This window comes from Dendrobates tinctorius, unplaced genomic scaffold (genome assembly GCF_039654945.1).
Source record: "Dendrobates tinctorius isolate UK_male_01 unplaced genomic scaffold, ASM3965494v1 ptg000456l, whole genome shotgun sequence".
NCBI classification, from domain to species: Eukaryota; Metazoa; Chordata; class Amphibia; order Anura; family Dendrobatidae; genus Dendrobates; species Dendrobates tinctorius.
The window spans coordinates 1,456,214-1,528,302 of record NW_027362118.1 but is presented as its reverse complement, the minus strand read 5'-3'; the positions used below and the strand labels follow the sequence as shown (position 1 = coordinate 1,528,302).

Genomic DNA, 72,089 nt, shown 5'->3' with positions numbered 1-72,089 from the left:
AGTGCTATACATGACATCGGGGTGGGCTGAGGTCTGACCCTTAGGGTCTTTTATAGTGGAGATTATATGCAGTGACTCTCTCATTCTGAGCTTACGAGCGGCATCTTATTAGGCTTATTGGCATGGTGATAAAACCAGGGCTGTGGAGTCGGAGTCGGAGTCGTGGAGTCGGAGTCGGTGCTCATTTTCGTGGAGTCGGAGTTGGAGTCGGTATAAAATGGACCGACTCCGACTCCTAAAATATATAATAAATTGGGTACAGTAATTCAATGCAGGATGTGCTGAATATTTTTTAATAGGAGTTTGGGAAAGTTATGAAATGTCCTATAAATGGCTGTTCTATTACTGACCTAAGGCTACATTCACACACAGCGTTTTTCCTGTGTTTTTTGAGGATACGTTTTTCCGCTGCAAAAGCTGATCATCTTTTTAAAAAACCGCATCACCTGAAAGGTTTTTGAGCTCATAGATAATGTTTTCAATAGCAAAAGCAGATTAGAAATCTGCTCTATCTATCCATTTATCCATATCTGTCTATCCATATCGTATCTGTACCAAAAAGAATGAAAACCGGGTAGTACACCAATATATATTCTGGTCTATCTAAATATCTTGATTATTGGATCATAAAAATGATTAAATGTCTGAGGTTCACATTGTACTACAATAAATTTTTCACTTAAATATAAGCAATATGTGTGGGAGTCGGAGTCGTGGAGTCGGAGTTGGAGTCGGAGTAAGGGAAATTGAGGAGTCGGAGTCGCAGGTTTGGCTTACCGACTCCACAGCCCTGGATAAAACGCGGCTTTACTCCAAGTTAGCGCCTCTCCGTTCTGGTGGTGAGAATGGCGTCTAATTGTCATTTCATATCTTGTATTTGTGTAGATAAGTATAGGGGTGAAGAGCGCTGATTGGCCAATTCTGACTTCTGCAGTTTCTCCTCCAGTCTGGGCTGTAATTCAGACCTTTCTTCTTCCTGTCGGCCGCTAACTTAATCACAGAACCGGGAATAGATTTTCTGTGCGCGAGTCACATTGCTCCAAGTGAGGCCTCCTCCGCTGTGTGAGTTTAGGGGAAATTTGTTATATCTTCTCTTATAGCGGTTACATTAGAGATTTGGGCATTTTAGCTCCTGGTGTGGAGTCGATAGCACAATTATATGCCGCCATATAGTAGACGGCCGGTAACTGGTGAGAATTCCCTCCTGTGTGGGGTCTATTTCCCTCAAGAGAAATCACACGTTACATTCCACACATAACACTGTGTAGAGAAGGCGGCGCGGGGTCAGTGGCATATCAACTGTTTGTGGCGCCCGGGTCGGTCGAAAAATTTGCCGCCCCTTTGGTCGCTGATAATCCGGAAGAATCCGAAGAGCCCACACTACACTCAAAGATCTAATTTTTAGTCTACTACTAACTCTGCTGTTATTATTTCTAAATTTCTAGACTTTCATCTTCTTGCAGTTCTCTCTCTCTCTATATATATATATGTGTATGTATTAGCGTGATGACCCTACTGAACCTCCACCACTGCCCTGCCGAGAGCTGCACCATAAAACAGTGTAAGGAGACCCACGTGTCTTCCCCCTGCACAGACCCACAGTACACCCCCTACAGAGCCCTCATGTTCTCCCCTTGCACAGCCCCCCTCCCCTGTGTACCCCCCTGCACAGCCCCTCCATGTCCTCCCCTACACAGCCTCCCCATGTCCTCCCCTGCACAGCCCCCCATGTCCTCCCCTGCACAGCCCCCCATGTCCTCCCCTACACAGCTTCCCCATGTACCCCCCTGCACAGTCCCCCATGTCCCTCCTACAGAGCCCCCCCATGCCCTCTCCCTACAGAGCCCCCCCATGTCCTCTCCCTGCACAGCCCCCCCATGTCCTCTCCCTGCACAGCCCCCCCATGTCCTCTCCCTGCACAGCCCCCCCATGTCCTCTCCCTGCACAGCCCCCCCATGTCCTCTCCCTGCACAGCCCCCCCATGTCCTCTCCCTGCACAGCCCCCCCATGTCCTCTCCCTGCACAGCCCCCCCATGTCCTCCCCTGCACAGCCCCCCATGTCCTCCCCTGCACAGCCCCCCCATGTCCTCCCCTGCACAGCCCCCCCATGTCCTCTCCCTACAGAGCCCCCCATGTCCTCCTCTGCACAGCCCCCCCATGTCCTCCTCTGTACAGCCCCCCCATGTCCTCTCCCTGCACAGCCCCCCCATGTCCTCTCCCTGCACAGCCCCCCCATGTCCTCTCCCTGCACAGCCCCCCCATGTCCTCTCCCTACAGAGCCCCCCCATGTCCTCCTCTGCACAGCCCCCATGTCCTCTCCCTACAGAGCACCCCCATGTCCTCCTCTGCACAGCCCCCCATGTCCTCTCCCTACAGAGCCCCCCCATGTCCTCCTCTGCACAGCCCCCATGTCCTCTCCCTGCACAGCCCCCCCATGTCCTCTCCCTGCACAGCCCCCCCATGTCCTCTCCCTGCACAGCCCCCATGTCCTCTCCCTACAGAGCCCCCCATGTCCTCTCCCTACAGAGCCCCCCCCATGTCCTCCTCTGCACAGCCCCCCATGTCCTCTCCCTACAGAGCCCCCCCATGTCCTCCTCTGCACAGCCCCCATGTCCTCTCCCTGCACAGCCCCCCCATGTCCTCTCCCTACAGAGCCCCCCATGTCCTCCTCTGCACAGCCCCCCATGTCCTCTCCCTACAGAGCCCCCCCATGTCCTCCTCTGCACAGCCCTCATGTCCTCTCCCTACAGAGCCCCCCCATGTCCTCCTCTGCACAGCCCCCCATGTCCTCTCCCTACAGAGCCCCCCCATGTCCTCCTCTGCACAGCCCTCATGTCCTCTCCCTACAGAGCCCCCCCATGTCCTCCTCTGCACAGCCCCCCATGTCCTCTCCCTACAGAGCCCAACTCTTTTGCATAATATCAGCTATATGAAGATGTAGGCAATCCAACTCCAAGGATTAGGGAGCCTCAACTTTAGAATTAGTAAATGGGGGAGAGGGAGTAATTACCTAGATGCCGCCCCCTGTAGCATAACATTACATGATGCAATGAAATTCAAGGGGCAATCACATACCGCGGTGTCTCCCTCCCCTCACAGACATCATGGGCAGGCTGGGCAGCGCTCCCCGCCGTCCCCCTCACTCACCGGCTCCTGTGTCCCGGGATCCGCTCCTCCTGCGTCACCTCAGCCACACGCCACGTGTTCTTCTGGCAGCTCCGAGCGGCCAACACCTCCGCCCAGCACCGGCTCAGGAGCGGAAAGCAGCCGGGGCTCCGAGTCCAGCAAGGCAGTGGCGTAGAAGGTAGAAAGCGCCTGCACTGGGCCTCCGCGGAGTCCGCGCTGTTCTCCCAGTCAGAGGAGAGGAATTGAATTGCTGCTGCCGCGCCGCCCCCACACACGTGCCGCCTGGGGCGGACCGCCCCCCGCTACACCACTGCGCGGGGTAATTGTGCCAGTAGTGAGGGGCGAATAATGGCGGGAATGTCACTGACTGAGGAGAAGGCTCCATGGAGGTCTGCACTCCGGAGATCATGTGACCCCTGACTCCTCCCCTCCTGTGACCTCATCACAGGTCCTGTGCACAGAGCAGCCATATATGTGGAGTGCGGCTCTGCAGGTGGAGGTATGTGGAGATCCCCCATTACTGAGCGCGGGGGACATTAACCCCTTCTGCACTGAGACTCTATAAGAATCCTCACGTTTCTGTTTCCTGTAATAGATACATACGACCCCACTATGGAGGACAGGCAGTGAGGAGACGGAGTGTTCCCATAGTACAGGGCCCCTTTCTTGGCCCCACACAGTGTAATGCCCCCATTATGCCCCTGTAAGCAGGGCTCTGCCCCACACCCAGCTGCCTCGGGCACTTTACCATGGCCGGTACCTCAGATTCCTCCTCGCACCCCTTTCCTTTGAGGCAATGGCCTTTATAATAACAGGAAACTGGGTCAACAAGGTCACCAGACATGGTGCACCATCTAGACTCTTCCTTCCTGAAACTCTCCCTCTTCCCAGTGATTCCGTAGAGTCACTTCGCCTCATTCTTGGTGCAGATACTAATGAACCCCGGATCTATGAGATATTTACCATACAATAGTTGGATAGGCAGGAGTGTATCATCCATAAAGGTAGCCCACTCGGTTGCTATGATGCCCAAACATTGACAGGGCTCGTGGGGTTTGGTATTGGTCGCCCTCTCCTTCCCATCATCACAATTTCAGCGATATCCACACTCCCATGACGGTGATACCATTGAATAGAATAGTGAGTCAGGAGTCAAAAGCTCCTGATCCCCCATTCAGCCTTCACCTGTGAGTCTGAGACTCCGTGCACTGCAGGCACAATGACGTCACTACATCACACCTGTAGTATGGAGCCTCAGTACTCACACCGCACAGACCGGAGCAGTTCACCTCGGGAACGGGGTTGGGGGAATAGTGTGTGTGCTTTTAAATCAGGAATTGTGGAGGCTTAATATTAAGGGAAGAGCTGTTGGGACTCTCATACTGAATGTGTGGCTGGCAACAAAAATCCCTTGGACATAATGTGGCGTAATGGAGATGGGAAAGAGCAACCCAAACACCAGCGCCAATTGCACAAGCTCAAAATACACTGTGAAAACCAGGAGACAGAATAAGAGCATGCGATAAATAGCATATAAAATAGTCAAATTTTCTTAGAAAAAAGTACTACAGATAATACATATGTAACAATGTGCTAGTCAGACAAAATAGACGGTATCAACCCAAAATACCCTACTCCTCCACCAAGGTGGAAAGGTAGCCCCAGTGTGCATCCCCATATGGGCCCATGTCCTGCAAGTAATAGTATGATAGAAGCGCCCAAACAGTAAATCCAGAATTAAACATCAAAAGATGAAGTGAGAGAGGAAGCTAGTGTAGTATAGTGACCCGCTGCAAGATGCAACCAAATAATATCAAAGACAGACCACAGGGGAGCTTACCGAGACAGGGAGGAAGGGAGAACCAGGCTGTGCCACCCCCGACGCGTGTTTCGCGGCGCCTCAGGCCGCTTTATCAAGAGGAATCTGAATGTGTGGCTGGTACGGGCCATTATGCTGAGTAAGGGGTTGTGGTGGACTGTAAATGCCTCCATAGTGACTGGGGATCCTTATTTTCTGTAGCAGGGTGTGGTGGCCATAATACTGTGTGAGGTGCTGTGGGGGCCGTGATTCTGTGTGGTGTTTGTTGTTGGTGGCACCGGCATTCCAGGAGGGCGATAAGGTACGGTTAAGGACCAAGAATATAAGTTTGAAGGTTCCTTCTGCTAAGTTGAGTCCCAAGTTTATTGGTCCTTACGAAACCTTAGAGGTGGTTAATCCTGTTGCCTTTTGCTTGCGCTTGCCTCCGTCGTGCGGATCTCCAATGTGTTTCCTAAAAAGTAAATTATATTACAGTAGTAATAATGTCCCTAATTGGACCGTAAAGAAATTATGTTTCCCACTTGTCACCATAAATTAATATAGCGTGTTCCTCATTCTGGCCCTAAACAGTAATTTAGTCCCTCATCCTGGCCCCCTTTATTTAATAATCTTGCCCAGCCTGGCCCCCTTTATTTTATGATGTGCCCCAGTCTGGCCTCCTATGTCCCTTGTCCAGCCTGGCCCCCAGATATCCATCCTGCACCCCCAGCTATACATACTGGCCCTCATATGTGTCTTATCCTGCCCCCTTATATCCTTCCTGGTCCCTTTTCCTGGCTCCCCCAAATATCCATCCTGGTTCGCCGCCTAAAACCTTCATTGCGCATGTCCAAAAACCTGCCATCTCCTAGTATACAGAAAGTGGCTGGCGTTCCACACCGGAGCGCACGCCTGCAATCGTCAAGTATGAGACGCCTGTCTGCGCCTGCCCAGAGGAGCACCACAGGACATTGGGGGCGACCATGTTCGTACGCTCAGCTTGTATTGTAATCATCGGGAGCGCACATCTATAACTGTCGAGACATGTTATATTTTATGACCGTTTATGGAAACATCACAGTGACTTGATTGTGAAACCCTCAGCGTAGATTTCAGGTATTTCATTCATTCTATGTCTCCTGCTTTGTACATAATATCATTCTATCCCCTTTTTGATTTATACCGCTGGAAATAGGGTTTGATGTGTGGGTTTTTTTTCATTTTTTTCTTTGTTCAAATTCATTAAGGAGACTATCTATGACCTGGTGCGATCTGGGAAATGTGGGTGTGTTTGTCTTGGCTGGACATGATTGGTCCTTGGACTCCATGTTAGGATATATAAACTAGTCCTTTATGGCATTTGGACAGGTTTGCCTTTCTATCTGGACACCTCATATCCATGAATTGGCTGGTTCCTGTCAGGAACACCGCACTGAACTTGCTCACTGAGCCAGTGCGCGTGTCCTGAGTAAAGCAAACTGTGCTCAGAGATACCTGTGGAGCCGGCAGCAGCAGAGAAGGTGCGTACTTCAGAACAGCAGGACCTGAAGCACGTGACTGCTGGGGGCATGGCCTAAACCTCAGAGAGCTAGGAGCTGCAGGAAAACTCATAGCAGGGTAACTACGGGACAAAGTTACCAAGGGGCATAGACAGGGGCGATAACAGATCAAGCCGGGGTCAAAGCACGAGATAGCACGACAATACCAGAGGATTAGACAGAACGGAAAGTCAAGACGTAGCCAATAAGTCATACACGGAGATAGCTGCAAAGTACAAGAGGGGCGAGCAGAGAATAGTCAGGTCACAGGCAATGAGTCATACACAGAGAGGATAGCGCAGTACAGAATCAACAGGCAAACTCACAACGGGGACAGAACCGGGTCAGAACCATATAAGCAAGCTATAAGACAACGAACAGGCACACAGGGGTCAACACACTCGGCCAAAGGCAAAAGTATAACTGACGGGGATTGGAGTTTCTCAGGGGTAGAAGAAACTCTCCCTGAACCAAACAGAGGCCACAATAATTAACCCCAGGCATGCAGGTCAAAGCCTGCACTGGGCTCCAGACATTAACCCCTGACGTGCAGGTCAAAACCTGCACTGGGATCATTACAGTTCCTTATAGTGCCTCCTGATGAACCGTGAACGGGGAAACGCATCGAGGCTGGAAGCTAAGTTTGGGTTAACCCCCAGCTGTTTCTTTGATTTTTTTTCTGGCAATTGATATCATCCATTGCCTTCTATCGGAACCAATATGGATATAATTCTGGTGTTCCTTTATTGAACCACGCTATTTTTTACCTCTTGTCTGTGCTTGTCTGATTTTACTGCAGAGAGATTTTTTCTTTTTTTGGCTTTATCTGATAATGCATATGGAATCTATGTTTTCTGTAGTCTATTAATACCCAAAAAGACAAGGTTGCCACTATCTACTGGTAGCTTATGGAATCTATATTTTCTGGGGTCTATTAATACCCAAAAAGACAAGATGTGCTACTATCTACTGGTTATACAAGACGTTACTCTATGTTTACTTTACATGTACCGTATTTTCCGCTTTGTAAGTGCATCTCTCTGAAATCTCATCTCTTGAGATCTCAGTCCCGAGATCACCATCAGCGCATGCGCCGTCCCCGGCGGCGGCCGCCATATTGCCGGAGCCCAAAACAGAGGGAACCGAGAGGGAGCCCCGGGGCTCTGGCCTGTCGCAAAATGTCGCCAGAGCCCCGGGATTGGAACCGGAGACACCGCTGGGCACGTGAAGACACGGCTGGGCACCCGGAGACACCCACAGCGCCGACGGACACCCGGTAAATGTGGGCATAGCCCCGGGCTGCTGAACAGACCCCCCTGGCAGCAGCGCAAGCCCCCCTTGGTAGCAGCATGAGCCCCCCTGGTAGCAGCATGAGCCCCCCTGGCAGCAGTACAGCCCCCCTGGCATCAGCGCAAGCCCACCCTGGTAGCAGCACAGCCCCCCTGGCAGCAGTACAGCCCCCCTGGCAGCAGCATGAGCCCCCTGGTAGCAGCATGAGCCCCCCTGGCAGCAGCGCAAGCCCCCCTGGCAGCAGCGCAAGCCCCCCTGGCAGCAGCGTGAGCCCCCCTGGTAGCAGCACGAGCCCCCCTGGTAGCAGCACGAGCCCCCCTGGCAGCGCACTGCACATCGGAGCACCCTCTCATCCCTTCCTGTGGTCTGCAGTATCACCCCACTCCTGCCTCCTCCAGCAGCGACCCTGGGACCCCACTTCACCGCAGCCACCACCCACGATAAGCAATAAGACACCTGGAGGCACCACCATTTTATTAAAAAAACATTTTTTCCTATTTTTCTCCTCAAAATTTGTGGTGCGTCCTATAATCCGGAGCGTCTTATAAAACGAAAAATACGGTAACAGCCTGTCTTTTATATATTGTACATTAACAGCCTGTGTATTTTATTAAGCACTATCTTTTTCATCTCTTTTATTTGCTTTTTGTTTTCCCACCTGTAGTTTATAAGGGTCATTTAGGGCAAGTCTGGGAGAGCCGCCGCGGAGTGGGGGTGCCAAATCGTATCTTTTAGGGTGCCAACCTCCACTGTCAGGAAGGGATAGCAGGCTAGCGTAGGGCTATCGTAGGTTATTATTGTATAGTTTGTTAATTGTGTTATTGCACTAGGGGGGTGTTTTTTACCTCAATTTATTAAAGTTTCATGTTTTTAAAGGGATTATATGATTGCACTAATATAGCGTGTTCCTCATTCTGCCCCTCAAACAGTAATTTAGTCCCTCATCCTGGCCCCCTTTATTTAATAATCTCACCCAGCCTGGCCCTCTTTATTTTATGATATGCCCCAGCCTGGTCCCCTATGTCCCTTGTCCAGCCTGGCCCCCAGATATCCATCCTGCTCCACCAGCTATACATACTGGCCCTCATATGTGTCTTATCCTGCCCCTATATATCTTTCCTGGGCCACCATATATCCTTCCTGGTCCCTTTTCCTGGCTCCCCCATATATCCATCCTTATCCACCATATATGTCCAACCTGGACCCCATATATATATGCTTCCTGGTCTTTTGTTCTTCCCCCATATCCCCATATATGCAATCTGCCCCCATATATGTCCATCCTTGCCCTTCCCCATATATCCATCCTGGACCCCAATGTGTATCCTTCCTGTCCCCATATGTCTCCATCCTGGTCCCCCATGTGCCTCTATCCTGGCCCCCATATGCATCCAGCCTAACCCCTATGTGTCTCCATCCTGGCCCCCCATGTGTATCCATCCTGGCCCCCATGTGTATCCATCCTGGCCCCCATGTTTATCCATCCTGGCACCCCCATGTGTATCCATCCTGGCCCCCCATGTGTATCCATCCTGGCCCCCCCATGTGTATCCATCCTGGCCCCCCCATGTGTATCCATCCTGGCCCCCCCATGTGTATCCATCCTGGCCCCCCATGTGTATCCATCCTGGCCCCCCATGTGTACCCATCCTGGTCCCCCCATTTGTATCCATCCTGGCCCCCCATGTGTATCCATCCTGGCCCCTCATGTGTATCCATCCTGGCCGCTCATGTGTATCCATCCTGGCCGCTCATGTGTATCCATCCTGGCCCCCCATGTGTATCCATCCTGGCCCCTCATGTGTATCCATCCTGGCCCCCCATGTGTACCCATCCTGGCCCCTCATGTGTATCCATCCTGGCCCCTCATGTGTATCCATCCTGGCCCCTCATGTGTATCCATCCTGGCCCCTCATGTGTATCCATCCTGGCCCCTCATGTGTATCCATCCTGGCCCCCCCATGTGTATCCATCCTGGTCCCCCATGTGTACCCATCCTGGACCCCCATGTGTATCCATCCTGGCCCCCCATGTGTATCCATCCTGGCCCCCCATGTGTACCCATCCTGGCCCCTCATGTGTATCCATCCTGGCCCCACATGTGTATCCATCTGGCCCCTCATGTGTATCCATCCTGTCCCCCCATGTGTATCCATCCTGGCCCCTCATGTGTATCCATCCTGGCCCCCCATGTGTACCCATCCTGGCCCCTCATGTGTATCCATCCTGGCCCCTCATGTGTATCCATCCTGGCCCCCCATGTGTATCCATCTGGCCCCTCATGTGTATCCATCCTGTCCCCCCATGTGTATCCATCCTGGCCCCTCATGTGTATCCATCCTGGCCCCCATGTGTATCCATCCTGGCCCCCCATGTGTATCCATCCTGGCCCCCCATGTGTACCCATCCTGGCCCCCCCATGTGTATCCATCCTGGCCCCCCATGTATACCCATCCTGGCCCCCATGTGTATCCATCCTGGCCCCCCATGTGTATCCATCCTGGCCCCTCATGTGTATCCATCCTGGCCCCCCATGTGTATCCATCTGGCCCCTCATGTGTATCCATCCTGTCCCCCCATGTGTATCCATCCTGGCCCCTCATGTGTATCCATCCTGGCCCCCATGTGTATCCATCCTGGCCCCCCATGTGTATCCATCCTGGCCCCCCATGTGTACCCATCCTGGCCCCCCCATGTGTATCCATCCTGGCCCCCCATGTATACCCATCCTGGCCCCCATGTGTATCCATCCTGGCTCCCCATGTATACCCATCCTGGCCCCCATGTGTATCCATCCTGGCCCCCCATGTGTATCCATCCTGGCCCCTCATGTGTATCCATCCTGGCCCCCCATGTGTATCCATCTGGCCCCTCATGTGTATCCATCCTGTCCCCCCATGTGTATCCATCCTGGCCCCTCATGTGTATCCATCCTGGCCCCCATGTGTATCCATCCTGGCCCCCCATGTGTATCCATCCTGGCCCCCCATGTGTACCCATCCTGGCCCCCCCATGTGTATCCATCCTGGCCCCCCATGTATACCCATCCTGGCCCCCATGTGTATCCATCCTGGCCCCCCATGTATACCCATCCTGGCCCCCATGTGTATCCATCCTGGCTCCTTGTCCTGGCTTCATGTACAGAGAGAGAGGACAAAAAAAAGATTCCTCTTACCTTCCTGCGCTTCCAGCGCCGTGTTGCGTCCTCCTCCTCTGCAGGTCCGCAGTGCACTTAGTAAAATGGCCTCCGACATAGCAGAGGCCGGCAGTGAATGTGTGCGCACATCGCTTGTGGCGTGTAACGGTGATGTCATATGCCAGTGACGGCAAGCGCACACTCTTCAGTATTGATTGGGACATGCGCCGCAGCGGTTCAGGTAATGACCCCTGCATGCGCGCACCCCTGCACGTACTCTGCCTGCGCTTTTAAAAGGCCCACGCCCCTAAAAACCGCAGACTTTTTTTTCTTTCTCTCTTCTTCTCTTCTTCTTCTCCTCCTTTTCTTCCCACAGCCAAGGGTCCACCGGGGATTTCCCCGATACCCCGCCAGGCCAGTCCGACCCTGTGAGTGTGTGTGTATATATATTATATATATTATATATATTTTTTCATTTTAAGTTGAGGGCTCCAATTCCAGCTATTGCTGTCAGACCTATGATTTCTATCTACTCCACAGTGTATAGGATAATGGGGTACAATAAAATCGTTAAGGACGAGACATAACTAACATTGTGCAGTGACTCTGTTTTCCATATAGTGACGGATTATTTATTTTTTTAAACTCTTTTTATTGAAAGATTCCACAAAATAAGATGACAAACATATGACAATGCAGTGTAAGATCAGAATAATCCGTATAATCACCGTCCACAGGGACAGAGATATAATATCACACTTTCAGAAATAAACAAAACGAATGAGACACAGCATTCACCATAATGTGCTCTATAAAGCATTGCTCCTCCTCACCAACAGGTCCGTTATCAGAGTTATGAGCTCGTACCAGGTCAGGTTATAATAGACACATATTCTCAAGTCCACACATATCACCACTTTCATACTCTGGAAGGGATATACATCAGGGATTGTATCCGAGATGGAGGAGACCATGGCATTAGGAGCCAAGTGTGACATGGGTGAGGTACACCACCTTTCCCGAATCCTATGGAACTTCTGGGGACATCCTCTTTGTCTATATAATATGTTTTCATAAGGAATTATGTCGTTTGCTAATTAGGAAAGCCTAAGGCCAGAAATAATCCCCATAAATCACTGTACATGGAGACTTTGGGATCAGATCATTTCTGTCCGTTGTGATTGTGGAAACAAAAAATCTTTTCTAAAAGCCTCAAACTTCTGTGTGTGACTCAGAGCCGAGATCTAACGTGATAGAAGATTCCAGTGCGGGGAAGACGGGAAACCTTCATATAGACGGCCGGTGGGGATGGAGGCAGTGACCGACTCTGGCCAAATCTGTCTCTAGAGCCGCAGTAGAAGATGAAGATGTCGTCCTCATCATGAAGGAGTTATTTCTCATGTCGCGTGTAATGAATATCTCCTGCAGTATTACTAATGCCGATTCCAGTGTCGGTAATGAGACGAGAATTAGTGTTATGGAAGATGAGTCTATGAGGAACGTGTTCAGCTGCCGACTCCGAGGAGGAAACTGCTTGTTGTCTGTGGCCTAAATATATAGGTTTTATTAGTAGATGTCAGGGAAGAAAACTAAACCCTGTAAGATAATAAATCTCCTCATATGTTTCCCTTATTATCTCCAGTAATTGTATTATTACACAGGATTCTTATGATGTTACATCGGATCATCTTCTTCTCATTCAGGTCTCTACAATATCGGATCCTCTCAGTGAAGATCTTCTACAAAAGAGAATTTTCCTGATTTACCCATCAAGGATGGATATGGACAGAGACAAGATGGCGGAGAGGATGTTACACCTCACCCTAGAGATCCTCTTCCGTCTCACTGGAGAGGTGAGAGATTCTGATGACGTCACATTACATCATTCTTATCTATGGGAATAACAGATGGACAGAACTGGAGAGGTGAGGACTCTGGAAATGTCTGTAGTGAGATTTATTGATGTGTCTCTCCATAACCAGGATTACACAATGGTGAAGAAGACCTCTAGTGATCGCTGTCAGGACCCTGTGTCTGAGGGATGGGGAAGACCCCTGAGCCCAATCACGGGGCCTCCACCTCACCCCCTGATCCATGAGGACATCAATGACCAGAAGATCCTAGAACTCATCTACAAGATGATTGAGCTGCTGACTGGAAAGGTGACACTGCTGGGAATGCTGGGACATTATACAGTAACACTATGATGGGATCGGGGGGATGACGGTATCATTGTATGTGTCAGGTTCCTATAAGGTGTCAGGATGTCGCTGTCTATTTCTCCATGGAGGAGTGGGAGTATTTAGAAGGACACAGAGATCTGTACAAGGACGTCATAATGGAGGTTCCCCAGCCCCTCACATCACCAGGTAATAGACAGGACTAAATACACACGGCCTATAATTATCTGTATGTAGAGAATGAATTCAGTCCCTGTATGTGTTACCTCCAGATCTATCCAGTAAGAGGACAACACCAGAGAGATGTCCCCATCCTCTTCTTCCACAGGACTGTAACCAAGAAGATCCCAGTGCTCCTCAGGATCATCAGGTAGATGGAGAGAAGGTGTCAGGAGATCTCCCCTATGATGTGTAGATGGCTGTGAAGGTCTTGTGCTCAGTCTTGTTTTATCCACCAGTATTATATGTTTTATACTTGTGTAATGAGAGCGGTGGAGATGGCAGGATTAGAGCTGATCATAGATGGGACTTCTCCATCTGTCTGTGACTTTTACAGTATTTGTTTCAGGGTGAAGATCTGACCCATATTAATCCTACAGAGACATATGTGAGAGATGATGAGTGGTGTAAAGAGGAGATTCCCACATATGACTACCCAGGTGAGTAGTAACCACTGAATGCAGAGAAGTCACAGATTCCTCTCAGTCACCGGCTGTGGCTGCTTTATCGGTGGTGTAGTCCGGCCGTATTACCATGATCACCATTTTCCCTCTAGACCACAATATTCTCCTCCACCCAAAACTGTTCTAATGATTTTGGGCATTGAAAGCCCTTTTCTATAGAACTTACAACCTGGAGGATCCACCTACCCCCTGGGATTAGGAGACGCTGACCGTTACCTGCCCAGATCTGTAACTATAAAGCCAAATGACAGCGTACGTAGAATGTGCTGACAAGATAGAAAATCACTTGAAGAAAAATCTTATGCTGGGCCTGTAAGAGAAAGCGGAGGGTAATGATGCTGTTGGCTTCCTAGATCCCTGAAATCTTGTCGGGTCAATCTTCTCTCCCTTCTGTGCTGCTGAATGTCTCATGGTCCCTACAAGACCAGGTCCAGTCTTTCTGGCCAAACTTCCCTTTTATAAGCGACAACAGTAAATGTGCAGTGAGGCCAAGTGTGAATTTCTGTATAATAACAGCAGAGTTTCCCTTTATCCTGACTTTTCAATTTGTATTAACACTACTGTATTTTTCAAACTATAAGACGCACTTTTTTCTTTCAAAAATGTGGAGGAAAATGGGGGGTGCGTCTTATAGTCCGGATGTACCGGCTCTGGCTGTTGTGGGGAGGTGGGGGAACAGCATCGGCGGAGCAGCGGGTTACACGAGGCTGGAGCCGGTGACTGCGGCTAACTCCTGTTCCCGCTGCTAAAGCGAAATGAATAGAGTTGAGCGATACCAGCCGATACTTGAAAATATCGGATCGGAATGGATCGGCCGATCTTAAAAAAAAAAGTATCGGTATCGCCGATTCCGATACCGGGAACCAATGCAAGTCAATGGGGCCAAAATATCGGAATTAAAAAAACCCCTTTTTTTCCTTGTAGGTTAATTCTACATGAAGAAAAACAACTAAGAATAATGTAGAATGTATTGTGGGAGGTGGAGGAGACATTAAAGCCCAATCAAATGGAATAGCAGGAATTAAACTTTTTTTTTAAAGATGTTAGGAGTTACAAAGATATTGACTATGTTAGCCTCATTTATATTTTGCCAGACATGTATGTCTTCTTCTTTCTTCTTTCTTCTTCTTCCTTTTTTTACCTTCTTCTTCTTCTTCTTCTTATTCCTTTTTTTACATTCTTCTTCTTCTTCTTCCTTTTTTTACATTCTTCTACTTCCTTTTTTTACATTCTTCTTCTTATTCCTTTTTTTACATTCTTCTTCTTCTTCCTTTTTTTAAATTCTTCTACTTCCTTTTTTTACATTCTTCTTCTTCTTCCTTTTCTTACATTCTTCATATTCTTCTTATTCAGCAATTATTATTCTACATATTCAACTTCTTCATCTTCTTCCTATTCTTCTTCATCATATTCTTGTTTGTGTCAGGCATTCCTGTAGTTGTTATCTAGAAAAGTTAGAAGTTTACACCTTCCGTTCTGCCTGTCACAAAAGATTTACAACAGGATTTGTCCGCGTTCAGTTTGGCCTGCAGCAGCAGGCCTTTTCCAGGGGCACCACGAGGAGGAACGGACTCACTCCCATACACTGCTTAGTCTTCTTCTGCTTATAAATAAGATAATATCATTTGCTCAGAGTATTAGTCTTATGCTTAATGTTCTTCTGCTTTGTTTTTTTATGCTTCTTTGTCTTCTCTCTCTTGTTGTTCTGCATCTTGGTGGTTGTCTTCCTGTTCTATGTCCTCTTGAACCAGCTGACGGTACTGGCACCCATAGGGGCAGCAGAAGGAACAAGAGCCAATGGCACTACCGAGGACCAGCTGACGGTGCTGGAACCCGGTTACTAAGCAGGAGGTACCTGTGCTACAAAGCACTACCAAGGTCCAGCAGACGTTGCCGGAACTCGGATACCGAGATGGAGGCACCTAGGCCAAAGGCTCTGACGAGAACCAGCTGACGGTGCTGGAACCCGGAGGGGTAGCATAAGCTGCAAGAGCAAATGGAAATAGCGAGGACCAGCTGACAGTGCTGGCACCCGGAGGGGCAGCAGAAGGAATAAGAGCCAATGGCACAACCGAGGACCAGCTGACGGTGCTGGAACCCGGTTACTAAGCAGGAGGTACCTGTGCTACAAAGCACTACCAAGGACCAGCAGACGTTGCCGGAACTCGGATACCGAGATGGAGGCACCTAGGCCAAAGGCTCTGACGAGAACCAGCTGACGGTGCTGGAACCCGGAGGGGTAGCATAAGCTGCAAGAGCAAATGGAAATAGCGAGGACCAGCTGACAGTGCTGGCACTCGGAGGGGCAGCAGAAGGAATAAGAGCCAATGGCACAACCGAGGACCAGCTGACGGTGCTGGAACCCGGTTACTAAGCAGGAGGTACCTGTGCTACAAAGCACTACCAAGGACCAGCAGACGTTGCCGGAACTCGGATACCGAGATGGAGGCACCTAGGCCAAAGGATCTGACGAGAACCAGCTGACGGTGCTGGAACCCGGAGGGGCAGCTGAAGTTACCCCTGAAAAGCAAAGTTGGCATGCCGCAAGCTGGCCGCAGTTACCGAATCACACAGTCCTACAGGGGGTGCTTGTCCTACTGGCACTACGGAAAAAGCCTTTCTTACCAGAACCCGCAGTCCACATAGGAAGCACCTAAACTGCTGGCACCCTAGCCTCGGCTAACCCAACCGCAACACGACATGGCAACTTGGGGTGGCAAACTGACATTGACACTTCCCGGAAACAGCAGGCAGGGCTCGAACCAAGCTGGGCAGGAGGGAGTACCCGTGCCAAAGTCAGTTATGAGCAGCAACTGGCGATGTTGGAGCCCAGGGACAAGCACTTAGCAGGCTGAGGCCTGATGTGCTGTCAATTGGGAGGCAGCAGGACAGATTGCCATCAAAACAGCAGGGGAACAGCTGACGTTACTGAACCCCACAAACACAGGAGCTAGTGTTTTACTCTGTGAAGACGGCACTTCCGAGCAACAACTGGCTGTGTTGAAGCCCAGGGACAAGCACGGAGCAGGCTGAGGCTGCATTGAAGAAATTTTAAGATCGGTTGTAGACTTCTACTAATTTTAACCAAGCTCCACTTAGGCCTGTGGCTTCACTGATATTCGTATTTCCCCTGTCCTCCAACCCCGCTAGTTACAGCTCCGAAGTGGCATCTGCACAATCCACACTTGTTCCTGTGTTACAGGTGTTCAGTCCGGTCAGTTAATCCCCTGATGTGTGTCCGGCAATGTCGCCTGCTCTGTCCACATTCCCATAGCTAGTTATGGGAATGTGGACAGAGCAGGCGACATTGCCGGACACACATCAGGGGATTAACTGACCGGACTGAACACCTGTAACACAGGAACAAGTGTGGATTGTGCAGACGCCACTTCGGAGCTGTAACTGGCAGGGTTGGAGGACAGGGGAAATACGAGAGACAGTGGAGCCACAGGCCTAATTGGAGCACGGTTAAAAATCAGTAGTAGTACGACTGTGTAGGCAGCAGGAGACTTTGCCATCCACACAGCAGGGGATCAGCTGACGTTACTGAACCCCACTGAGACACGGGAGCAAGTGTCTCTTTCCGTGTGGACGGCACTTCCGAGCTACAACTGGCTGTGTTGAAGCCCAGGAAATAGGAGGGTGTAGGCAGAGGCCTACTGTCCTTGGAATGTGGTGACAGCAGGAGAGACTGCCATCCACACAGCAGGGGATCAGCTGACGTTACTGAACCCCACTGAGACACGGGAGCAAGTGTCTCTTTCTGTGTGGACGGCACTTCTGAGCTACAACTGGCTGTGTTGAAGCCCAGGAAATAGGAGGGTGTAGGCAGAGGCCTACTGTCTTTGGAATGTGGTGACAGCAGGAGAGACTGCCATCCACACAGCAGGGGATCAGCTGACGTTACTGAACCCCACTGAGACACGGGAGCAAGTGTCTCTTTCTGTGTGGACGGCACTTCTGAGCTACAACTGGCTGTGTTGAAGCCCAGGAAATAGGAGGGTGTAGGCAGAGGCCTACTGTCTTTGGAATGCGGAGACAGCAGGAGAGACTGCCATCCACACAGCAGGGGAACAGCTGGCGTTACTGAACCCCACTGAGACACGGCAGCAAGTGTCTCTTTCCGTGTGGACGGCACTTCTGAGCTACAACTGGCTGTGTTGAAGCCCAGGAAATAGGAGGGTGTAGGCAGAGGCCTACTGTCTTTGGAATGTGGTGACAGCAGGAGAGACTGCCATCCACACAGCAGGGGATCAGCTGACGTTACTGAACCCCACTGAGACACGGGAGCAAGTGTCTCTTTCCGTGTGGACGGCACTTCTGAGCTACAACTGGCTGTGTTGAAGCCCAGGAAATAGGAGGGTGTAGGCAGAGGCCTACTGTCTTTGGAATGTGGTGACAGCAGGAGAGACTGCCATCCACACAGCAGGGGATCAGCTGACGTTACTGAACCCCACTGAGACACGGGAGCAAGTGTCTCTTTCCGTGTGGACGGCACTTCTGAGCTACAACTGGCTGTGTTGAAGCCCAGGAAATAGGAGGGTGTAGGCAGAGGCCTACTGTCTTTGGAATGCGGAGACAGCAGGAGAGACTGCCATCCACACAGCAGGGGAACAGCTGGCGTTACTGAACCCCACTGAAACACGGCAGCAAGTGTCTCTTTCCGTGTGGACGGCACTTCTGAGCTACAACTGGCTGTGTTGAAGCCCAGGAAATAGGAGGGTGTAGGCAGAGGCCTACTGTCTTTGGAATGTGGTGACAGCAGGAGAGACTGCTATCCACACAGCAGGGGATCAGCTGACGTTACTGAACCCCACTGAGACACGGGAGCAAGTGTCTCTTTCCGTGTGGATGGCACTTCTGAGCTACAACTGGCTGTGTTGAAGCCCAGGAAATAGGAGGGTGTAGGCAGAGGCCTACTGTCTTTGGAATGTGGTGACAGCAGGAGAGACTGCCATCCACACAGCAGGGGATCAGCTGACGTTACTGAACCCCACTGAGACACGGGAGCAAGTGTCTCTTTCCGTGTGGACGGCACTTCTGAGCTACAACTGGCTGTGTTGAAGCCCAGGAAATAGGAGGGTGTAGGCCGAGGCCTACTGTCTTTGGAATGTGGTGACAGCAGGAGAGACTGCCATCCACACAGCAGGGGATCAGCTGACGTTACTGAACCCCACTGAGACACGGGAGCAAGTGTCTCTTTCCGTGTGGACGGCACTTCTGAGCTACAACTGGCTATGTTGAAGCCCAGGAAATAGGAGGGTGTAGGCAGAGGCCTACTCTCTTTGGAATGTGGTGACAGCAGGAGAGACTGCCATCCACACAGCAGGGGATCAGCTGACGTTACTGAACCCCACTGAGACACGGGAGCAAGTGTCTCTTTCCGTGTGGACGGCACTTCTGAGCTACAACTGGCTGTGTTGAAGCCCAGGAAATAGGAGGGTGTAGGCAGAGGCCTACTGTCTTTGGAATGTGGTGACAGCAGGAGAGACTGCCATCCACCCAGCAGGGGGTCAGCTGACGTTACTGAACCCCACTGAGACACGGGAGCAAGTGTCTCTTTCCGTGTGGACGGCACTTCCGAGCTACAACTGGCTGTGTTGAAGCCCAGGAAATAGGAGGGTGTAGGCAGAGGCCTACTGTCCTTGGAATGTGGTGACAGCAGGAGAGACTGCCATCCACACAGCAGGGGATCAGCTGACGTTACTGAACCTCACTGAGACACGGGAGCAAGTGTCTCTTTCCGTGTGGACGGCACTTCCGAGCTACAACTGGCTGTGTTGAAGCCCAGGAAATAGGAGGGTGTAGGCAGAGGCCTACTGTCCTTGGAATGTGGTGACAGCAGGAGAGACTGCCATCCACACAGCAGGGGATCAGCTGACGTTACTGAACCCCACTGAGACACGGGAGCAAGTGTCTCTTTCCGTGTGGACGGCACTTCCGAGCTACAACTGGCTGTGTTGAAGCCCAGGAAATAGGAGGGTGTAGGCAGAGGTCTACTGTCTTTGGAATGCGGAGACAGCAGGAGAGACTGCCATCCACACAGCAGGGGAACAGCTGACGTTACTGAACCCCACTGAGACACGGCAGCAAGTGTCTCTTTCCGTGTCGACGGCACTTCCGAGCTACAACTGGCTGTGTTGAAGCCCAGGGACAAGCACGGAGCAGGCTGAGGCTGCATTGAAGAAATTTTAAGATCGGTTGTAGACTTCTACTAATTTTAACCAAGCTCCACTTAGGCCTGTGGCTTCACTGATTTTCGTATTTCCCCTGTCCTCCAACCCCGCCAGTTACAGCTCCGAAGTGGCGTCTGCACAATCCACACTTGTTCCTGTGTTACAGGTGTTCAGTCCGGTCAGTTAATCCCCTGATGTGTGTCCGGCAATGTCGCCTGCTCTGTCCACATTCCCAGAGCAGGCGACATTGCCGGACACACATCAGGGGATTAACTGACCAGACTGAACACCTGTAACACAGGAACAAGTGTGGATTGTGCAGACGCCACTTCGGAGCTGTAACTGGCGGGGTTGGAGGACAGGGGAAATACGAAAATCAGTGAAGCCACAGGCCTAAGTGGAGCACGGCTAAAAATCAGTAGTAGTAGGACTGTGTAGGCAGCAGGAGACTTTGCCATCCACACAGCAGGGGATCAGCTAGCGTTACTGAACCCCACTGAGACACGGCAGCAAGTGTCTCTTTCCGTGTGGACGGCACTTCCGAGCTACAACTGGCTGTGTTGAAGCCCAGGAAATAGGAGGGTGTAGGCAGAGGCCTACTGTCTTTGGAATGCGGAGACAGCAGGAGAGACTGCCATCTCCACAGCAGGGGAACAGCTGGCAGTGCTGAACCCCACTAACACTTGAACGAATGTGTTTGGCTCTGTGGAGACGACACTTCTGAACACCAACTGACGCTGTTGGAGCCCAGGATTAGGCGAGGAGCAGGCTGGGGCCTGTTGCTTTTGGCAGGTGAAGGCAGCAGGAGACTTGCCATCTCCACAGCAGGGGAACAGCTGGCAGTGCTGAACCCCACTAACACTTGAACGAATGTGTTTGGCTCTGTGGAGACGACACTTCTGAACACCAACTGACGCTGTTGGAGCCCAGGATTAGGCGAGGAGCAGGCTGGGGCCTGTTGCTTTTGGCAGGTGAAGGCAGCAGGAGACTTGCCATCTCCACAGCAGGGGAACAGCTGGCAGTGCTGAACCCCACTAACACTTGAACGAATGTGTTTGGCTCTGTGGAGACGACACTTCTGAACACCAACTGACGCTGTTGGAGCCCAGTATTAGGCGAGGAGCAGGCTGGGGCCTGTTGCTTTTGGCAGGTGAAGGCAGCAGGAGACTTGCCATCTCCACAGCAGGGGAACAGCTGGCAGTGCTGAACCCCACTAACACTTGAACGAATGTGTTTGGCTCTGTGGAGACGACACTTCTGAACACCAACTGACGCTGTTGGAGCCCAGGATCAGGCGTGGAGCAGGCTGGGGCCTACTGGATTTTGGCTGGTGTAGGCAGCAGGAGACTTGCCATCTCCACAGCAGGGGAACAGCTGGCAGTGCTGAACCCCACTAACACTTGAACGAATGTGTTTGGCTCTGTGGAGACGACACTTCTGAACACCAACTGACACTGTTGGAGCCCAGGATTACGCATGCCGCATGCAGAGGCCAATGGGCAGTGGTTTTTATGGAGGTTGTTGACTACTACTGATTCTAACCATGCTCCACTTAGGCCTCTGGCTCCACTGTCTCTACTATTTACCCTGGCCTCCAACCCCACCAGCTACATCTCTGAAGTGGCGTCAGCACAATCTACACTTGTTCCTGTGTTACTGGTGCTCAGTCCCGTCAGTTGATCCCCTGATGTTTGTCCGGCAAGTTCGCCAGCTCTGTTCTCATTCCCACTACTGGTTATGGGAATGTGGACAGAGCAGGAGACCTTGCCGGACACACATCAGGGGATAAACTGATGGGACTGAGCCACAGGAACAAGTGTAGATTGTGCTGACGCCACTTCAGAGATGTAGATGGCGGGGTTGGAGGCCAGGGGAAATAGTAGAGACAGTGGAGCCAGAGACCTAAGTTGGGCACGGTTAAAAATCAGTAGTGGTTTGAATGTTGATGGAGCTGGTGACTTTGCCGTCCACACAGCAGGGGATCAGCTGGCGTTACTGAACCCCACTAACACAGGAGCTAGTGTGTTTCTCTGTGCAGACGACACATCTGAGTGACAACTGGCTGTGTTGAAGCACAGGGATTGTAGTTCAGGTGGTAGAAAAATGAACACACCAGCAGACCTGGATACAGTTGACAACCACTAATTTAGTCTGTAAGAGGAATGGCAAAGTCTTTGGAGATCCAGGCCTTGTTCATTTTCAGAAAAGTCAGCCGGTCAACATTATCGGAAGATAGTCGCGTGCGACGGTCTGTTAGTACACCACCTGCGGCACTAAAGACACGTTCCGATAATACACTGGCAGCAGGGCAAGCCAGCACCTCCAATGCATACTGGCTAAGCTCTGGCCATGTATCCAGCTTAGAGACCCAAAACTTGAAGGGGGAAGAGCCATCTGGGAGTACAGTGACAGGGCAAGACATGTAGTCTGACACCATCTGACGGAAGCGTTGCCTCCTGCTGACTCGAGGCGTCGCTGATGGTGTAGACAATTGTGGTGGACACACAAAACTTTGCCACATTTGGGCCATAGTGGTCTTGCCTTGTGCTGCGGCGCTGCCTCTGCTCCCTCTTTGTGCAGAGTTTCCTCCACTGCCTCGACGCACAGAGCTGCTTTGTAAAGCAGTAGCAACAATGCTGTCGGGTGGAATGGAAAACATTATGGACTGCACCAGTGACTCTTCGTACTCCCGCAGTTTACGCTCCCGGTTCAACGTTGGTATGAGCCTTTGTACGCTGTCCCGGTAGCGAGGATCTAGGAGGGTGTACACCCAATAATCAGCCGAGACGAGAATGTGGGCGATGCGGCGGTCGTTTCTCAGGCACTGCAGCATGAAATCAACCATGTGCTGCAGACTCCCAACTGCCAAAGAACCGCTGTCCCCTGTTTGAGGCGTGACCTCGGCCTGCTCTGCATCACCCCACCCTCGCTGTACATACTGAGTAGAGGTTTGTGTACCTCCCTCCTCTGGAGAGATGTCTTCCTCCTCCATCGACTCCTCCTCATCCTCCTCACAAAGTGTCCCCTGCCTAGGCCTTTGTGAGGAAACACGTAGCGCAGACTGTCCAGAAGCAGATGGCATTTGGGACTCCTCATCCTCCACCTCTTCCGAAACCTCATCCCTTAGTGCTTGCAGTGTTTGTTGAAGCAGGCAGATAAGGGGGACAGTCATGCTGACTAGTGCATCATCTGCACTCGCCATCCGCGTGGATTCATCGAAGGCACGCAAAACGAGGCAGATGTCCTTCATAGAGGCCCACTCAATGGTGCTGAAGTGTGAACGGCGCACAGTGCGACTTGTTTGCGCCTGATGCAGCTGGTACTCCATGACTGCTGCTCACACAACCGCTCCAACATATGTAACGTTGAATTCCACCGGGTGGGTAGGTCACATATGATGCGATGTTTCTGAAGGCCAAATCGTCGCTGCAGAGCAGCGAGACGCGATCTTGCCGTGCTGGAACGCCGCAAGTGAGCGCACTCTATGCGGACCTTGTGCAACAGTGCATCAAGATCCGGATAGTCCCTCAGAAAGCTCTGCACGACCAAGTTAAGCACACGTGCCAGACATGGGATGTGTGTGAGGTTGCCTAGGCCAAGAGCTGCCACCAGATTTTGGCCATTGTCACACACTACCAAGCCCGGCTGGAGATTCGCTGGCCCAAACCACACATCGCTCTCCAGCTTGATAGCATTCCAGAGCTCCTGCGCTGTGTGGCTTCGATTCCCCAAAGAAATTAATTTGAGTACAGCCTGTTGACGTTTGGCCACGGCTGTGCTCATATCGGTCGTAACAGGCTCCTGCTCTGCTGTTTCTGAGGAACTTGAGTAGGAGGAGGAGTCTATGTGTACAGACTGGAGTCCTGCAATCCGTGGCGTTGGAAGAACACGTACAGCGCCACTCTCCAGATCTGTACTCGGCTCCACAACATTGACCCAGTGGGAAGTGAGGGAAAGGTATCGTCCCTGTCCATGGTTACTGGTCCACGCATTGGTGGTCAGGTGGACCTTGCTACTAACGGCGTTTAGTAGCGCATGTTTTATTTTGCCCTCAACATGTTTCTGCAGGGCAGGGACGGCTCGCCTGCTGAAAAAAAAGCGGCTGGGCACGTTGTATTGGGGGACTGCCAATGCCATTAAGTCCCGGAAGGTGTCAGTGTCCTCCAGCCTGAATGACAGCATTTCAACTGCCAGAAGTTTGGCAATGCCAGCATTCAGAGACTGTGCTCGGGGATGGTTTGCCGAGTAAGGGCGCCTTTTATCCCATGCCTGTGCTACCGATGGCTGTGATGGATGGGAACGTGCTGCTATGGGTGGAATCTGACAGGGTCTCCGGACAACAGTGGCACAGGTTCTTCCTTGGCGATCCTGTGAGGAAGCCGAACCAGCAGTGTGTGAGCTGGAGGAAGAGGCCCCAACACGAACTGAAGAGGTGGTAGGTGATGCTGTACGTTGGCCTACGTCTTCAGGGTGTCTCTGCAACTCCAACTCGTGCTTGGTGCGCACATGTTTCCACATATTTGTGGTATTGAGGTTGCTGACATTTCTCCCTCTTTTGACTATGTGATGACACAGCTTGCATTTGACAAAGCAAATGTCATCTGCAACTGTGTCAAAAAAGGACCACACACTGCAAGTCTTGGGAGCGCCCGTTTTGCCTTTGGAATGAGGAATGCTCCTAACGGGTGCCGAAGTGGAGGGTACAGGCAACCAAGTCTTCCCCCTCCCTCTGCCTCCTGTTTTGGCCGGTAGGGGAATCTCTTCCTCCGAGCTGCTCCCACCACCTTCCTGTTCCTCACGCCATGATGGGTCAAGGACCTCATCATCTTCCCTCCCCTCTTCAAACAGCTGCTTCTCCGGGGTTGTCTCGCCAGCACCGTACGCACCAGAAAGTGGCAACTGAGTCTCGTCATCATCTGATGCGTACTGAGGTGTGCTGATCATAGGCACTGGCCCACACGCCTCTTCAGATTCAGAGGGACAAAGAAGTTGCGCATCACTGCATACTCCCTCTTCTTCACATTCAGGAATGCTGCTTGGCTGGCCCCCTCTTTCCAAGCTAACAGATTCCGAGAACAGAAGTAGAGACTGTGATGGCTCCTGTCCATGTCTCTCTGACTGCCTGGGCACTTTGGCAGGTGGTGAAGAGACAGATGGTCGCTCTTCGGTGCTCTGGTCCTGAGAGGCTGTGGAAATAATTGAAGTCGATGCGTTAGCTGCCATCCATCCGACAACGGCTTCAATTTGTTCCTCCCGCAGCAGTGGGGTACGTTGAGGTCCTACAAAGCTGCGCATAAAGGACTGTTGCCTGCTAAAACTGGGGGATGCTGATCCACTGGTGCACGCAGCAGGCCCAGAATCCCCACGTCCTCTACCTGCAGAATCCCCACGTCCTCTCCCTGCAGAATCCCCACGTCCTCTCCCTGCTGAAACTCCACGCCCACGCGCCTTACTCCCTGCCTTCTTCATCTTGCCAGACTGCTTAAGATAGGCAGAAAAGTACAATGGGGGGCCTTAGTGTGCTTATTCCTGAACAGCTGGTTACAGGTACAAGAAACACTAATTTTATGAAGTGTGTGTGTGTGGACTACACTTTAATAGGAGCTGATGTGGCCTACACAAGTTCCAAATGTAGTGTTTGGTGAACTTTTTTTGTGGTTTCTTTGTTGGAAACAAACTCAAAGTATGTGAACAAAGAATTGAAACTGACAGTATCACCAACTTTTTGGAGCTATTACAATGCAGGCAGGTAACCTACAATGCAAAAGATGAGGCTCCAAAAAAATTGGGTAATACTAATCTGGCTGCGCCGGCAGGGCACAAGCCAGAAAAAAAGGCTCCTCTATCTACTCCTATATAGTGTTTGCAACCAACCAATGTTGATGGATACGGATGGATGCACACTAATAGGAGAAGAAAAAATGAGCTGCACTCAAAGACAAATATGTGTGAGGCAGTGACGCACGTTGAGAGTCCTACAACCAGACGTAGCTGCAGGACACTCTACTCAGCATGAGCTGCACTCACACACAGTCAGAGACCTCTCAGACAGCCGTCAACAGTGCAGCTAAGTGGGCACTGGCACTGACAGGCTGCAGAAAGGCTCCGCTGTGTACTCCTATATAGTGTTTGCAACCACCGTAGATGGAGACGGATGGATGCACACTAATAGAAGAAAAAATGAGCTGCACTCAAATAAAAATATGTGTGAGGCACTGACGCACGCTGAGCGTCCTACAGTCAGACGTAGTTTCAGGACACACTACTCAGCGTGAGCGGCACTCACACACAGTCAGAGACCTCTCAGACAGCCGTGAACAGTGCAGCAAAGTGGACACTAGCACTGAAAGGCTGCAGAAAGGCTCCGCTGTCTACTACTAGTGTTTGCAACCAACGTATATGGATACGGATGGAAGCACACTAGATTGAAATTATGTAAAAAATGCAGCTCAAAAAATAAAAGATGTATGAGGCAGCAGTGATCACACTGGGTGGCCTACAGCCTGACGTGGCTGCAGGACCCACTCCACAGCGTGAGCTGCACTCACACAGCCCTTGCAGACAGCTGTGAACACTGCTGCTAGGGCAAAGAAGGCTACAGTGGTGGTTTATGTAGCCTGGGTAAAGCACTAGATGTTTGGTGGAATCGCTATTTCTAACTGTCCCTCACAGTCTTCTACAGCAGCCTGTCCCTAACTGAATTCACAGCAGAGTGACCAGAAATGGCGGCTGCGGTGGCTTTTATAGTGCATCATGACATCATTTCGGCAGCCAATCACAGCCATGCCAATAGTTAACATGCCTACATGCCTAACAGGATGTGCCCACACTTCGGAGGATTCCCATTGGCTTAATCAAAGCAAGCAGGCTCATAGCATGATGGGAACTTCCGATTCCGGTATCCGATATGACAAAAGTATCGGAAGTCAGTATCGGAATTCCGATACCGCTAATATCGGCCGATACCCGATACTTGCGGTATCGGAATGCTCAACACTAGAAATGAATATTCACTGCATTCCACGCCCATGGGCTTGGAGGGCAATGAATATTCATTTATCTTTAATAATAGTATCTTGATATGATTAGCCCCCAACCCCAGTCCTGGTATGCATGGCCCCATCCTTATAATTGGCCCACACCCCCATCCCCATCCAAATCTTTGTATGCATGGCCCCATCAGAAAACATTTAAAAACAAATCATTACACTTACCCCACGCTCCCTCACAGCGTCCTGCTCCGGTGCCAGAAACCGCTATATGCTTGTAAGTAGCACATGGCAGGGACGTCACGCGCTGCTCACAAGCAGAGAACAGCTGCCAGGACTGTGCACACAAAGGGCAGTGAGTATTCATTGCTCTTCAGTAGCACGCAGTGTCAGCCACTGGCTTCCTGCTGCTACCGGCGGTCACGTGTGCCGCTACTTAAGAGACTTGAATTTTCATGAATACTCACTATTCTCAGCGCTGCTTACAAGCATAATGCAGTTGCTGGCACCGGAGCAGGATGCTGCAAGGGAGCGCCGGGTAGGAAAGTATAATGTTTTTTTTTAATGTTTTTTGATGGGGCCACACATATCAGGATAGGCATGGGGGTGGGGGCCACTTATAAGGATGGGGTCCTGCGTACCAGGACGAGATGGGGCCCTGCATACCAGGATGAGATGGGGCCCTGCATACCGGGACAAGATGGGGCCATGCATACCAGGACGAGATGGGGCCCTGCATACCAGGACGAGATGGGGCCCTGCATACCAGGACGAGATGGGGCCCTGCATACCAGGATGAGATGGGGCCATGCATACCAAGACGAGATGGGGCCCTGCATACCAGGACGAGATGGGGCCCTGCATACCAGGACGAGATGGGGCCCTGCATACCGGGACGAGATGGGACCATGCATACAAGTACGAGATGGGTCCCTGCATACCAGGACGAGATGGGGCCCTGCATACCAGGACGAGATGGGGCCATGCATACCAGGATAAGGATGAGTTGCAATGCATACTAGGATGAGATATGGGACCATGCATACTAGGACAAGATGGAGGCCCTGCATACCAAGATAAGGATGGGGCCATGCACACCAGAATAAGGATGGGGCCATTCATACCAGGATAGGGATGGGGCCCTGCATACAAGGATAGGGATGGGGCCATGCATACCAGGACAAGATTGTGTCCCTTCATTCCAGGTGTCACGGGGCAGTAAGGGGAAAACAGGGGATATGGAACCACGGCCCCTGAACTGCCTCTAAGACTAAGGGGGTGCTCTGACTTTCCTTAACTTGGGGGTACGCTTAATGGTAGTGAGGCCCAAGTCTCCGACCTGTCCCTCTCCTGCAATGCTCTAGGACAGCAGAGTTAGCCACTTGAAAACCGCAGACAACTGAAGATCCACAGGACTCTGTCAGCTCCTGAACTCCAGCTTGGTTGGTCTCCAAGGAGAAACAATATCACCAACAGTTGGTGCACCTGGTGAGCTTATGTAGGACGGTGGGAGTGGTTTCCGCCTGCATAGGTAATTAATCACAATGCAGTAACACCAGCGGCCACCAGGGCGAAAAACTCACCAGAAGACCAACTAAACATGCAGTAACACCAGCTGTAAAAACTAATATTAACCCCCGATGACCTGAAAAATGGATCGTGACACCAGGATAAGGATGGAACCATGCATACCAGGATGGGAATGAGGGGGCCATGCATATCAGGAGAGGGATGAGGGGGCCATGCATACCAGGGTAGGGATGAGGGGGCCATGTGTATCAGAATGGGGATGAGGGGGCCATATATACCAGGATAGGGATGAGAGGGCCATATACACCAGGATAGGAGATATTAAGTACAGAATTGACCACATGTTTTGCTTCATTTTTTTCCCCTAATTTCCTCTAAAACCTAGGTGCGTCTTATAGTCCACAAATACGGTAATTTCAAGGAGGATTGTGATAATCTACAGGACAAACATTCCACCTGTGCCCTGATAGATCTCTAAGCTGTGCGTGGCTGATGGCTGTAATATACATTTATTCCCGCCTGCAGGAGATGTGTTGGCTCCAGCCCTGGTTTCATAGATTTACTAAACGTCATGAATTCCATTATGTTTTCCATCCTAAGGAATTCAGATTACTGCACAATCTCTCCTGTAATGGGGGCGCTAATACTTTCTCTACTCTTCCGGTCAGGACTCATAGTGGCTCCAATGGTCCACCATAAATGAGGGCAGCTCCAGTTTAGTGTTCTTCCCTCGTACATACGTTGTTGTTGGGGATGTAACATATTTTTTTATTCTGTCTTTTTCTACCTGTTCCTTCTGTATGATAGTTTGATTGTGGTGGGATCGGCCTTCCTGCCTAATGTGAGTCTGTAACTCCCTGATAGTCTTCAAAAAATCTCTCCATTGCCTCTTCCAAATGTCTGAGATCTAAATTTAAAGTGCCCCTGTCAGCAGGATTGTGCACAGTAACTTACAGACACTGTCAGGTCAGCGCCGTTATACTGATTACAGTGATACCTGGTGATGAAATCCGTCTTGTGGTTGTTGTGTAATCTGTATTTGTAGTTTTCAGTTAATGAGATTCTCGTGCTCTGGGGTGGGGCTGTGGGCGGGGCTTTATGTGGTGCTCTGATTACATATTCATCTGTATTGGCTTATGACAGGTCGCTGACCTCTCACTGATCTGCCCCCCATTTTTACATAATGCATATAATAGTGTTGATATTATTGTTGACAACGCCTATAATATTGTGGCTATTGTGACGCCTAGAAAAATTTTTTTACAAGGGACACCAGCGGCGCCTGTACAGTAGCATCTATCTCTTATAGTTTTTACTGCGCAGGAGCCATCGCCGGTGACATTTTTCTGGATGTAATTTTTTATGTAAAATAGGGGGCAGGTCACTGAAGGATCAGTGTCATAAGCCAATACAGATGAATATGTACGCATAGCACCACATAAGGCCCCGCCCACAGCCCAACCCACATCCACTCCCACAATCCCACCCCGAAGCATGAGAATCTCATTTACTGAAAACTACAAATAAAGATTAAACATTAACCAGCCCAAGCAAGGCACATCTATTAGATGCGCCAATTCCGACACTTTGCCCGACTTTTCCCACTGGCCCTGTAGTGGTGACAAGTGGGGTTCATATTTGTGGGGTTGATGTCACCTTTGTATTGTCAGGTGACATCAAGCCCAGGACTTAGTAATGGAAAGGTGTCTATACATCTAATATATAAAGCTGAATGTGTGTGTGTGTGTATGTATGTATGTGTGTATGTCCGGGATTGGCATCTGCACCGTCGCAGCTACAGCCACAAAATTTTGCACAGTCACACGTCTGGATCCCAAGAGCGTCATAGGCTATGTTGTGAGGTGAAATTTTAACCCTGCGCGTTCCAATTCACCAAACAATTTTGCCTATTATTCTTATCATTTCTATGGTGTTATCGTCCTTCTGTAAAGCTGGAAAAAACACAATTTATTACCGTGCCAACACAGACCTCCCTCTGACACAGACTGCAGTGGGAGCCCAGTCTCACACAGGATAGGATTAGATACACGGCTCAGCAGTCAGTATCACACAGGATAGGATTAGATACACGGCTCAGAAGTCAGTATCACACAGGATAGGATTAGATACACAGCTCAGCAGTCAGTATCACACAGGATAGGATTAGACACATGGCTCAGTATTCAGTATCCCAGAGGATAGGATTAGATACACAGCTCAGCAGTCAGTATCACAGAGGATAGGAGTAGATACACAGCTCAGCAGTCAGTATCACACAGGATAGGAATAGACACATGGCTCAGCAGACAGTATCACACAGGATAGGATTAGATACACAGCTCAGCAGTCAGTATCACACAGGAGAGGATTAGACACATGGCTCAGCAGTCAGCATCACACAGGATAGGATTAGATACACAGCTCAGCAGACAGTATCACACAGGATAGGATTAGATACACAGCTCATCACACAGTATCACACAGAATAGTATTAGATACACGGCTCAGCAGACAGTATCACACAGAATATGATTAGATACATGGCTCAGCAGTCAGTATCACACAGGACAGGATGAGATACATGGCTCAGCAGTCAGTATCACACAGGATAGGATTAAGTACACGGCTGAGCAGTCAGTAACACACAGGATAGGGTTAGATACATGGCTCAGCAGACGGTATCACACAGGATAGGATTAGATACACGGCTCAGCAGTCAGTATCACACAGGATAGGATTAGATACACGGCTCAGCAGTCAGAATCACACAGCATAGGATTAGATACACTGCTCAGCAGTCAGTATCACACAGCATAGGATTAGATACACAGCTCAGCAGTCAGTATCACACAGGAGAGGATTAGATACGCAGCTCAGCACACAGTATCACACAGAATAGGGTTAGATACACGGCTCAGCAGACGGTATCACACAGGATAGGATTAGATACATTGCTCAGCAGTCAGTATCACACAGGATAGGATTAGATACACAGCTGAACAGAAAGTATCACACAGTAGAGGATTAGGTACACAGCTCAGCAGACATTATCACACAGGAGACGATTAGTTACACAGCTCAGCAGTCAGTATCACACAGGATAGGATTAGATACACAGCTCAGCAGTCAGTATCACACAGGAGAGGATTAGATACGCAGCTCAGCACACAGTATCACACAGAATAGGGTTAGATACACGGCTCAGTAGACGGTATCACACAGGATAGGATTAGATACATTGTTCAGCAGTCAGTATCACACAGGATAGGATTAGATACACAGCTGAGCAGAAAGTATCACACAGTAGAGGATTAGGTACACAGCTCAGCAGACATTATCACACAGGAGACGATTAGTTACACAGCTCAGCAGACATTATCACACAGGATAGGGTTAGATACACGGCTCAGCAGTCAGTATCACACAGGATAGGATTAGATACACGGCTCAGCAGACATTATCACGCAGGATAGGATTAGCTACACGACTCAGCAGTCAGTATCACACAGGATAGGATTAGATACATGGCTCAGCAGTCAGTATCACACAGGAGAGGATTAGATACGCAGCTCAGCAGTCAGTATCACACAGGATAGGATTAGATACACGGCTCAGCAGACATTATCACACAGGATAGGATTAGATACACGGCTCAGCAGTCAGTATCACACAGGATAGGATTAGATACACGGCTCAGCAGACAGTATCACACAGGATAGGATTAGATACACAGCTCAGCAGACATTATCACACAGGAGAGGATTAGATACGCAGCTCAGCAGTCAGTATCACACAGGATAGGATTAGATACACGGCTCAGCAGACATTATCACACAGGATAGGATTAGATACACGGCTCAGCAGTCAGTATCACACAGGATAGGATTAGATACACGGCTCAGCAGACAGTATCACACAGGATAGGATTAGATACACAGATACACATGTTTATCAAAAGGCTCTTGAATGAGTTGAAATTAAAATACTATCAATACTTGGGTAATCGTTTAGGCTGTGTGCCCACGATGTGATTTTTAAGCGTTTTTGCCGCGAAAACGCTGCGAAAACATTTAAAAATCGTGTACAGAACGCCCCCCATGCATTCCTATGGCATTCCGCACATGCTGTGCTTTTTTCCGCGGCGGAATCGCATCGCGGAAAAAATCGCAGCATGCTCATTCTTTTGTGCGGAATCGCAAAGAATTGCCGCGATTCCGCACCCATAGGAATGCATGAGAATCGCTTACTTCCCGCATGTGGCTATGCCCACCATGCGGGAAGTTAAGCGTCTCATGTGCGGTTGGTACCCACGGTGTGGCGGAGAGGAGACTGTCCTCCAGGCCCTGGGTACCATACCCCTGTAAAAAAAAAGAATAAAAAATAAAAAATCTGGGTATATTTACCTTCCGACGTCCCGCGCTGCATTCCCGGCCTAAGCGTTCCCAGTAATGCTTTGCGGCAAGGTCCTGTGATGACGCGGTCTTGCGAGATCGCTATAGTAACGAGAGACCAACGTCATCACAGGTCTCGCAAGGCATTACTGGGAACGCTGAGGCCCGGGATGGCAGCGCGGGACGTCGGAAGGTAAATATACCCCGATTTTTTATTTTTTTATCATTTTTAACATTCTGTCTTTTACTATTGATGCTGCATAGGCGGCCTCAATAGTAAAAAGCTGCTCACACTTGTCAAACACTATGTGTGACCAACCTGTCAATCACTTTCCAAGCGATGCTTCAAATCGCTTGGAAAGTGCTTGAGAAAATCGCACGCGAAAATCGCGGTAAAATCGCGGTGAAATCGCGCTGAAAAAAAACGTGCGATTTCTGGGAAGGAGTCCGATTTTCACTGTGCGTTTTAAAACGCTACGTGGGCACATAGCCTTAGTTAATTTGTGTTGCAAATCTGTAGTGTTGAATATATGATGTGAAATGTTTTTATGTGCAATATAATCATTATAATTTGTGATAACTAACCACAGTTGGTTACTATGCCCGGGCAGCGCCGAGCCCTTCAGCTAGTGGTAAATAAAGACACAGCCAGAATAAAGTCTTTTATTAGAAATAAAACAAAACAGTTTTCCTTTTTTATTTAAAAATAACAAACACAGTTATACTCACCTAACGCCTATTTCCACCGAAGACCTCGTTCTCCTGTAATAAAAATAAAAATCAACAATATACCACACCTGTCTGTCGCTCTGTCACACGCCGTAATCCATGTCTGGGGGATAATTAGTTTTCAACCTGGACGGTGCCACGATGCAACCATGCAGGCAGAGAACCACTGATGAATGAGCTGCTGCAAGCGCAGCATCATTGACCAGCGCTGACTAGGGATGGGCGAATCTACTCGTTAGGACTCGTTACTCTGCGAGTAGTAGGGGACTCGCAGGAGTCGGTACTCTGCGAGTTTCCAAGCGATTACTCGCACAGTAACGAGTCCAATGCAAATGCTAGCGTTTTCCAAGCGATCTCTAGCATCGCTTGGAGAACTGATTGACAGATTGTTCACACTCGTCAAACATAGTGTTTGACAAGTGTGACCAACTTTTTACTACTGAGGCCGCCTATGCAGCATCAGTAATAAAAGATAAAATGTAAAAAAAATAAAAAATATTGTTATTCTTACCCTCCGACGTCCCGCGCAGCCTTCCCGCCTCTCCACACATCCGTTCCCAGTAATCCTTTGCGAAAATGCCCGAGATGGCGTCCGTTCTCGCGGGATCGCGATGTCTCGCGGTAATTCGCGATGACATCGCGCGAATGACCGCGAGACTTCGCGATCCCGCGAGAACGAACGCCATCGCGGGCATTTTCGCAAAGGACTACTGGGAACGGATGCGTGGAGAGGCGGGAAGGCTGCGCGGGACGTCGGAGGGTGAGAAGAACAATATTTTTTATTTTTAAATTCTATTTTTTACAGGGATATGGTGCCCAAAGCCCGCAAATGTTCTGCTTACTTCCCGCATGGTGTGCACAGCCACATGCGGGAAGTAAGCGGAACAAAAAAGATGGCAGCACAGGAATCGCTGCAATACTCGCATCCCCATTCATTAACATTGGACTCGCTAGACTCGCATCGAGTAGCGAGTTTCCGAGTCAGACTCGTTAGAGTCTAGCGATTCCGAGTATTTCAGGATTCCCCATCCCTAGCGGTGACATCATCGAGGTTTCCAGCCAGGCTGAACTGCAGTGACCTCAGGACCGAGGGAAAAAGTCAGTGATGAGGTCACCACAGTTCAAGCTAAGTGACTTCACAGCAGATCACTGTGAGAATTCTTGGTGTTATTTTTAAATAAAAAATGAAAACTGCGTTTTGTTTTATTTCTAATAAAAGACTTTATTCTGGCTGTGTCTTTATTTACCATATAACTATAGGATTAGTAATGGATAGGTGTCTTCTAGACACCTCTCCATTACTAAGCCGTGGGCTTGATGTCACCTGACAATACAAGGGTGACATCAACCCCATAAATATGAACCCCACTTGCCACCACTACAGGGCAAGTGGGAAGAGTCAGGCAAAATGCCAGAATTGGCGCATCTCATAGATGTGCCTTTTCTGGGCAGCTGCAAGCTGCTTTTTTATCCTGGGAGGGTCAATATCCATGGCCCCTTACAAGCCTGAGAATACCAGCCCCCAGTTGTCAGCTTTAGCAATGCTAGTTGTCAAAAATGGGGGGGACCCCATGCTGATTTTTTAAATTATTATTAAAAAAATTAAAAAACAGTGTTGGGACCCCTCTATTCTTGATAACCAGCCTTGCTGAAGCTGACAGTTGAGGGTTACAGCCCCAGTTGTGAGTTTTGTCAGACTGGTTATAGAAAATACAGGGGAACCCACGCTGTTTTTTTCATTCATTTATTTAGTTATAGTGCAGGCAGTGGGTGAGGAATACTCCCTTCATCCGCTCCTGCTGTCACTGTTCTTAGCAGCAGCAGGTGTAGGTTGATGGGAGTAATAGTCCCAAAAGCCCCCACCTGCTGTCATCATTCTGACTTTAATATAACTCTCATCATTCTCCCTGCCGGCAGAGCAGGGGAGAATGATGAGAGCGTCTTCAGCACCCGCCACCGGGGAACAGCGCTTACTGTACCGCTTCTTCCATGTGGCCATCCATGTGGTACTGATGCTGCACACGGATGTCACAAGTGTTACACACATGTGCCACAAGTGTTACACACATGGACATCTCCGGTACCAGAAATATCAGGACGAGTGAAACCGGCCTTATACACAGTTCTCTTTAATTGCCTAATATTTCTTTTTGAAACTCATCTGACAGAAATATTGGAGCTTAGGATAGTATAGATTGTGAAGTCTCCGAGACCCATACTCTAATTACCCCAGAGAGGTTTCACCACTAGTTACTCATTTATTACTGATGAAGACTGTTGAGTTTGATCATTTCAGTATTTCCTAATCAGGCCCCATTATTAATATCTGATGTGTGTCACTTTATGTGGTGGTAAGTTTGGAATTCTTCACAAAGAATAATAGGAAACAAATGGATCTTACAAATTATTTTCCAGCTTCGCACTATACCCTACATACGGTTGTACACTACTGTCTGGGCACATGGCAGTGTTCAGAAGGGAAGGAGCGCCATTTAGCTATTTGAATGCAGATCTAGCTGGAATAGTTTGCAGACACAATGTATCGGGAGCACTGTTCATGGTCACCTGGCAGCTCAAAAGATGTCCACCATGAACATGCTTGGCACTTTCTTCTCTGCTTTCCATATCCCAAGGATTGCCTTGCTCATCGCCCTTTAACACCATTACGTGGATCTGGACTTACACTGGGACCCCTAGGCTTGGACCATGGTGTTACCTGCTATTCTGTGGTGTTAGATGCCAAGAAGAATAGTCAGGTAGCCGGGTCAGAACCAGAAGGACAGAATACAGAATCAGAAGACACAAGAGTAGTCAGTAAACGGGCCACGGTCACAACAGAGGATAAATACACAAGCCGCAAGCTGAGCACAGAGGACTGAACCAGAGGAGAACAGCGCTGTATCTGGCAGATTCCGGCCATGTGCTTTGCGCTTTAGTAGGGTGTGGTACTTGGCTGAAGTAGGGAGCAGATTACTCCAGCTGGACAGCAGGAACAGATCCCAGATGAGATTGGACACACCATATGCAGAAGCCCTAATATAACTAAATGACAGAAAACCAGAATAGTAGAAATCCCCATAAAGTGATTCCATGTTATAAATTAATTCACTGAGGGTTATAATCCTTAAGAGCAGTGAATATTTTGACTCCACAGCCACTTTCTGGAAATTAACACACAGTGGATGTTGGAGAGTGAAAATTACACATTTGCCATTTTCTTACCCAGCACATAGTGCCCAGATTGTTCTCCAGGAGACACACACCAAAAATTAAGTGGATTCTTCTCACTATAATATTGCTAAATACAGGGATCCTAAATGTTGTTTGCGCACACTGCAAGACTCCGAAGTGAGAGCGGATTTTGCTGGATAGGTTTAAGAAACCTTGTTGCTTTTCAACAGCCTTTGAGCCACTAATAGTGTGGGAACCTCTGTTCTTCCATTGGCAGATGATGGACCTAAGTGTGGACTTGTTTTTTATGAGATGAGAATTGGTATTATTTTCGCCTACATAACATTGATTTGTTTCTTTTTATTCGATATTTGGGAGGCAGAATGAACAAACAGTTGAACACCACACACTACTGGTTGATCCAACAAGGTTTTCTATTAGACTGTGAACTGTCATTGTCTTGGTAAATAATGAAAGTTTTTTACATAGCTTGCCATTTTTATGGACAGTTTAAGTAGAAATGTTCAAAAATATAAAACTCAAGGATATTTTATTAAAAAATAATTGTTTTTTATCTTAGCAGATGACTGTACCAGAAGATCAGAGGGACAGCTGACATCTTTAATTTTTAAATCTGATGATCTTGAAATCCTACAAGATATAACTGAAGGGATTGCTGTTAGTCCAGATATATCATCATCCATTCACAGCAAAGATCTGTTATCTGGTCTTATGAAACAGGTCCCGCCTTCTGATTCATTACTGACTACTAAGGGAAATCAAAGTCACAAAGGAGGCAATAAAAAACAAACTGCTCCTAAAGCAAAGAAGCCATTTTCATGTTCAGAATGTGGGAAATGCTTTAACAAGAAATCTAATTTTGTTATACACCAGAGAACTCACACAGGGGAGAAGCCTTTTTCCTGTTCAGAATGTGGGAAATATTTTGCACATAAATCAAATTTTGTTACCCACCACAGAACTCACACAGGGGAGAAACCTTTTTCCTGTTCAGAATGTGGGAAATATTTTGCACAGAAATCAAATTTTGTTACCCACCAGAGAACTCACACAGGGGAGAAGCCTTTTTCCTGTTCAGAATGTGGGAAATGTTTTGGACATAAATCAGATTTTGCTACCCACCAGAGAACTCACACAGGGGAGAAATCTTTTTCATGTTCGGAATGTGGGAAATGTTTTAACACTAAATCATATTGCGTTAAGCACCAGAGAATTCACATAGTGGAGAAGCCTTTTTCCTGTTCAGAATGTGGGAAATGTTTTAACAATAAATCAGATTGTGTAAAGCACCAGAGAACCCACACAGGGGAGAAGCCTTTTTCCTGTTCAGAATGTGGAAAATGTTTTACCAATAAATCAAATTGTGTTAAGCACCAGAGAACCCACACAGGGGAGAAACCTTTTTCCTGTTAATGTGGGAAATATTTAACCAGAAAGCGCTTCTTAATCGCCATCAGAGCAGTCACACAGAGGAGAAGCCATTTTCATTTTCTTAATGTGGGAAATATTTTACTTTTAAATCAACTGTTAATAAACATCAGAGACGTCACACAGGGGAGAAGACTTTTTTCTGTTCATAATGTTTGACTAGATTTAACCACAATTAAATCTTCTTAAATGGGTTGTCTCTTGTCATTCCTCATGATTGCTGACAAAAGGATAAAACTATATACAAAGAATGGTTGCACTCTATCATGCTAAGGCATGTCAATGTGGAATATATGTAATTAGATTTGCAATACAGCTTTAGAATTATAGAAAAAATATATGAGACTCTTAGCATAAAATTTGGCCAAATATCTGCCCACCAGCCATCGTCAAGGCAGCCTCAAATCTGATGGGTACCTACACTGTGTGAATACCTCTCTAAGGCCGGGGTCACACTAGCGATTAAAACGGTCGAATGCAATGCGATAAAAAATCGCATTGCATTCGAACCCATGTTATTCTATGGGGCAGCTCCCATCATGCGATTTTTTATCGCATCCGATCCTCTGACCGAGACAATCGCAGCATGCTGCGATTGTCACCGATTTTCGGATCGGATTCGACAATGCATGTCTATGGGGGTGAGAAAAAATGGGAGTAAAAACGGACCCGATGTGTGAGTTGCGATAAAAATCGCACCAAAAGCCGGCAATTTTTTTTCCCTAAAGACAGTAAAATCACAGTGTTCAGTTAAATAAAGCAACGAATTAATAGATATAGACACATTAAATAAATATATATATATTTTATACATGTTATAGAGACACATTAGTATCTATATTTCTAGTTCATACAGTTCTTAATTGCAGAATAGCCGCTGACACATTAGCCGGCTTTTGTATAATTCTGCTCCTGCCCAACATGAAATGACGCATGGTTTACATATAGTTAACCATTTCATTTCATGTTTTTTATTTTATGTCTCTCACTATTAATTATATGAGGGCTTGTGGGTTAAATTTTGGGCTTGTAGGGGTTCATTTAAGGGGTTAATTTGTTGTAAATTACGGGGACTCTCTGCAGCCTCAGTGACGTCAGCGGGAGTCTCCGCAATTTAATACAACGAATTAACCCCTTAAATGAACCCCTACAAGCCCAAAATTTAACCTACAAGCCCTCATATAAATAATAGTGATAGACATAAAAAAAACAAAACATGAAATGAAATGGTTAACTATATGTAAACCATGTGTCATTTCATGTCGGGCAGGAGAATGTTATACAAAAGCCGGCTAATGTGTCAGCGGCTATTCTGCAATTAAGAACTGTATGAACTAGAAATATAGATATTAATGTGTCTCTATAACATGTATAATATATATATATAATGTGTCTATATCTATTCATTCTTTGTGTGGGGAAACCTGTCATTGGGCTCCATTATATGTCCATTTTGCTTTCCTGCGAGAAAATCTCGCCAGACGGATGTCAAAAGGATCTTTACATGCGATTAAAATCGCATCAATGAAGATAAATCGCATCAAAAACGCAACACTGGTTAAGATACCTTTGTGCGATTTCGGACCGTTAAAATGGGACCGATTTTTTATTGGTTGTGTGTGACTCCAGCCTAAGGCTGATGTCTGAATTCCTGGGTGAATGTGGACATCTCTGTCAACAATGCCTGCATCTATAGGTAAGTAGGGACCTGCTGTAATTAAAATCACCACCTGGTGGAGGGCGGAGTGCTCGGTCAGTAAGCTAACATACAAGAGACAAAAAACTGACTGGCACATCCAAACTAATGTGAATAGGTGCATACCAAGAGGAGCCACCCTCACATACAATATACAAAGAAATATTTTGCACAGAAATCATATTTTGTTTTCCACCAAAGAACTCAGGGGAGAAGCCTTTTTCATGTTCAGAATGTGGGAAATATTTTGCACAGAAATCACAATTTGTTACCCACCAGAGAACTCACACAGGGGAGAAGCCTTTTTCCTGTTCAGAATGTGGGAAATGTTTTACCAATAAGGCCTCATACCCATTGGCGATTAAAAAAACAGTCCGATTTCTGGACTGGAAAAAAGGGTGGAGTGTTATGCCAGTGTCATGCGATTTTTTTTTTTCCAGCCACTCTTTTTCTACAGTCATTTACAGGACCATTTACAGTGTTCTATACCACAGAATGGTGATGTATCCATTAAAAATGGATGGAAAATGGATGGTCCATTTTTGGTCCGTTTTTTTAATCGCACCCATTGACTTGTATTGGCGAAAATTGCAGCAAATCGCAGCATGCTGCAATTTTTTTCTCAGACCGATTTTGACTGAGAAAAAAATCGCAAGTGAGATGTCACCCATTGACTAACATGGGTCCGATTGCAATCCGATTAAAAATTGGATTGCAATCGTCCGATTTCATCGCCAGTGAGTATGAGGCCTAAATCAAATTGTGTTAAGCACCAGAGAATCCACACAGGGGAGAAGCCTTTTTCCTGTTAATGTGCTTCTTAATCGACATCAGAGCAGTCACACAGAGAAGATTTTTTCATTTTCTTAATGTGGGAAATATTTTACTTTTAAATCAACTGTTAATAAACATCAGAGACGTCACACAGGGGAGAAGCCTTTTTTCTGTTCATAATGTTTGAATAGTTTTAACCACAATTAAATCTTCTTAAGGGGTTGTCTCTTGTCATTCCTCTCTCCCTCTTTCCTCATAGACTGTAAGCTTGCGAGCAGGGCCCTCATTCCTCTTGGTATCTGTTATGATCTATGTGATTATTGTTATGCTGTAATGTCTATTGTCTGTACAAATCCCCTCTGAAATGTAAAGTGCTGCGGAATATGTCGGCGCTATAGAAATAAAAATGTATTATTATTCCTAATGTTTGCTGACAAAAGGATAAAACTAAACGTTATTAATTCCAAATGTAAAACTATACCCAAAATTAACCCTCTGAAGGTTAGTCGGAAAGTGACTAATAGAAAAACATGTACCCCACGTCTCAGTATATAGGGTGAGGTGACGTTTACACACTCACTCTCCAAGCCTCTCATTTCTACTGGTTTCATCGTCCTCACCAAAGACGACTCATCAGGAGACTATTTAATATTGACCTATATTCAAGCGAGACTAAACGAAAAAAAAAAACTAGTATCATGTTATCCGAAACAGAAAACTAGCCACATATTGGCAGATCCCAAACTTCAAACTATATACTTCGGAAGTTTATAAGCCCCTCCAGTGTCAGGAATAGATAGCATCAGTTTGAATTTACCAAATGGCTTCAATGAAACAAAGAGTGAAAAATTTAAAGGGGTCTGAATACGAAGATTCTGGCTTGGCTTTTATCCTGTCATGTAACGAGGCTCGTTAAAGGGTCAACATTGACTTTTAGGATTGCTACTTCCAATAGGTGGCACTAGAGTTCTAGTCCTCTTCCTCTCTGAAGAGATGATTTGCATAATGCGCTGACGTTATTAATGGAGACCATTTTGGTGCAGATACGATCTTTTGGTCGTCCTTTGTTGCATTGTAATGCAATGTTGCAGCGACTAAAAAAAGTAATTCTGGAGTTTTTACATTTTTTCTCGTTACACCATTTAGCGATCGGGCTAATTCTTTTTTATAGTGATAGATCGGGCAATTCTGAACGCGGCTGTAACAAATATGTGTATGGGTTTTTTTTATTGTTTTATTTTTAAAGGAGGTGAGTTGAACTTTTACATTTTTTTTTAATATTACAGCATTGTATCTTAATGAACCAGACAACAATTTTTTAGCAATGAAGAATAATAGAATGTTATCTGTATGTTGGTTTTAAATTTAAGTGTTTAATTTCTAGTTGGTCAAGAAAACAGACTTTTGTTTGTGTCAGCCGGTGATAGTGACTTTTATTGTGCGCTTATCCTTGATCACTAGTGATGTTTGCTGATATGCTAATTATACATTGTGTTATGGAGCCAGTTTTTTGACTTCTAAAGCAGAGAGGGAAAAACTGTGCAAATAGTTTAACCCTTCCTTACCGATGAAGTAATAGTTAGTCATCGGTAAGGTCCCATGCTTTAAGGTGGGCTCCGGCGGTGAGCCCACCTCAAAGCCGCGACATGTCAGCTGTTATGAGCAGCTGACATGTGCCCGCATTAGGTGCGAATGGAATCATCGTCCGCTCACGCCTATTAACTAGTTAAATCCCGCTGTTAAAGCTGACAGCGGGCATTTGAATAGCACTTCTGGCCGCTGGGCCGGAAGTGAGCTCATCGCTGACCCCTGTCATGTGATCGGGGGTCAGCGTCACGTTGCCTCTTAGAGACCTCTATGGTTGTTCCAGGCAGATGGCTTTGAGCACTGCCCGGTGGTCGGTGCTCAAAGCACAGCAGTAAATCTGCTACATATGGGCGATCTGCTCAAAGCCCATATGTAGCAGAGCCGATCGGGTTATGCATGCTTCAAGCCTCCTATGGAGGCTATTGAAGCATGCCAAAAGTAAAAAAAATGTTTAAAAATAATAAAATAAAAAAAATAAAAGTTCAAATCACTCCCCTTTTGCCCCAATCAAAATAAAACAGTAAAAAAAAATCCCACATACACATATTAGGTATCACTGTGTTCAGAATCGCCCGATCTATCAATAAAAAGAAGCATTAACCCGATTGCTAAACGGCATAGCGAGAAAAAAATTCAAAACGCCAGAATTACGTCTTTTTGGTCGCCGCGACATTGCATTAAAATGCAATAACAGGCAATCAAAAGATCGTATATATAATTTTATATCCCAAAAGGGAAAAAAAGGAGGGATTTTAAATATATCATACAATGTTATATTACATATAGTCAATTTATCCCATCAATTTTTATCATATTATCAAAAATCAATTTATTATATGGCCAAATTTATCATTAGTATAAAAAAGCATAAAGTGCATAGTGCATTTTAAATGTAAGGTAATTAGGCCATGATAGTGTGGGGTTAATGAAAAACTACCCACCTGAATTCATACTGTGTATGTGACCACCGCCGCCTCACACTCCAACGCGCAACGCGCGTTGGAGTGTGAGGCGGCGGTGGTCACATAAACAGTTTTTATGCCCTCAAATCAGAGAGATGTGTCACACAAATTTCTTAATAAATAACATTTCCCTCATGTCTACTTTACATCAGCACAATTTTGGAAGCAAAAGAAGCAAAATTTTTTTTTGTTAGGAAGTTATAAGGGTTAAAAGTTGACCAGCGATTTCTCATTTTTACAACAAAATTTACAAAACCATTTTTTTTAGGGACCACATCATATTTAAAGTCATTTTGAGGGGTGTACATGACAGAAAATACCCAAAAGTGGCACCATTCTAAACACTAGACCCCTCAAGGTGCTCAAAACCACATTCAAGAAGTTTATTAACCCTTTAAGTGCTTCACAGGAACTAAAGAAATGTGGAAGGAAAAAATTAATATTTAACTTTTTTTTGCAAAAAATTTACTTCAGAACCAATTTTTTTTATTTTGACAAGTGTTAAAAGAGAAAATCAACCACAAAATTTGTTGTACAATTTCTCCTGAATACGCCGATACCCTATATGTGGGGGTAAACCACTATTTCAGCACACGGCAGAGCTCGCAAGGGATGGAGCGCCGTTTGACTTTTTCAACGCAGAATTGGCTGGAATTGAGATCGGATGCCATGTTGCGTTCGGAGAGCCCTTAATGTGCCTTAACAGTGGAAACCTCCAACAAGTGACCCCATTTTGGAAACTAGACCCATTAAGGAACTTATCTAGATGTGTGGTGAGCACTTTGAACCCCCAAGGGCTTCACAGAAGTTTATAACGTAGAGCCGTGAAAATAAGAAATCTATTTTTTTCCACAAAGATGATCTTTTCGCCCCCAAATTTTTATTTTTTACAAGAGTAACAGGAGAAATCATACCTGCATAGTTGTTATGCGATTTGTCCTGAGTACGCCGATACCCCATATGTGGGGGGGAACCACTGTTTGGGCGCATGGGAGAGCTCGGAAGGGAAGGAGTGCCATTTTGGAATGCAGACTTTGATGGAATGGTCTGCAGGCATCATGTTGCGCTTGCAGAGACCCTGATGGGCCTAAACAGTGGAAACCCCCACAAGTGACCCCATTTTGGAAACTAGACCCATTAAGGAACTTATCTAGATGTGTGGTGAGCACTTTGAACCTTCAAGTGCTTCACAGAAGTTTATAACGTAGAGCCGTGAAAATAAAAAATCCATTTTTTTTCCACAAAAATGATCTTTTCGCCCCCAAATTTTTATTTTTACAAGGGTAGCAGGAGAAATCATACCCGCACAGTTGTTATGCGATTTGTCCTGAGTACGCCGATACCCCATATGTGGGGGGGAACCACTGTTTGGGCGCATGGGAGAGCTCGGAAGGGAAGGAGTGCCATTTTGGAATGCAGACTTTGATGGAATGGTCTGCGGGCATCATGTTGCGCTTGCAGAGCCCCTGATGGGCCTAAACAGTGGAAACCCCCCACAAGTGACCCCATTTTGGAAATTAGACCCCCTAAGGAACTTATCTAGATGTGTGGTGAGCACTTTGAACCCCCAAGCGCTTCACAAAAGTTTAGAAACGCAGAGCCGTGAAAATAAAAAGTCTTTTTTTATTTCCACAAAAGTGATTTTTTAGACCCCAATTTTTAGACCCCCAAAGTTGGCAAATAGTGGAAACCCCTCAATTCTTGCTCCAACCCTAACCCCAACACACCCCTAACCCTAATCCCAACCCTAACCCTAATCCCAACCCTAATCCCTAATCCTAATTCTAACCCTAATTCTAGTTCGCCCTAACCCTAATTCTAACCCTAGTCGTGACCCGAGCCCTAACTCTAGCCCTAGCACAACCCTAACCCTAGCCTAACCCTAGCCCTAACCCTAGCCCAACCCTAACCCTAGCCCAACCCTAACCCTAACTCTAGCCCAACCCTAACCCTAGCCCAACCCTAACCCTACCCTAACCCTACCCTAACCCTAACCCTAGCCCAACCCTAACCCTAATGGAAAACTGAAAAAAAAAATATTTTCTTTATTTCATTATATTGGCCTCTATAAGGGAGTGATAAACGGGGGGGTTATGTACTTTTTTTTTATTTTGATCACTATGATCGTTTATCATAGTGATCAAAATAATGAATGGAATCTGCCAGCCGGAGCCGGCAGATTCCCGGCGGGCGCACTGCGCATGCGCATGCGCCCGCCATTTTCAAGATGGCGGCGCCCATCGGAGGATGCCGGCGGGACGTGGGACCACCGGGAGGGGATGGAGGGCCACGGAGAGGTACCGGGGGGGGATCAGGGACCCTATTTCTCTCTCCTCTGATGTGCGATCACATCAGAGGAGAGAGAAATTAAATGTAAAATCGCGGCTTTTTTTTTTTTTGCGGTCGCCATTATAGGGTTAATAACGGCGATCGCAAAAGTGGGGGTCGGTAAAAACCGACCGATTCATGTTCTCTGGGGTCTCGGCTACCCCTGGCAGCCGAGATCCCGGAGAAAATCCGACACTGGGGGGCGCTATTCACTTAAATCACAGCGCCGTGAATTAACGGCGCTGTGGTTTTAGTACCCTTAATTACCGCCATTAAAAGGCGTATCGGCGGTCATTAAGGGGTTAATAACAGTGATGGATAATAAAATCTATGGGAAGTGTTTGTGGTGAAGTGTATACACTCCTAGAAATGTTTCCTCTACAATATAGAGATATAAATGATCAGTATTAGGACGTGTAACAAAGAGGAATCTGTTATTATATAGAGAGAATGTAATGAGCAATAAATGACGAGGATAATCGGGAATGAAATTGTTATTAATAATATAATGAGATCCCAGCACCTGACACTTCCCGGGATATATGGGCTTATATTAGAATCCCAATTACCAACTGGAAAGATAAAAACAAAGGGAAAAGGGCGGAACAAAAAACAAGCCCCAAACACCTCATAACCCACAATGTAAGGGCAGAAAAATACCGGAAATATAAGTTTCTATTCACACTGCAATATTAGTCACCTGTGATCTGTGTCTCTCCCAGAAGAGAAGTCATCACAGCGTCATTCCCCGTAATAACCGTATAGAGGAGGAAATGATGGCGGAGAGAGCGTCCATTGTTAGAATAGTGGGGAGACACAGATGGGATCCAATGCTCCTGACTGTCCGGATGTCTAGAGGATCGTCACCATCGGAGAGTAAAGTGCAGATCGGCGATCTTGTGACCGTTGTATTATGGGGAAATAAGAAACAAATAAGACACATTGAGATCAGAGAAAACTGTTTTATGTAATAAAGAGTGTAGAGAACGAATTCCACCAAACCCCCTATAGGAAAGGGGAGAAGCGGAGAACTTCATCTACACCATTGGGATGTCAGGGATTTAATTGCCGGATCCATTTAGTCTCTAATTGTGACCAGATCTTTTCCCAGTCGCCCCCTATTGGTAACCAGGACCCTATCGGTGCCAGAGACACGGAGTAAGCTGGAATCACAGGTATGTGTTTTATAGTCAACTCCTCTAAATCAGAAGCCATGAACATAACGCTGACCTGACACAACTGATTTCTAACTTTCCCTGTAAGTGGCAGAAAGACGCAATTAACCCCTTCATGCTGCGGCCCATTTTCGTTTTTTTGTTTCTATTTTTTCCTTCCCTTCTTCCCAGAGCCATAACTCTTTATCTCTCTGGCCACATAGACATATGAGGGCTTGATGTTTGCGGGGCGAGTTGTACTTTTCAATGACTCCCTTAAGTTTACCACATAGTGTACTCAAAAACGAGGAAAAATTCCAAGTGCGGTGAAATTGTGAAAAAACAATTCTGACATTGTTTATTGTGAATTGTTTTTGTACATTTTGTGGTATAATTGACCATGTAATATGATTCTCCTCATCACTATGATTACGGCGACACCGAACATGTCCAGTTTTTATTATTCTTTTAGTGGAGAAAAAAAATCTGAGGTTTGGAAAGAAACATTTTTGGAGCAGTTCCTCCATTTCCCGAGCCCCGTAACATTGTTATTTTCCTCCGGTGGAGCTGTATGATGGATTATTTTCTGCAGGACGAGATAACGTTTTTATTAGTACAATTGTGATCGCTCGTTACAGCATTTTTTGTGGAATTGTGCCATCCATAAATACGTAATTTTGTCATTCTCACATTTTTTCTATTTCCGGTGTTTACTGATCGGGTTAATTGTTTTTATGTTTTTTTACAGAGCGGTAAAAGACACACAGGCAGTGCTGTACAAAAACAACAGATAATGTAACAAAAAAGAACAGCGAGCACTGAAGGAGATAAAAACTGCCAAGATCCTGTTATTAGAGAAGCCGATAAAGGCAATAATGTAGTGTTAGTAGCAATGGACAATATAGTAAGGAGCAGAAAGACAGCGATCAGAGAGCAGCACAGAGAAAAACAAGCGCTGATCCCACAAATAACGAGAAGGAACAACTAAGATCTTCTCTGAGATTTCACATAGAGAAGGGACGATTGTCTAATATCAGAGAAACTCTTCCCTGAATTTCCACACAAGCCGCATTGGTGTTATATTCCTAAAGTCCACAAAGACGCAGCGCCCCCACCAGGCCGCCCGATAGTGTCCGGGGTCGGATCAGTAACAGAATCTTTATCTACATTTATAGACCGGTGTCTGAGACCATTACTGAGAATAGCACCTGCTCACATCAAGGACACCGGAGATTTATAGAGAATTGTGTCCGGTATAGATTGGCAGGAGGGTTATAAATTGGCTTTGATCGACATCGGGAGCTCCTGTGACTCAGCTCCACCAGCGCTGCCGATCCCCCCCCCCGGGTTTACTGAATTCAGACTGTGGGACAGACCCCCATTTGACACTTTAACTTTTGCCCTATTATCCTTCTGAAAATTTGGGGTGCGTCTTTTGGTCCAGTGCGGCTTATAGTACAAACCAATGAAGGGACTGCTTGAACCGTAACGGGGTCCATCTGAGACCCCCATGCAGAAGCCAAATGTCCTGAGAACTGGACCTGCTGGACCACAAATTGACATTTCTCCAGGTTACGAAATAAATAGTTGTCACGTAGAACTTGGAGAACCTGTCTGACATGCTCAGCATGCTCCTCCAGAGGACGCGAGTAACTTAATATATAGTGTTGAGCATTCCGATACTGCAAATATTGGGTATCAGCCGATATTCGCTGTATCGGAATTCTGATACCGAGTACCAATATTTTTTCAATATCGGATACCGGTATCGGAAGTCCCCATAATGCAATGAGCCACTGTTGTGGCTGTGATTGGCTGCTGAAATGATGTCATCATTATGCGCGGTCTGTGCTGACTGCGGGGGGTCTGCGCCTACAGCGGGGGTCTGTGCCGACTGTCGGGGGTCTGTGCCGGCTGCCGGTGGTCTGTACATGCCTCTCGGGGGTCTGTACAGGCCTGTCGGGGGCCTGTGCCGGCTGCCGGTGGCCTGTATGGGCCTCTCGGGGGCCTGTGCTGGCTGCCAGTGGTCTGTACGGGCCACTTGGGGGGCCTGTGCCGGCTGTCGGTGGTCTGTGCCGGCTGCCGGGGGCCTGTGCCGGCTGCCGGTAGTCTGTAGGGCCTCTCGGGGGCCTGTGCCGGTTGTCGGTGGTCTGTGCCAGCTGCCGAGGGCCTGTGCCGGCTGCCGGTAGTCTGTACGGGCCTCTCGGGGGTCTGTGCCGGCTGCTGGTGGTCTGTACATGCCTCTCGGGGGTCTGTACAGGCCTGTCGGGGGCCTGTGCCGGCTGCCGGTGGTCTGTATGGGCCTCTCGGGGGCCTGTGCTGGCTGCCAGTGGTCTGTACGGGCCACTTGGGGGCCTGTGCCGGCTGTCGGTGGTCTGTGCCGGCTGTCGGTGGTCTGTGCCGGCTGCCGGGGGCCTGTGCCGGCTGCCGGTAGTCTGTAGGGCCTCTCGGGGGCCTGTGCCGGTTGTCGGTGGTCTGTGCCAGCTGCCGAGGGCCTGTGCCGGCTGCCGGTAGTCTGTACGGGCCTCTCGGGGGTCTGTGCCGGCTGCTGGTGGTCTGTACATGCCTCTCGGGGGTCTGTACAGGCCTGTCGGGGGCCTGTGCCGGCTGCCGGTGGTCTGTATGGGCCTCTCGGGGGCCTGTGCTGGCTGCCAGTGGTCTGTACGGGCCACTTGGGGGCCTGTGCCGGCTGTCGGTGGTCTGTGCCGGCTGCCGGGGGCCTGTGCCAGCTGCCGGTAGTCTGTACGGGCCTCTCGGGGGCCTGTGCCGGCTGTCGGTGGTCTGTGCCAGCTGCCGAGGGCCTGTGCCGGCTGCCGGTAGTCTGTACAGGCCTCTCCGAGGCCTGTGCCGGCTGTCGGTGGTCTGTGCCGACTGCCGAGGGCCTGTGCCGGCTGCCGGTGGTCTGTGCGGGCCTGCCGGGGGTCTTGTGTGTGTGCAGGCATCATCCGATGGGACTACAAGTCCCATCGGGCGATGCCTGCTACAATGACAATGATTGACATATTAGCCAATGATGGGACAGTAGTAGTCCCATCATCCGGCTAATGTGTTGAATGTAAAAAAAAAAAAAATACTACATGCATACTACATATATACTACATTCATACAACATACATACATACTACATACATGCTACATACTACATATATACTACATTCATACAACATACATACATACTACATACATACTACATACTACATATATACTACATTCATACAACATACATATATACTGCATTCATACAACATACATGCATACTACATACATGCTACATATATACTACATTCATACAACATACATATATACTACATATATACTACATTCATACAACATACATACATACTACATACATGCTACACATATACTACATTCATACAACATACATACATACTACATACATGCTACATATATACTACATTCATACAACATACATACATACTACATACATGCTACATATATACTACATTCATACAACATACACACATACTACATACATGCTACACATATACTACATTCATACAACATACATACATACTACATGCATACTACATTCATACAACATACATATATACTACATACTACATACATACTACATATATACTACATTCATACAACATACATATATACTACATATATACTACATTCATACAACATACATACATACTACATACATGCTACATATATACTACATTCATACAACATACATATATACTACATATATACTACATTCATACAACATACATACATACTACATACATGCTACAGATATACTACATTCATACAACATACATACATACTACATAAATACTACATTCATACAACATACATATATACTACATATATACTACATATATACTACATTCATACAACATACATATATACTACATATATACTACATTCATACAACATACATATATACTACATATATACCACATATATGCTACATATATACTACATTCATACAACATACATATATACTACATATATACCACATATATGCTACATATATACTACATTCATACAACATACATACTACATACATACTACATTCATACAACATGCATACTACATACATACTACATTCATACAACATGCATACTACATACATACTACATACATATATACTAATCCAAAACAAACAAAGAGACCTGCACTAAAAGGATTAAATAGAGGCAGCAAAAGTGGACAAATGATGTACAAAGGCACCTAAGTAAACATGTACCAGTTCAATAAAGGTACAAACTATAAATACTATACATAATCACACATAAAACAATAGCACTAAACACTCATCATCAAGGAAACAAGCATGCACTCACCAGAAAAAAGGGGGATGATGATGAAGAAATGGCCGGAGTGAGCCTCCCGACCCCCTGGAGGAGGCGTGGGCAGAGGCCATCATGACGGGGGGTTGTAAGTTTAGTGAGGGAAGGGTTAAAGGGGAGGGGGAGCTAGGGGGTATTTAAGACGGTGACTGGGGGGTGCCCGCCCTCTGTTCCTGTTTCTCCCAGCTCCAGAACAGTCCCACCATCCCTCCCTTTTTCTTTTGGGACAGCGGTGCGTGATTCTATTTTGGGTCATGGCGGTTTTGGGGGAGGGGGAGTCCTTGAAGTCGGTGGAAATTGGTTTTGGAGACTGTGGGTAGGGTCTCCTTTGTTTAAAGGTATGCTGGTCGTGATCTGGTGAAAGGTGGATGGGGAGTTTTCCGTTGGAAGAGGGCGGATCTCCAAGGAGTTTGTGGACAACATCTATTGGTGTGCTGGTGCTCCCGAGCCTGTGGGGTAACGGCTGGAAGCAAATGGTCGGGGGTTGTTCACAATATTTTGGACTATTTCACCATGATCTTGTGGCTTCAAGGACTTCTCCTTCCAGGGTTAAATTCATTGTACTCATGTTATTTATGATACAGTGTTTATTGTTTGTTTGTTGTTATAATAAAAGGCTGCTGTGGCCATAAAATTCCAAAAGAAATACCGGTGTCTGTGTATTAGTTGGCGCCGAGGTGGTGGTGGTGGTTTTATGGTCACGGTGGGGTTTCGGGGGTAAGTCAAGATGCTTGTTATCCCCACGAGGTAAATACTTGACAATACCAACGTCATGAGAGCTGCAGAGGGTCAATCACACAGTCGCGGTAACAATGCTGATTTGTGCATGAAACAACACTGTGGAAAAAAAGCTGAGTGTGTCTCGGAATAAACAAGGACATATGTTACAAAGACAGCAGGGGTTACATTCCAGGCAGAAGTGACTGGAGCACAGTACAGGACGATAATGACTTAGGAAGTCCGTGCACAGATGGCGTGCTGCCAAAACAAGAAGCGTGTGCACAAGGCACAGGGGAGAGCAGGAAGTGAAAGGAGCGGGAAGGGAAAGCCCTGGCCGAAGGCTTCCCTGGAAACCCGCTTAGAAACGGCCACCCGAGAGTACCTGGGCGTTTGACGTCACAGCCTGTACGGGGCAGTAAACAGGCCAAAAAGCAAACCAACGCATTTCGAAGGCGCAAACTGCCTTCTTCATCAGGGACATAGATACTACATATATACTAAATTCATACCACATACATACATACTACATACATGCTACATATATACTACATTCATACAACATACATACATACTACATACATGCTACATATATACTACATTCATACAACATACTACATACTACATACATGCTACATATATACTACATTCATACTACATACTACATACATGCTACATATATACTACATTCATACAACATACATACATACTACATACTACATACATGCTACATATATACTACATTCATACAACATACATATATACTACATTCATACAACATACATACATACTACATACATACTACATATATACTACATTCATACAACATACATACATACTACATATATACTACATTCATACAACATACATATATACTACATACATACAACATATATACTACATTCATACAGCATACATATATACTACATACTACATACATGCTACATATATACTACATTCATACAACATACATACATACTACATACATGCTACATATATACTACATTCATACAACATACATACATACTACATACATGCTACATATATACTACATTCATACAACATACATACTACATACTACATACATGCTACATATATACTACATTCATACAACATACATACATACTACATACATACTACATATATACTACATTCATACAACATACATACATACTACATATATACTACATTCATACAACATACATATATACTACATACATACAACATATATACTACATTCATACAGCATACATATATACTACATACTACATACATGCTACATGTATACTACATTCATACAACATACATACATACTACATACTACATACATGCTACATATATACTACATTCATACAACATACATATATACTACATTCATACAACATACATGCATACTACATACATGCTACATATATACTACATTCATACAGCATACATATATACTACATACTACATACATGCTACATGTATACTACATTCATACAACATACATACATACTACATACTACATACATGCTACATATATACTACATTCATAAAACATACATACATACTACATACATGCTACACATATACTACATTCATACAGCATACATATATACTACATACTACATACATGCTACATGTATACTACATTCATACAACATACATACATACTACATACTACATACATGCTACATATATACTACATTCATAAAACATACATACATACTACATACATACTACATATATACTACATTCATACAACATACATATATACTACATACATACAACATATATACTACATTCATACAGCATACATATATACTACATACTACATACATGCTACATGTATACTACATTCATACAACATACATACATACTACATACTACATACATGCTACATATATACTACATTCATACAACATACATGCATACTACATACATGCTACATATATACTACATTCATACAGCATACATATATACTACATACTACATACATGCTACATGTATACTACATTCATACAACATACATACATACTACATACTACATACATGCTACATATATACTACATTCATAAAACATACATACATACTACATACATACTACATATATACTACATTCATACAACATACATATATACTACATACATACAACATATATACTACATTCATACAGCATACATATATACTACATTCATACAACATACATACATACTACATACATGCTACATATATACTACATTCATACAACATACATACATACTACATATATGCTACATTCATACAACATACATACATACTACATATATACTAAATTCATACAACATACATATATACTACATTCATGCAACATACATACATACTGTAAAAAAATAGTCCCTGGTCTCACTTTATGGCAAAAGCTGCGTGGGAACTTTCTCACACAGCAATGCCAAAAGTGAGACTAGGGACTATTTTTTTACAGTGGCGGAGGAATACAGTGCGGAAGGATACCTACCTCCCATCATTGGATTATTGAAGCCCCTAGAGAGCGGTCGCATCAGCTGATGCTGCTGTTCTCCACGGGAAATCGGCGTGGGACACTCGTGGATTTCTGCGGATCAGGAAGTATATCGGTTGTTTGTTATTTTCTAATTTTTTATAGATGACACTGGCTTCGGGGATCAAAGCGACAAGTGATGGTGAGTATGTACTCTATGTTATATGTACTGTATGTCTATATGTATGTATTGTATGAATGTATGAATGCATTGTATGTAGTATGTATGTAGTATGTTGTATGTATGTTGTATGTCTGTAGTAGTATGTACTATGCATGTATGTTGTATGAATGTAGTATATATGAAGCATGTATGTAGTATGTATGTATGTATGTAGTATGTATGTATGTATGTAGTATGTCTGTAGTATGTACTATGCATGTATGTTGTATGAATGTAATATATATGTAGCATGTATGTAGTATATATGTATGCATGTTGTATGAATGTAGTATATATGTAGTATGTATGTAGTATATATGTATGTATGTTGTATGAATGTAGTATATATGTAGTATGTATGTAGTATATATGTATGTTGTATGAATGTAATATACATGTAGTATGTATGTAGTATATATGTATGTTGTTTGAATGTAGTATATATGTAGTATGTATGTAGTATATATGTATGTTGTATGAATGTAGTATACATGTAGTATGTACAGTATGTAGTATATATGTATGTTGTATGAATGTAGTATACATGTATGTATGTAGTATATATGTATGTTGCATGAATGTAGTATATATGTAGCATGTATACAGTATATATGTATGTTGTATGAATGTAGTATACATGTAGCAAGTATGTAGTATGTAGTATGTATGTATGTTGTATGAATGTAGTATATATGTAGCATGTATGTAGTATATATGTATGTATGTTGTATGAATGTAGTATATATGTAGCATGTATGTAGTATGTATGTAGTATATATGTATGTTGTATGAATGTAGTATACATGTAGTATGTATGTAGTATATATGTATGTTGTATGAATGTAGTATATATGTAGCATGTACGTAGTATGTAGTATGTATGTTGTATGAATGTAGTATATATGTAGCATGTATGTAGTATGTAGTATGTATGTATGTTGTATGAATGTAGTATATATGTAGTATGTATGTAGTATATATGTATGTTGTATGAATGTAGTATATATGTAGCATGTACGTAGTATGTAGTATGTATGTTGTATGAATGTAGTATATATGTAGCATGTATGTAGTATGTATGTATGTATGTTGTATGAATGTAGTATATATGTAGTATGTATGTAGTATATATGTATGTTGTATGAATGTAGTATATATGTAGCATGTATGTAATATGTATGTATGTTGTATGAATGTAGTATATATGTAGCATGTATGTAGTATGTACAGTATGTATGTTGTATGAATGTAGTATATATGTAGCATGTATGTAGTATGTACAGTATGTATGTTGTATGAATGTAGTATATATGTAGCATGTATGTAGTATGTATGTATGTTGTATGAATGTAGTATATATGTAGTATGTATGTAGTATGTATGTATGTATGTTGTATGAATGTAGTATATATGTAGCATGTATGTAGTATATATGTATGTTGTATGAATGTAGTATATATGTAGCATGTATGTAATATGTATGTATGTTGTATGAATGTAGTATATATGTAGCATGTATGTAGTATGTACAGTATGTATGTTGTATGAATGTAGTATATATGTAGCATGTATGTAGTATGTATGTATGTTGTATGAATGTAGTATATATGTAGTATGTATGTAGTATGTATGTATGTATGTTGTATGAATGTAGTATATATGTAGCATGTATGTAGTATATATGTATGTTGTATGAATGTAGTATATATGTAGCATGTATGTAATATGTATGTATGTTGTATGAATGTAGTATATATGTAGCATGTATGTAGTATGTACAGTATGTATGTTGTATGAATGTAATATATATGTAGCATGTATGTAGTATATATGTATGCATGTTGTATGAATGTAGTATATATGTAGTATGTATGTAGTATATATGTATGTATGTTGTATGAATGTAGTATATATGTAGTATGTATGTAGTATATATGTATGTTGTATGAATGTAATATACATGTAGTATGTATGTAGTATATATGTATGTTGTTTGAATGTAGTATATATGTAGTATGTATGTAGTATATATGTATGTTGTATGAATGTAGTATACATGTAGTATGTACAGTATGTAGTATATATGTATGTTGTATGAATGTAGTATACATGTATGTATGTAGTATATATGTATGTTGCATGAATGTAGTATATATGTAGCATGTATACAGTATATATGTATGTTGTATGAATGTAGTATACATGTAGCAAGTATGTAGTATGTAGTATGTATGTATGTTGTATGAATGTAGTATATATGTAGCATGTATGTAGTATATATGTATGTATGTTGTATGAATGTAGTATATATGTAGCATGTATGTAGTATGTATGTAGTATATATGTATGTTGTATGAATGTAGTATACATGTAGTATGTATGTAGTATATATGTATGTTGTATGAATGTAGTATATATGTAGCATGTACGTAGTATGTAGTATGTATGTTGTATGAATGTAGTATATATGTAGCATGTATGTAGTATGTAGTATGTATGTATGTTGTATGAATGTAGTATATATGTAGTATGTATGTAGTATATATGTATGTTGTATGAATGTAGTATATATGTAGCATGTACGTAGTATGTAGTATGTATGTTGTATGAATGTAGTATATATGTAGCATGTATGTAGTATGTATGTATGTATGTTGTATGAATGTAGTATATATGTAGTATGTATGTAGTATATATGTATGTTGTATGAATGTAGTATATATGTAGCATGTATGTAATATGTATGTATGTTGTATGAATGTAGTATATATGTAGCATGTATGTAGTATGTACAGTATGTATGTTGTATGAATGTAGTATATATGTAGCATGTATGTAGTATGTATGTATGTTGTATGAATGTAGTATATATGTAGTATGTATGTAGTATGTATGTATGTATGTTGTATGAATGTAGTATATATGTAGCATGTATGTAGTATATATGTATGTTGTATGAATGTAGTATATATGTAGCATGTATGTAATATGTATGTATGTTGTATGAATGTAGTATATATGTAGCATGTATGTAGTATGTACAGTATGTATGTTGTATGAATGTAGTATATATGTAGCATGTATGTAGTATGTATGTATGTTGTATGAATGTAGTATATATGTAGTATGTATGTAGTATGTATGTATGTATGTTGTATGAATGTAGTATATATGTAGTATGTATGTAGTATTTTTTTTTTTACATTCAAAAAATTAGACGGATGATGGGACTACTACTGTCCCATCATTGGCTAATGTGTCAATCACTGTCATTGTAGCAGGCATCGCCCGATGGGACTTGTAGTCCCATCGGATGATGCCTGCACACACACAAGACCCCCGGCAGGCCCGCACAGACCACTGGCAGCCGGCACAGGCCCCCGGCAGTCGGCACAGGCCCCCGAGAAGCCCGTACAGACCATCGCCACAGGCCCCCGGCAGCCGGCACAGACCACCGACAGCCGGCACAGGCTCCCGAGAGGCCCGTACAGACCACCGGCAGCCGTCACAGGCCCCCGGCAGGCTTGTACAGACCCCCGAGAGGCCTGTACAGACCACCGGCAGCCGGCACAGGCCTCCGACAGGCTTGTACAGACCCCCGAGAGCAGGGGCGTATCTAGGGGGGGCAGCCGGGGCAGTTGCCCCGGGCGCAGCCAGCAGGGGGGAGCAGTCGGGCCGCCTAATGCAGCGGTCCGCAGTGTCCTCCTTGGCGGCTGCGTTCTGCCGCCTCCCGCCTGAGAGTCGGCGGTTCTCTGTGTCAGCTATCAAGCTGACAGCCGGGGCAGAGAAGGAGGCCGTGCCGGCTCCCAGGGAACAATTGTACTGGCGTCTATACAGACACCAGTACAATTGAAGCTCTGACCGCCGGGCCAGAGCGACGTCAGCAGCGTGATCAGGTCATGTGATCACGCTGCTGACATCACTCCCCGGCGCCCAAAGCAAACGCTGGTGGTAAGTGTGCTCCTCTGTGGAGCTGAAGAACCACCAAAGATGGGAGATCAGGGGGAGTTAATGAGTGGAGATGGGGGGGGATTTGTAGAGGGGATGGCGGTTAATGTGTGGGGGTATTTAGAGTGGGGATGGGGGTTAATGTGTGTGTGGGTTAATGAGTGGGGATTGGGTTAATGTGTGCGGGGGTTAATTAATGGGGATGGGGGTTAATGTGTGGGGGCGTTAATGAGTGGGGTTGGGGTTAATGTTTGGGGGTATTTGGAGTGGGGGTGGGGGTTAATGAGTGGGGATTGGGTTAATGTGTGGGGGGATTTGGAGTGGGGATGGGGGGTTATTTAATGTGTGGGGGGGATTTGGAATGTTGATGGGGGTACTTAATGTGTGTGGGGGATTGGGGATGGGGGGATTTAATGTGTGGGGAGATTTGAGGACACAAAATAAAGAGTATGTATGAGGAAACAGTATGGGGGATTGGTGCAGACAGTATGGGGAGCGAATGGGTTAATGTATGTGGATGGACACAGTATGGGGAGTCGGGGATATGTGTGAACAGACAGTATAGCGAGTGAGGGGGTAAATATATGAGGAGACAGTATGGTGAACAGGTGGGATGTTAGAGGGGAATAGTGTAAGGAGACAGTATATTGCAGACATTTTTATTTAGGAGCATTATAATGACACTTCTATCTTTAAGGGCGTCGTGTAGAGATTTTCTGCAGAAGACCGGAGAAGATGGAAGTCTGCAGAAAAGAGATGTGGATGAGAAAACTCATCATGGGGTCTAGAAGAAAAGGTGACTGACTGCAGAGACGACGTCATCTATAAGGTACCTGGATGTAAATGTTATTTGTGATACTGACTAATTCTCATGTTTTTATTTGTCAGGAACATTAAAGGGGTTGTCCAGGTTTGTGCTGAGTCTGCAGTCATTCCTTGTGACTGCAGACTTCTGAATTCTCACAGTGCTCACTGAACGCTGTCAGGATTCTCTCATGCTGGTAATTTACATACATGCAGTCACATGCTGACTAGACATGTGTGGCCTCACTCAATGAAAATGAACGGAGCGAGGCCGGGCACGTCTAGTCGGAATGTGGCCAGAAGTATATAAATCACATACTTGTGCTGACATGTCTGTACATCGGCAAGGGAGAATCCTAAAAGTGTGCAGTGCATTCATTGTGAGAATTCAGAAGCTGCAATGTCAGGATTCAGCTCTGCAGGTTCCAGTAGTCGTCACACGGACACTTCACTCATATGCGATTTTCATACTTATGATCCTGTGACAACGAGCTTCTCTTCCTGCTTTCAGTTTTTTACTGAACATTGAGAGCATTAGGGAGAGCAGCTCGCAGGTACATGACTAACTGTGCAAGTCGCATATGTACTTGGGCGGGGGGGGGGGAGCCGAACCGAATTCTTGCCCCGGGTGCCAGAAAGCCTAGATACGCCTCTGCCCGAGAGGCACATACAGACCACCGGCAGCCGGCACAGGCCCCCGACAGTCGGCACACACCCCCAAGAGGCCCACACAGACCCCGCCCGCACACACAGACACGCACAGTGTCCGTCCATACACCGCCCACACTCTTCCCCCCTCCCGAACAGGATGTACAAGGCAAGAAAGGGTTTTTTTTAATTCCGATATTTCTGTCCCATTGACTTGAATGGGACTTCCGGTATCGGAATTGGCGTTACCGATACTTTTTGGAATATCGGGCCAATCCAATCCAATCCGATATTTCTGAATATCGGATGGTATCGCTCAACACTATCACTATATCATCCAGGAAAATTACCACAAATCTACCAATCACTGAGAAAAATACAATTACTGACATTGTCACAGACTGCCGGAGCATTGGTTACCCCGAATGGCAGCATCAGGTTGGGTTTTCTTACAACGAATATCCGATTTAAGTTGGGGCCCCCTGTCCCTGACAGCCGGTGTCGTTTCCCCTACATAGGCTAATCCACAAGGGCACTGAGGAGCGAGACTCGGGCGAGTTTCTCCCAAGTGTGACCCCGGCCTCAGCCGGACTCTGGAAGGGGGAAATAACCGAGATTTGGGGATTTTAACTCCTGGTGTGGAGTCGATAGCACAATCATATGCCGCCATATAGTAGACGGCCGGTAACTGGTGAGAATTCCCTCCTGTGTGGGGTCTATTTCCCTCCAGAGAAATCACACGTTACATTCCACACATAACACTGTGTAGAGAAGGCGGCGCGGGGTAATTGTGCCAGTAGTGAGGGGCGAATAATGGCGGGAATGTCACTGACTGAGGAGAAGGCTCCATGGAGGTCTGCACTCCGGAGATCATGTGACCCCTGACTCCTCCCCTCCTGTGACCTCATCACAGGTCCTGTGCACAGAGCAGCCATATATGTGGAGTGCGGCTCTGCAGGTTAGTGATGGGCAGTCCGGCTCTTCTGGCTCCTTTCCCCACTTTTCTCCCTCCTGTCCCTTCACTATAAAGCCTGGGCCTCATTATACAGCTGTACAGGGGTCTAGTGAAGGCTTTTTAGCCATTTCCTCAGACTGTAGCTCCTGGGAACAGGCCCTCACTCCTTCCCTTCACTGTAAGTCCTGGGCCTCATTATACAGCTGTACAGGGGTCTAGTGAAGGCTTTTTAGCCCTTTCTTCAGACTGTAGCTCCTGGGCACAGGCCCTCACTCCTGTCCCTTCACTATAACGCCTGGGCCTCACTATACAGCTGTACAGGGGTCTAGTGAAGGCTTTTTAGCCCTTTCCTCAGACTGTAGCTCCTGGGAGCAGGCCCTCACTCCTGTCCCTTCACTATAAAGCCTGGGTCTCATATACAGCTGTGCAGGGGTCTAGTGAAGGCTTTTTAGCTCTTTCCTCAGACTGTAGCTCCTGGGAACAGGCCCTCACTCCTGTCCCTTCACTATAAAGCCTGGGCCTCATTATACAGCTGTACAGGGGTCTAGTGAAGGCTTTTTAGCCCTTTCCTCAGACTGTAGCTCCTGGGAACAGGCCCTCACTCCTGTCCCTTCACTATAAAGCCTGGGCCTCATTATACAGCTGTACAGGGGTCTAGTGAAGGCTTTTTAGCCCTTTCCTCAGACTGTAGCTCCTGAGCACAGGCCCTCACTCCAGTCCCTTCACTATAAAGCCTGGGCCTCATTATACAGCTGTACAGGGGTCTAGTGAAGGCTTTTTAGCCCTTTCCTCAGACTGTAGCTCCTGGGAACAGGCCCTCACTCCTGTCCCTTCACTATAAAGCCTGGGCCTCATTATACAGCTGTACAGGGGTCTAGTGAAAGCTTTTTAGCCCTTTCCTCAGACTTTAGCTCCTGGGAACAGGCCCTCACTCCTGTCCCTTCACTATAAAGCCTGGGCCTCATTATACAGCTGTACAGAGGTCTAGTGAAGGCTTTTTAGCCCTTTCCTCAGTCTGTAGCTCCTGAGCACAGGCCCTCACTCCTTTCCCTTCACTATAAAGCCTGGGCCTCATTATACAGCTGTACAGGGGTCTAGTGAAGGCTTTTTAGCCCTTTCCTCAGACTGTAGCTCCTGGGAACAGGCCCTCACTCCTCTCCCTTCACTATAAAGCCTGGGCCTCATTATACAGCTGTACAGGGGTCTAGTGAAGGCTTTTTAGCCCTTTCCTCAGACTGTAGCTCCTGGGCACAGGCTCTCACTCCTGTCCCTTCACTATAAAGCCTGGACCTCATTATGCAGCTGTACAGGGGTCTGTTGTGAATTCACTTTCTGGCCTACCTCTGGTTGCTCCTGAGGTCTTAGTTTCCAACTTTCCAGCTCAGTCCCTGCATGCTCAATCTAAGTGTTCTTTTGCTATTGTTCACATTTGATTTGGTTTTGTCTATTTCAGTTTTGTGTGGTCAGCCAGTCTCGGCTGGGGCTGTGCTGAATTTCCTTCATTATGTTACTGCTTGTGCCAGTTTGTTTTTGTCCCTTATTAGATTGACCTCTCTTTGCTCTGTTTTCAGAATATCCCAGAGTGCTGATATAGTGGGCGAAGTCTAGTGACTTCAGTATTTTTTCTATCAGACGTGTTGGGCATTTTTTGCAGGGTTTTTTGCGTGATTGCAGACAGTGTCTTTCCTTTCCTGTCCTGTCTAGTTAGTTTCGGCCCCATCGTTTGCTCAGCCTATTTTCCTACCTGCGTTTGTGTTTTCATCTTGTCTCACCGACAATATATGTTTGGGGGCTATCTATTCCTTTGGGGTCTGCTCTGGGGCAGTTTAGATTTCCCCTTTCTTGCTTTAGGCTTATTTAGTTCTCCGGCTGTGTCGAGGCATCTAGAATCATCGTAGGTACGCTCCACGGCTACTGCTAGTTGTGTGGATAGGATCAGGGGTCTGCAATCCGCTTAGTTACCAACCTCTCTAGTTTTCTGTGGATTTGCTTGGTCTTGCTTTCTTCCTCGGTGACCCAATCATAACAGGGGTCTAGTGAAGGCTTTTTAGCCCTTTCCTCAGACTGTAGCTCCTGGTCACCATGTGATCTCACCGTAATCCTAACAAGCTAATTAACATGTGGAATCTTGGTCAAAATTATCTCAGTACACAAATCTCCCAGGGTGCCCAAAGTTTTGCATCGCCCCTTTTTTCTTTTTGCAATTATGAAATTGCAAAAAAGTCTATATAAATATATGTTTTATTATTATTGTTGCCTAAAATACAAAGGCCATGTGTCATCTTAGAGGTTCGGCCTTTTAGAGATCATTTCATCTTCATCTTACTACTGCTCACAATAACAGTCATTTTGACCTGGGGCGCCCACACTTTTACATGCCGCTGTCAATGCTTCATCCCGCTGGTGCTCAATATTTAATAGAGTCTTGCTATTAAACTTAATGAAAAGTTTGGTGAATGTTTTTGAGCTGTTATTACTAGAGATGAGCGAATATCGTCGGAGAAGTTGTTATTGGCTAATATCGCTTACCGAATAGCTGCATCGGGACCCCGGATCCCTGGAGCGCTCCCGATAATCAGCTGCATGTGTCGCCCTCCATGCAGGTGCTGTGACTATCACACAGCGCGACACACGCAGCTGATTATCGGGAGCGCTCCAGCACACTGAGTCCTGGACACACTGAGGCCCCTGATCATGTGACCCCTGACTCCTCACCTCCTCATCACAGGTCCTGTGCGCAGTCATATATTTGGCGGACACTCCTGGATCTTCTGCTTTCTGGGCCGGTTCCTCCTGTGAGTCCTATTAACCCTTTCGCTCCCTGTATTCTCCTTTCTGACCAGGACAATATCTGAATTCGGATAGTGTAACAGGGATTTCAGCAATGTGGAAGGAAAAAATGACAATTTTACTTTATTTCCTCACAAAAATGTGACTTTAGCCCCAAAATTGTCAGCGTAACAAATCCTTATTTCCCCACTGTAATTTGTAGACTCCATATACAGATCCCTTAAGTGTGAAAAGAGCTGAATTCCCCACTTAAGTTATTGCATTTTGGAAATTGCCCCCCACTGGGAATTTATCTACAGGTAAAGGCACAATTGTGTCTCCATGGGGGTTGTGCTCAAAGCCCAACATCGTGTGGCCTCCAAAGAAATGCCACCCCGCACCATTACTGACCACTGCCAAACCGGTCATGCTGAAGGATGTTGCAGGCAGCAGATCGCTCTCCACGGCGTCTCCAGACTCTGTCACATCTGTCACATGTGCTCAGTGTGAACCTGCTTCCATCTGTGAAGAGCACAGGGCGCCAGTGGAGAATTTGCCAATCCTGGTGTTCTGTGGCAAATGGCGAGCATCCTGTACGGTGTTTGGCTGTGAGCACAACCCCCATCTGTGGAGGTCGGGCCCTCAGACCATCCTAATGGAGTCAGTTTCTAAACATTTGTGCAGACACATGAACATTTGTGGCCTGCTGAAGATCATTTTGCAGGTCTCTGGCAGTGCTCCTTCTGTTCCTCCTTGCACAAAGGGGGAGGTAGCGGTCCTGCTGCTGGGTTGTTGCCCTCATACAGCCCCCTCCACATCTCCTCATGTACTGGCCTGTCTCCTGGTAGCACCACCAGCCTATGGACACTACGCTGACAGACACCTCAAACCTTCTTGCCACAGCTCACATTGATGTGCCATCCTGGATGAGCTGCACTACCTGAGCCACTTGTGTCAGTTGTAGAGTAAGTCTCATGCTACCACAAGTGTGAAAGCACAACCAATATTCAAAAGTGACCAAAATATCAGCCAGAAAGCATTGGTACAGAGATGTGGTCTGTGTTCCCCACTCCTTTATTGAGGGTGTCTTGATAATTGCCAATAATTTCCATCTGTTGTCTATTCCATTTGCACAACAGCATGTGACATTGATTGTCAATCAGTGTTGCTTCCTAAGTGGACAGTTTGATTTCACAGAAGTTTGATTTACTTGGAGTTATATTCTGTTGTTTAAGTGTTCCCTTTATTTTTTGAACCGTGTATATAGATTTTTTTTTTCTTTGCATTGGAGGGTCCAATTCCAGCTATTGCTGTGGGATCTGTGATTTCTATCTACTCCACTGTGTACAGGATAATAGAGTGTAATAAAGTAGTTATGGACGTGACGTAACTAACATTGTGCAGTGACTCCGCTTTCCATATAGTGACGGATATTTCTTGTTGCTGAAACTGTGATATTTTTCCACTTTAAACCTTTTTTAAACCCCTCTGATCAGTGCGATCATACAACATACAAGCCTCTGATGGCTCCGGTGATGCCCTGTACTACTATAGTGCCGTGTATCATCACTGCCTGTCAGTGTAATACTAGCGGCCCCATACACATGAGATCAGAGTTGGCTGAACGGTCATTTGGCAGACGGCGATCTCTCCCGACTCCCCCATACACACAAATATTCCAGCTTTCCTCTAGAGGAGGATTATCTACAGGAAGAACAAACAGATTATCCTCTGAAATTCAGGATGCCGGATCCTTCTCTGCCCTGACATCATCTGTCGGGAGGCCCCCAAATACATTATATGGTCGGCCAAACCCCCCGAAATCAGTGCTTTCATGGAACTTTAGCCTAATGTATATGGGGGCGTTATAAGGTAACTTATTGGACGCTGCCTCTGGCCCGGCCTAATAGACCTTCATACATTGCAGCCCAGACCTCATTATTAGGCATGTAAGTATCGCAGTAACTAGGCCGCCCCATACTATCGAGTACTTGGAGGCGGGGGGGCATTCAGCCAAACTCGTCACACCTTCTTAGATGCCATGTTTGCTTTTCACAGCAGCAAGGAGTTAAACTGTCAGGGTTTTTGTTGCAGCCTCATCTGTGCCGTCCCTGCGGTGTACATCTATGTTCTTGGGCACAAAAAGATTCATTTCTTTTTAATAAATGTTTAACATGTTAAAAATTATAAATTGTGTCTTCTGCTTTTTTTCTTCTTACAAGAATTGTTGGAGCCAATTTTCTTTAGAAACATTTTAATATCGGCTTTTTCTGGAGTTTTTCTTGTAATATAGAATCATAGAATCATAGAGTTGGAAGGGACCTCCTGGGCCATCTGGTCCAACCCCCTGCTCAAAGCAGGATTCGCTAAATCATCCCAGTCAGATGTCTGTCCAGCCTCTGCTTGAAGACTAAGGAAAGCCTAAGGCCAGAAATAAACCCCATAAATCACTGTACATGGAGACTTTGGGATCAGATCATTTCTGTCCGTTGTGTTTGTGGAAATAAAAAATCTTTTCTAAAAGCCTCAAACTTCTGTGTGTGACTCAGAGCTGAGATCTAACGGGATAGAAGATTCCAGTGCGGGGAAGACGGGAAACCTTCATATAGACGGCCGGTGGGGATGGAGGCAGTGACCGACTCTGGCCAAATCTGTCTCCAGAGCCGTAGTAGAAGATGAAGATGTCGTCCTCATCATGAAGGAGTTATTTCTCATGTCGCGTGTAATGAATATCTCCTGCAGTATTGCTAATGCCGATTCCAGTGCCGGTAATGAGACGAGAATTAGCGTTATGGAAGATGAGTCTATGAAGAACGTGTTCAGCTGCCGACTCCGAGGAGGAAACTGCTTGTTGTCTGTGGCCTAAATATATAGGTTTTATTAGTAGATGTCAGGGAAGAAAACTAAACCCTGTAAGATAATAAATCTCCTCATATGTTTCCCTTATTATCTCCAGTAATTGTATTATTACACAGGATTCTTATGATGTTACATCGGATCATCTTCTTCTCATTCAGGTTTCTACAATATCGGATCCTCTCAGTGAAGATCTTCTACAAAAGAGAGTTTTCCTGATTTACCCATCAAGGATGGATATGGACAGAGACAAGATGGTGGAGAGGATGTTACACCTCACCCTAGCGATCCTCTTCCGTCTCACTGGAGAGGTGAGAGATTCTGATGACATCACATTACATCATTCTTATCTATGGGAATAACACATTGTTAGGTGCCGAACTTCTCCCACTGTACAGGGGGAATCTCAAGCCATGTCCTCTGCGGTCTCCCATTCCTCTGCAGCCGCAGAGATTCCTGCTCAGCAGAGGAATCGGTCCAGGCGTCTTGCCCAGGCTGATGCTAGGCATCTGGTTTCTCCTTCTGGCTCTGCTATAACTCCATGCTTGAGTCAGCAGCAAGGAGACACTTCTGGGACTAAGTCCTGTCTTTTGGGTACTGAGCATGCCTGTGGGACGACCTCTCATTGGAGGTCGGAGGTCACATGCGCAGGTCCCGTTCCTGCTCTGATTTGTCCACTACTGGGAAGGTCACCGCTATAAAAGAGTCGCATGGCCACTCGGCCATGTGCTAGTATAGACTCTTGTGCCTTATGGTGTGTATGATGACGGATGCTTGTTACTTCGAATGACTCATGAAACCCCTACCCTTGATTGTGTATGTTGTTAGGGTCTAGTGGTTGAAGTCAGGTCTGTCAGTGGCCAAGCTATATGCCACAGTGCATCCCAGTCCTCTGCACTTGCAAGCTTCCGACTGTGCCTCTCTGCCTAGGGCACTGTCCTACCACGCCAGGTAGCAGTAACCGCCAGTGCGGCACCATGTGCAAAGCTATCGCTTACCTCCCCACTCTCGGTGGTTAGTAGCTTCCGCCAGACTGGTGCAGTGCACACTGGTGCGTTATCTCTCGTTTGGTCTCTTGCTGGCTCCACTACAGTGGCACCGAGCGCTAGAGGGGCTCTAACCCCGTGTCCTTGGGGCGGAGTCCTGTGTCTGTATACTAGTGCTCATCCGGCCAAGCCCTGTGAGTTTAACAGGCTTCGGCACCTACATTGTGCTGTTCTGTGAATCAACAGAACTCGCTCCTGTACACACTAGGTGACGCTAACCCTCGTGTGTCTCTTTATTATTTGCCGCATAGTCACCGCCATTACAGCGCAGCAGGTTTCCTTCTCTGCACGGTGGACCCCGGGATGTTAACGCACCACATACCACCATACCGTTCCGCCAGCCCTTAACATAGATGGACAGAACTAGAGAGGTGAGGACTCTGGAAATATCTGTAGTGAGATTTATTAATGTGTCTCTCCATTACCAGGATTACACAGTGGTGAAGAAGACCTCTAGTGATCGCTGTCAGGACCCAGTGTCTGAGGGATGTGGAAGACCCCTGAGCCCAATCACGGAACCTCCACCTCTCCCCCTGATCCATGAGGACATCAATGACCAGAATATCCTAGAACTCATCTACAAGATGATTGAGCTACTGACTGGAGAGGTGACACTGCTGGGAATGCTGGGACATTATACAGTAACACTATGAAGGGATCGGGGGATGACGGTATCATTGTATGTGTCAGGTTCCTATAAGGTGTCAGGATGTCGCTGTCTATTTCTCCATGGAGGAGTGGGAGTATTTAGAAGGACACAGAGATCTGTACAAGAACGTCATAATGGAGGTTCCCCAGCCCCTCACATCTCCAGGTAATAGACAGGACTAAATACACACGGCCTATAATTATCTGTATGTAGAGAATGAATTCAGTCCCTGTATGTGTTTCCTCCAGATCTATCCAGTAAGAGGACAACACCAGAGAGATGTCCCCGTCCTCTTCTTCCACAGGACTGTAACCAAGAAGATCCCAGTGCTCCTCAGGATCATCAGGTAGATGGAGAGAAGGTGTCAGGAGATCTCCCCTATGATGTGTAGACGGCTGTGAAGGTCTTGTGCTCAGTCTTGTTTTATCCACCAGTATTATATGTTTTATACTTGTGTAATGAGAGCGGTGGAGATGGCAGGATTAGAGCTGATCATAGATGGGACTTCTCCATCTGTCTGTGACTTTTACAATATTTGTTTCAGGGTAAAGATCTGACCCATATTAATACTACAGAGACATATGTGAGAGATGATGAGTGGTGTAAAGAGGAGATTCCCACATATGACTACCCAGGTGAGTAGTAACCACTGAATCCAGAGAAGTCACAGATTCCTCTCAGTCACCGGCTGTGGCTGCTTTATCGGTGGTGTAGTCCGGCCGTATTACCATGATCACCATTTTGCCTCTAGACCACAACATTCTCCTCCACCCAAAACTGTTCAAATGACTTTGGGCATTGAAAGCCCTTTTCTATAGAACTTACGACCTGGAGGATCCACCTACCTCCTGGTATTAGTGTGAGGGTGATCCCTTAACCCCTTCACCCCCAAGGGTGGTTTGCACGTTCATGACCGGGCCAATTTTTACAATTCTGACCACTGTACCTTTATGAGGTCATAACTCTGGAACGCTTCCATGGATCCCGGTGATTCTGACATTGTTTTCTCGTGACATATTGTACTTCATGTTAGTGGTAAAATTTCATTCAAATAACTTGCGTTTATTTGTGAGAAAAACGAAAATTTGGCGAAAATTTAGAAAATTTCACAATTTTCCAACTTTGAATTTTTATGCCCTTAAATCACAGAGATACTGCACACAAAAAACTTGATAACTAACATTTCCCACATGTTTACTTTACATCAGCACAATTTTGGAACCAAAATTTTTTTTTGTTAGGAAGTTATAAGGGTTAAAAGTTGACCAGCGATTTCTCATTTTTACAACACCATTTTATTTTTAGGACCACATCACATTTGAAGCCACTTTGAGGGGTCTATATGATAGAAAATACCCAAAAGTGATACCATTCTAAAAACTGCACCCCTTAAGGTGCTCAAAACCACATTCAAGAAGTTTATTAACCCTTTAGGTGTGTCACAGGAATTTTTTTGAATATTTAAAAAAAAATGAACATCTAACTTTTTTTCACAAAAAAAATACTTCAGGTTCAATTTTTTTTATTTTACCAAGGGTAACAGGAGAAATTGGACTGCAAAAGTTATTGTGCAATTTGTCCTGAGTACGCTGATACCTGATATGTGGGGGGGAACGACTGTTTCGGCGCATGGCAGAGCTCAGAATGGAAGGAGCGCCGTTTGACTTTTTCAATGCAAAATTGGCTGGAATTCAGATCGGACGCCATGTCACGTTTCGAGAGTCCCTGATGAACCTAAACAGTGGAAACCCCCTACAAGTGACCCCATTTTGGAAACTAGACCCCCCAAGGAACTTATCTACATATGTGGTGAGAACTTTGAACCCACAAGGGCTTTACAGAAGTTTATAACGTACAGCGGTACAATTACAAAATCATTTTTTCCACAAAAATGATCTTTTCACCCCAATTTTTATTTTCCCAAGGGTAACAGGACCCTAAAAGTTATTGTGCAATTTGTCCTGAGTACGCTGATACCCCACATGTGGGGGTAAACCACTATTTGGGCGCATGGCAGAGCTCGGAAGGGAAGCAGCGCCATTTGACGTTTTTGACTGGAATTGAGATCGGACATCATGTCGCGATTGGAAAACCCCTGATGTACCAAAACAGTGGAAACCCATTACCAATGACACCATTTTGGAAACTAGACCCTCTAAGGAACTTATCTAGATGTGTGGTGAGAACTTTGAACCCCCAAGGGCTTCACAGAAGTTTATAACATACAGCCGCACAATTAAAAAAATCATATTTTTTCCACAAAAATGATCTTTTCACCCCAATTCTTATTTTTCCAAGGGTAACAGGACCCTAAAAGTTATTGTGCAATTTGTCCTGAGTACGCTGATACCCCACATGTGGGGGTAAACCACTATTTGGGCGCATGGCAGAGCTCGGAAGGGAAGCAGCGCCATTTGACGTTTTTGGCTGGAATTGAGACCGGACACCATGTCGCAATTGGAAAACCCCTGATGTACCTAAACAGTGGAAACCCCCCACAAATGACACCATTTTGTAAACTAGACCCCCCAAGGAACTTATCTAGATGTGTGGTGAGCACTTTGAACCCCCCAGTGCTTCACAGAAGTTTATAACGCCTGGGCGTGAAAATAAAAAATTTGTATTTTTTCCACAAACATGATCTATTAGTCACCATTTTTTTATTTTCCCAAGGGTACCAGGAGAAATTGGACCCCGAAAGTTGTTGTCAAATTTGTCCTGAGTATGCTGATACCCCATATGTGGGAGATAACTACTGTATGGGCACACGTCGATGCTCGAAAGGGAAGTAGTGACGTTTTGGAATGCAGACTTTGATGGAATGGTCTGCGGGTGTCATGTTGCCTTTGGAGAGCCCCTAATGTACCTAAACAGTGGAAACCCCCCACAAATGACCCCATTTTGAAAACTAGACCCCCTAAGGAACTTATCTAGATGTGAGGTGAGCACTTTGAACCCCCAAAGGCTTCACAGAAGTTTATAATGCCAGGGCATGAAAATAAAAAAATCGTATTTTTTCCACAAACATGATCAATTAGTCCCCAATTTTTTTATTTTCCCAAGGGTAACAGGAGAAATTGAACCCCAAAAGTTGTTGCCCAATTTGCCCTGAGTACGCTGACACCCCATATGTGGGAGAAAACTACTGTATGGGCACACGTCAGGGCTCGGAAGGGAAGTAGTGACGTTTTGGAATGCAGACTTTGATGGAATGGTCTGCGGGTGTCATGTGTGTTTGGAGAGCCCCTGATGTACCTAAACTATTGAAACTCCCCACAAGTGACCCCATTTTGGACACTAGACCCCCCACAGAACTTATCTAGATGTGTGGTGAGCACTTTGAACCCCCAAGTGCTTCACAGAAATTTATAATGCTCGGACGTGAAAATATAAAAATCATTTTTTTCCACAAAAATTATATTTTTGCCCCCAATTTTTTATTTTCCTAAGGGTAATTTGTCCTGAGTAGGCTGATACCCTACATGTGGGGGTAAAACACTGTTTGGGCGCATGGCAGAGCTTGGAAGGGAAGGAGCACCATTTGACTTTTTCAACTCAGAATTGGCTGGAATTGAGATCAGACGCCATGTTGCATTTGGAGAGCCCCTGATGTGCCCAAACAGTGGAAATCCCCAATTCTAACTCCAACCCGAACCCCAACACACCCCTAACCCTAATCTCAGCCCTAACCCTAACCTTAACCCTAACCCTACCCTAACCCTAGCCCTAACCCTAATGGAAAAATGGAAATAAATACATTTTTTTTATTTTATTATTTTTCCCTAACTAAGGGGGTGATAACGGGGGGTTTGATTTACTATTTATGGCGGTTTTTATTTTTGGCAGCTGTCGCATGCTATAAGACGCTTTTTATTGAAAAAATAGTTTTTGCATCACCACATATTGAGAGCTATAATTTTTCCGTATTTTGACCCACCGAGTCATGTGAGGTCTTATTTTTTGCGGGACGAGTTGACGTTTTTATTGGTACCATTTTCGGG

General features: G+C 46.0%; 2 protein-coding genes across 2 annotated transcripts; both read left to right on the top strand.

Moving 5' to 3' along the window:
• Positions 1–11,848: 11,848 nt before the first annotated feature.
• On the top strand, positions 11,849–68,092 carry LOC141077556 (oocyte zinc finger protein XlCOF29-like). Its single transcript, XM_073564558.1, has 3 exons — positions 11,849–11,893; positions 12,592–12,741; positions 67,868–68,092. Exons 1-3 carry the CDS (start codon positions 11,849–11,851, stop codon positions 68,090–68,092), a joined length of 420 nt encoding a protein of 139 aa, XP_073420659.1.
• On the top strand, positions 12,878–38,381 carry LOC141077546 (oocyte zinc finger protein XlCOF8.4-like). Its single transcript, XM_073564548.1, has 5 exons — positions 12,878–13,050; positions 13,134–13,257; positions 13,341–13,438; positions 13,637–13,727; positions 37,321–38,381. The coding sequence occupies exons 1-5, from the start codon at positions 12,880–12,882 to the stop codon at positions 38,169–38,171; spliced, it is 1,335 nt and encodes a 444-aa protein (XP_073420649.1). The 5' UTR covers positions 12,878–12,879; the 3' UTR covers positions 38,172–38,381.
• Positions 68,093–72,089: the final 3,997 nt, after the last annotated feature.

What these genes read in the sequence shown, in the direction of transcription:
- LOC141077556 (XM_073564558.1), top strand. Translation starts at nt 11,849, where the DNA reads ATGGAGGAGACCATGGCATTAGGAGCCAAGTGTGACATGGGTGAG. An exon ending in CCAAGTGTGACATGGGTGAG is followed by an intron (nt 11,894 to 12,591) that starts GTACACCACCTT and finishes CTTCTCATTCAG; the next exon opens with GTCTCTACAATATCGGATCC. An exon ending in TCTTCCGTCTCACTGGAGAG is followed by an intron (nt 12,742 to 67,867) that starts GTGAGAGATTCT and finishes CTCCATTACCAG; the next exon opens with GATTACACAGTGGTGAAGAA.
- LOC141077546 (XM_073564548.1), top strand. Translation starts at nt 12,880, where the DNA reads ATGGTGAAGAAGACCTCTAGTGATCGCTGTCAGGACCCTGTGTCTGAG. An exon ending in TTGAGCTGCTGACTGGAAAG is followed by an intron (nt 13,051 to 13,133) that starts GTGACACTGCTG and finishes TGTATGTGTCAG; the next exon opens with GTTCCTATAAGGTGTCAGGA. An exon ending in GTGCTCCTCAGGATCATCAG is followed by an intron (nt 13,439 to 13,636) that starts GTAGATGGAGAG and finishes TATTTGTTTCAG; the next exon opens with GGTGAAGATCTGACCCATAT.